This window comes from Thalassophryne amazonica, chromosome 4, assembly GCF_902500255.1.
Source record: "Thalassophryne amazonica chromosome 4, fThaAma1.1, whole genome shotgun sequence".
Lineage (NCBI taxonomy): Eukaryota > Metazoa > Chordata > Actinopteri > Batrachoidiformes > Batrachoididae > Thalassophryne > Thalassophryne amazonica.
The window spans coordinates 90,419,976-90,492,064 of record NC_047106.1 but is presented as its reverse complement, the minus strand read 5'-3'; the positions used below and the strand labels follow the sequence as shown (position 1 = coordinate 90,492,064).

The window sequence follows — 72,089 nt, the reverse complement described above, 5'->3', positions numbered from 1 at the left end:
ATCACGAGTGTGACATATTTAGTGGAGTTGGACACTTGAAACCAATGGTGTAGTTTGGGTGGAACAATGACTGCTGCTGCCGCTCCTTGTGGTCCAACATACAACTTTTGGCACACCATAGGGAACATTTTTGTAGCAATTAACCCTGTCCAACATTCCCTGTAGTCAGCATGTGTTTTTCATCATGCATGAGAGTGCAGTGCAGTGGTGATTGTGGTTCATACACAGTCGACAGTTCTTGCTGAATCCAAGCTTTCCATGTATTCTGTTGGTGTACTAGTTCTGAGCCAGATGACAATTGGATCTAGTATACTGTGGTTGAACATGAGTGGCTGAGTCTTTATAGTCTCTAAGTTCTTGCATTGCAATTATCTTTGGGATGTGTTTGTTGTGTGGGCCGCTGAAGAGGAGGTACTGCTGGCCCACCACCACAAGATGGCGCCCTGCTTGAAGTGCGGGCTTCAAGCACGAGAGGGCATCGGAGCGACCAGGAGTGACAGCTGTCACTCATCATCCGTACCAGCTGTCACTCATCCACTACTCATCACCACCACCATAAAGGCCGGACTGCAACTCCACCTCCCCGCCGAGAAATCAACTACCAATCAGGTAATTCTCTGCTAAACCTCAAATTCGAGTATTAGTCTGATCTCTTTTTGCAGCCGTTTTCCTGGGACGGATACCCTGTCTGCGGAGTTGGCGTTTGGTGTGGACTGCGACGGCTTCGCCTCACACCCCACCCAGATAAGTGGTTATCTCAGGAGCTGCATGAGTGTGTGATTGGAGGTGGAGGTTCTCCCTCCTTTACTGAATACAGACTGTGGGATTACTGAGTGTGCAACCTCACACTCATCTGGACTGTCTCTGTTCTCTGCCAGCAGTACCAGGTCTGACTGCTGAAGACAGGGACCACCTGGGGCACAGGGCTTGGCGGCTCTGGTGTTCTTCAGCTTCGTTGGCGGTGGAAGCTGTGTGGATCCGGCTTTTCTCTCGCCAGACGTCTTCTATCGTCGAGCCTGCCCACATGTCACCTGGTGTATGATTGACAGTCACTATATTGTTATTGTCTGTACATTGTTGTGTGATTCACAACATTAAATTGTTACTTTTGGCTTATCCATTGTCCGTTCATTAACGCCCCCTGTTGTGGGTCCGTGTCACGACACTTTCACAACAGTGTTCTTTCATAAAGTCCAGTTCAAGGCCTTTATGGGTGCAGGTGATGATAGCCTTCAGTGGGCATATAATGCCACATCCCAACAGATTAATGGGCTTATTTTCTGATTATAGCAGGGGTGCCATTATTGATTTTCTTACTATTATCATGTGCACTGGTTGTGTTAAAGGAATTACTTGGGCTGTCCCAGAGAAGCTAGTTTGTGTCAGTGTTGTTATGGTTTGGGTGTGAATGAACAGTGAACCCAGAAGTAGGGAGCAACTGAGCAAGAAGTCAGATCACGGATTTATTTACAGAATGGGTTTACAGATGAGTAAAGTGCTATTGTGCAAGGCTGTATAGCCGTGTGGAGACCAGCCTGCTCAGTGGTGGAACCAGGGGAACCGCAGCCCAGATGCCATTGGTTCTAATGGGATGGATCCGGTGTCAGGTGGCTGCCTGCAACCTGTCGACGCCATCTGGAGAAGATACACAGGTAAATGAGTGCTGGGCTGAATCAGTTCCACAGATAAGTAATCACAGTCAATTGGTAACAGACTGTCTTAGCTGAGTCCTGTGTGCTGAAATCAAATCAAATCAATTTTATTTATATAGCACCAAATCACAACAAACAGTTGCCCCAAGGCGCTTTATATTGTAAGGCAAAGCCATACAATAATTATGGAAAAACCCCAACGGTCAAAACGACCCCCTGTGAGCAAGCACTTGGCGACAGTGGGAAGGAAAAACTCCCTTTTAACAGGAAGAAACCTCCAGCAGAACCAGGCTCAGGGAGGGGCAGTCTTCTGCTGGGACTGGTTGGGGCTGAGGGAGAGAACCAGGAAAAAGACATGCTGTGGAGGGGAGCAGAGATCAATCACTAATGATTAAATGCAGAATGGTGCATACAGAGCAAAAAGAGAAAGAAACACTCAGTGCATCATGGGAACCCCCCAGCAGTCTAAGTCTATAGCAGCATAACTAAGGGATGGTTCAGGGTCAACTGATCCAGCCCTAACTATAAGCTTTAGCAAAAAGGAAAGTTTTAAGCCTAATCTTAAAAGTAGAGAGGGTGTCTGTCGCCCTGATCTGAATTGGGAGCTGGTTCCAGAGGAGAGGAGCCTGAAAGCTGAAGGCTCTGCCTCCCATTCTACTCTTACAAACCCTAGGAACTACAAGTAAGCCTGCAGTCTGAGAGCGAAGCGCTCTATTGGGGTGATATGGTACTATGAGGTCCCTAAGATAAGATGGGACCTGATTATTCAAAACCTTATAAGTAAGAAGAAGAATTTTAAATTCTATTCTAGAATTAACAGGAAGCCAATGAAGAGAGGCCAATATGGGTGAGATATGCTCTCTCCTTCTAGTGCCTGTCAGTACTCTAGCTGCAGCATTTTGAATTAACAGAAGGCTTTTCAGAGAACTTTTAGGACAACCTGATAATAATGAATTACAATAGTCCAGCCTAGAGGAAATAAATGCATGAATTAGTTTTTCAGCATCACTCTGAGAGAAGACCTTTCTAATTTTAGAGATATTGCGCAAATGCAAAAAAGCAGTCCTACATATTTGTTTAATATGCGCATTGAATGGCATATCCTGATCAACAATGACTCCAAGATTTCTCACAGTATTACTAGAGGTCAGGGTAATGCCATCCAGAGTAAGGATCTGGTTAGACACCATGTTTCTAAGATTTGTGGGGCCAAGTACAATAACTTCAGTTTTATCTGAGTTTAAAAGCAGGAAATTAGAAGTCATCCATGTCTTTATGTCTGTAAGACAATCCTGCAGTTTAGCTAATTGGTGTGTGTCCTCTGGCTTCATGGATAGATAAAGCTGGGTATCATCTGCGTAACAATGAAAATTTAAGCAATGCTGTCTAATAATACTGCCTAAGGGAAGCATGTATAAACTGAATAAAATTGGTCCTAGCACAGAACCTTGTGGAACTCCATAATTAACCTTAGTCTGTCAAGAAGATTCCCCATTTACATGAATAAATTGTAATCTATTAGATAAATATGATTCAAACCACCGCAGGCCAGTGCCTTTAATACCTTTGGCATGCTTTAATCTCTGTAATAAAATTTTACGGTCAACAGTATCAAAAGCAGCACTGAGGTCTAACAGAACAAGCACAGAGATGAGTCCACTGTCTGAGGCCATAAGAAGATCATTTGTAACCTTCACTAATGCTGTTTCTGTACTATGATGAATTCTTAACCCTGACTGAAACTCTTCAAACAGACCATTCCTCTGCAGATGATGAGTTAGCTGTTTTACAACTACCCTTTCAAGAATTTTTGAGAGAAAAGGAAGGTTGGAGGTTGGCCTATAATTAGCTAAGATAGCTGGGTCAAGTGATGGCTTTTTAAGTAATGGTTTAATTACTGCCACCTTAAAAGCCTGTGGTACATAGCCAACTAATAAAGATAGATTGATCATATTTAAGATCGAAGCATTAATTAATGGTAGGGCTTCCTTGAGCAGCCTGGTAGGAATGGGGTCTAATAGACATGTTGATGGTTTGGAGGAAGTAACTAATGAAAATAACTCAGACAGAACAATCGGAGAGAAAGAGTCTAACCAAATACCGGCATCACTGAAAGCAGCCAAAGAGAACGATATATATTTGGGATGGTTATGAGTAATTTTTTCTCTAATAGTTAAAATTTTATTAGCAAAGAAAGTCATGAAGTCATTACTAGTTAAAGTTAAAGGAATACTCGGCTCAATAGAGCTCTGACTCTTTGTCAGCCTGGCTACAGTGCTGAAAAGAAACCTGGGGTTGTTCTTATTTTCTTCAATTAGTGATGAGTAGTAAGATGTCCTAGCTTTACGGAGGGCTTTTTTTATAGAGCAACAGACTCTTTTTCCAGGCTAAGTGAAGATCTTCTAAATTTGTGAGACACCATTACCTCTCCAACTTACGGGTTATCTGCTTTAAGCTGCGAGTTTGTGAGTTATACCACAGAGTCAGGCACGTCTGATTTAAGGCTCTCTTTTTCAGAGGAGCTACAGCATCCAATGTTGTCCTCAATGAGGATATAAAACTATTGAAGAGATAATCTATCTCACTCACAGAGTTTAGGTAGCTACTCTGCCCTGTGTTGGTATATGGCATTGGAGAACATAAAGAAGGTGTTATGGATAAGACGCGGATTGAGGAGTGGTCCAGTATCTGACTGAACCCAGCATGAAATAATCAGAAGCAGTTCCAAAAAGAAAACACATTTATTTTTCGCCCTTTGTGCTATACATGAAATACTAAATCATTTAAGTTCTGGTGAGGTGAAAAGACGGCGCGCTCTCTCAGCGTCTCAACAGTCGGAGTCCGAACATTCAGGACTCAAGAGTTCCGCCAACACCCCCCCCCCCCCCAGGTGACTTTCCCAGACTGTACTCTGCGAAGGAGGAACAGAGATGAGATTATTCAACACTTATTACTACGAAATATTGTTTAGAGGCAAACTTATCAGCTACACGTTTAGGTCTGGTTTCAAACTTAGTTCAAGGAGGCTGCTGCTCACAGCTAGTGGAGGATCATTAATCCGCACACCACTGCCGTGAGGAGCACGCCAAACAATTTCCACCAATAATTACTCATAGCTGCGTATAAACGCCAATTTACATTCACGGATAAACTTTTCAGAATATTCACCTCTGTCGTGTGCTGACAACGTTTGCCTCTCACCCTCGTCCTCCTTCACAGGCGCGACGTCAGACTCTGAAATGGCCCTCAGCGTCCCCACACGGTCGTCACAAGGTCGTATTCTCCGGCAATCTTATCCAACTCACTGCTGGTTTAAATGTAGTTCTTCATCACTACATTGGTACCAGCTGGAAGTCCTCAGATCTGCACGTGAACGTCACAGGTGTCGTGGATTGTCCTGATAGAGAGCTGCACGAGAATGCAACAGGTGCAGCCAATCATCGTAACAGAGGAGAGAGACTCTTCTGCAGCACATTTTCCTCAGAGAACAGCCCCAAATCAACTGGGAAGGAAAATAAACACAAAACAACCCAACCTTGTCCAGCCAAACCCCCCCAACACACAACAGAAGGAATCATATCTTTAAACCTAGTTACAGTGCTTTCTGAAAGACTTCTACTGTAATGAAACTTATTCCCCACTGCTGGGTAGTCCATCAGAGTAAATGTAAATGTTATAAAGAAATGATCAGACAGAAGGGGGTTTTCAGGGAATACTGTTAAGTCTTCAGTTTCCATACCATAAGTCAGAACAAGATTTAAGGTATGATTAAAGTGGTGGGTGGACTCATTTACATTTTGAGCAAAGCCAATCGAGTCTAACAATAGATTAAATGCAGTGTTGAGGCTGTCATTCTCAGCATCTGTGTGCATGTTAAAATCGCCCACTATAATTATCTTATCTGAGCTAAGCACTAAGTCAGACAAAAGGTCCGAAAATTCACAGAGAAACTCACAGTAACGACCAGGTGGACAATAGATAACAACAAATAAAACCGGTTTTTGGGACTTCCAATTTGGATGGACAAGACTAAGAGTCAAGCTTTCAAATGAATTAAAGCTCTGTCTGGGTTTTTGATTAATTAATAAGCTGGAGTGGAAGATTGCTGCTAATCCTCCGCCTCGGCCCGTGTTACGAGCGTTCTGGCAGTTAGTGTGACTCGGGGGTGTTGACTCATTTAAACTAACATATTCATCCTGCTGTAACCAGGTTTCTGTAAGGCAGAATAAATCAATATGTTGATCAATTATTATATCATTTACTAACAGGGACTTAGAAGAGAGAGACCTAATGTTTAATAGACCACATTTAACTGTTTTAGTCTGTGGTGCAGTTGAAGGTGCTATATTATTTTTTTCTTTTTGAATTTTTATGCTTAAATAGATTTTTGCTGGTTATTGGTGGTCTGGGAGCAGGCACCGTCTCTACGGGGATGGGGTAATGAGGGGATGGCAGGGGGAGATAAGCTGCAGAGAGGTGTGTAAGACTACAACTCTGCTTCCTGGTCCCAACCCTGGATAGTCACGGTTTGGAGGATTTAAGAAAACTGGCCAGATTTCTAGAAATGAGAGCTGCTCCATCCAAAGTGGGATGGATGCCGTCTCTCCTAACAAGACCAGGTTTTCCCCAGAAGCTTTGCCAATTATCTATGAAGCCCACCTCATTTTTTGGACACCACTCAGACAGCCAGCAATTCAAGGAGAACATGTGGCTAAACATGTCACTCCTGGTCCGATTGGGGAGGGGCCCAGAGAAAACTACAGAGTCCGACATTGTTTTTGCAAAGTTACACACCGATTCAATGTTAATTTTAGTGACCTCCGATTGGCGTAACCGGGTATCATTACTGCCGACGTGAATTACAATCTTACCAAATTTACGCTTAGCCTTAGCCAGCAGTTTCAAATTTCCTTCAATGTCGCCTGCTCTGGCCCCCGGAAGACAATTGACTATGGTTGCTGGTGTCGCTAACTTCACATTTCTCAAAACAGAGTCGCCAATAACCAGAGTTTGTTCCTCGGCGGGTGTGTCGCCGAGTGGGGAAAAACGGTTAGAGATGTGAACGGGTTCGTGGTGTACACGGGGCTTCTGTTTAGGACTACGCTTCCTCCTCACAGTCACCCAGTCGGCCTGCTTTCTCGGCTGCTCGGGATCTGTCGGAGGGGAACTAACGGCGGCTAAGCTACCTTGGTCCGCACCGACTACAGGGGCCTGGCTAGCTGTAGGATTTTCCAAGGTGCGGAGCTGAGTCTCCAATTCGCCCAGCCTGGCCTCCAAAGCTACGAATAAGCTACACTTATTACAAGTACCATTACTGCTAAAGGAGGCCGAGAAATAACTAAACATTTCACACCCAGAGCAGAAAAGTGCGGGAGAGACAGGAGAAGCCGCCATGCTAAACCAGCTAAGAGCTAGTAGCTGCGCTAAGCTAGCGGATTCCTATAAACACACAAAGTGAATAATGTGTAAATAATTTAGAGGTGATTCAGCAGAGGGAGTGCTTTAGTTAAGGCATGTGAAGATTACACTGTGAAACAAATCGTTATCTAGTTAACTAGATCAATCTAACTGCGCAGATTAAACAGCTAACAGATACAGCAAAGTAAACACCGCTGTGCTCCGGAACAGGAAGTGATACAATACTGCAGTGAGAGCCAACCACCCTGAAGAGAGCTGAAGCTGTGAAATGCTGCTGCTGCAAAAAACACAGAGTTAGAGAGCTAGAGAAGAAGTTAGAGGACAAAAATACTGAATGATAATCTGTAGCTTGGAAGATCAGTATTACCCAGTATAAGTCTGGAGCATGGAAGCTCAGAAATAACCAGAATAATTTTTGCGTAGGAACACATAACGATAAGCCAGTTACCGTGGAAGGTACACTGAGTTTCTGGCGAGGATGGAGTGAAGAGCCGGGGTTCATACACAAGTGATGATGAGATGTGAATCAGGTGTGTTGATCAGCTTGAGGTGCGCCACCTGTGCAGAGAACGGAGAGAGAGCAGCAGTAGCAGGAACAGAGCAGGCAGCCCACAGCAGGTGTAAGCCCTGGTGGTGCTGGTCCCTGAGATGGGGCTGGGGTCATGTCGGACCCTGCTGCATGGATGGCTGCCTGTTGTTGGTGACATACAACAGTATGACATGCCATGACGTGTACAACCATCAACATGACATAGACAAGGTATGAGGGGCGACTGAGAAGTGATGAGCCTGACCCAGAGAAAGTAGGACACGGTTCTCCATTTTTTTTTTACATTCTGGATCTTCTTCTTCCCAATTGCCCCTTGTATCACCACAGTGCAGCCATTGCTTTTACATTGCAGGGGAAACTGGAAGTTGCACATTTTCATCATGATGAAATATTAACAGCAATTGTGGATGATGGTTGCTGCTACAGACTGCAGCTGAAGGGGATGAATGTCTGCCTTTATGTGACCTTGTCATTATCTTAGTGGAAAACCCATTACTTGGCAAAGTTCACTCCCTGGGTATGGAAGTTGTCTTTGGGAGCACCCATTGAACCTTTGGACTCTGTTCTCTGGTGTGGACATTGTCTCGTACCAAATGTTCCTTCTGACACTTTGCTCTGCAAAATACATTCGAGCTATTCATACTCTGCCTGTGCATTCTTCCTACATTCAGTTTTTCCTGGACACAATATATCTTGCTGTCTTCATCCGCCTTTTGTGCAATCACATACAGTCCCAAATCAGACACAGTGACTCATATTTACTTTGGGACTGTATGGCAAATGAAAAGAAAGAAAGAATGAAAAAGAAAGAAAGAAAGAAAGAAAGAAAGAATCACTGACTCATATTTACTTTGACTTCTGTTTCATTGCAAACAATATGACCCCAAGATATTTCATGTGTTGTGTGTTAATTTGTATTTCATTTGTTAATATACATCCATTCCTGCATTATACACCTGCAACACATTCCAAATAGTTGGGTCACAAAAGTGTTTACTACTTTGTAATGTTGCCATTCCTTCTGACAGTACTGAAAACATGTTGGCTTTGAAAATACCAAGCAGTGGCACATGTTGGGTGTTATTTTTTCCCATTCTTGCAAACTTGTCATGAGGTGTGCAAAGTAGGGGAAACCGGGCACAGTGATTCACGGAGCACAGTGAATCAGTAGCTATGTCTGCAAAACTACATATATATTTGCAGCAGTTATGCCATATTTTTATGCATAAAGACATTCAACTTATAAATAAGTGTTTTGTTTTTGGATACATTAAAGGCAAAACTAAGTGGGTGTGGATCATGGGCGCATGCTCGTGCAGCGACCAGCAGCAAATGGGAACGTCTCTGTCTCGTTTTTGATATATGAGTCTGTTTGAGTATCAAGGTGTGTAACAAGTTTCTGACTTGTGCATTAAGAAGAAGGACCTGTTTTAATTGCCCATTGAACATTGTGTTGGGAATGGAGCTTGTTGCTCTGTTTCTGCTGTGGACGCTGTGTCATGCCGTCAACAGCCTCAGCCCTCCCACTGGAGAGTTTACGCGGATCCAGTATAGCAGGGATTTTCTTCTGCAATGGGAATATACATTGCCTGCGGACCCTACTTTGGACCTCCTTTTACCGAGAGTTGATCTATCGGATTATTTTAAAAACTCTCAATATGTTTCTCCTCGCAAAACCAGGAAGCGAGGGAAAAGGGGCGGCGCGCGTCAGCGGCTGCGGAGACAAGCCATGAATCGGATCCCCCTGCCGTCTATGATTCTCATGAATGTTCAGTCACTCAGAAACAAAGTTGACGAGCTACAGGCACAAATACGTTTCCAACATGAATTCAGGGAGGCGTGCCTGATAGCGATAACGGAATCCTGGCTTATGGCTAATGACGCTGATGCAAATTTGGCACTGGATAACTTCGGGGAACCCCTTCGTCTCGATCGTGACGTAGATGTGACTGGCAAATCACAGGGGGGAGGAGTGTGTCGTTACGTCAATGAGCGCTGGTGTAAGAATGTCATTGTGAGAGACAAACTCTGCACTGAAGATGTAGAGCTTTTAGCGGTGTCCTTACGGCCACCATATTTACCCCGAGAATTTCCACAAATATTTGTTATTGTGGCATATGTGCATCCCAAAGCAAAAGTCGACAGAGCGTCTGAGACTATTTTTAATGTGACTCAAAAACTGCAGTCTAGATGTCCAGATGCACCCATCTTTGTTCTTGGTGATTTTAATCAATGCTCTCTGAAGCATGTTCTGAGGAACTTTTATCAGTATGTCACATGCACAACTAGGCGAAATAAAATCCTTGACATGTGTTATGGTTCAGTTAAAGGAGCATATAGGTCTTACTCTCTCCCACCTTTGGGAAGTTCTGACCACAACTGCGTGCAGCTCATCCCAACGTATTGCTCTGTTTTGAGGAAGGGCAGAGCTTTGACCAGGCAGTCCAAGCTGTGGACAGAGGATGCTCTTATGGGCCTTCAAGGCTGCTTTGAAAGCACTGACTGGGATATTTTTAAAGAAAGCTCATCTGATATTGATGAGCTGACTGATGTTATCAGCAGCTATGTAACCTTCTGTGAAGATCTTTTGATTCCTAAAAAGACTGTTAAAATATATCCGAACAGTAAACCTTGGTTTTCAAGATCTGTAAGGATTTTAATTAACAGGAAAATGAAAGCCTTTCGTGAGGGAAATTGGGAAGAGGTGCTAAAGCTTCAAAGGGAGATTAAAACTGAGATCAGGAAGGCTAAATTGGGTTATAAGACCAAACTAGAAAAACAATTTAGCCAAAACCAAATGGGCTCCGTTTGGGATGGTTTAAATTTGATTTTAGGATCAAATAGGAAGAAAAATAATAATCACAAGATAACTCTTAATGACACTAAATCTGGAAAATGAATTGGCCCAAGATTTTAATAATTTTTATTTGAGATTTGAGTCTCTGGATTTTAATCATGAAATCTGTAAATGGAAAAATGACTTGTTATGCCCAGGTTCTCCTCCTTTTAATGAACAGGCTGTGGTTACCTGTTTCAAAAGAATCAAGGCCAAAAAAAGTCCAGGGCCAGACAATATCTGCGGCCGTTTATTATCTTCTTGTGCAGAACAACTAGGCCCAGTCTTTTTTGATATATTTCAAAGGTCAGTCAATGAACAGAGGGTTCCTAATGTTTGGAAACAAAGCACAATAATCCCTGTGGCCAAAACCAAATCCCCTAAGGTCTTCAATGATTTTAGACCTGTGGCTCTTACTTCATTAGTAATGAAGTCTTTTGAAAAATTGATGAAGAATGAACTTCTTTCACAGGTGGAGCATTTACTCGATCCTCTTCAGTTTGCTTACAGGGCTGGTCGAGGTGTGGAGGATGCTACTGCCACCCTCTTAAATCTGGTCCTGAAGCATTTAGAAAGTTCTAAGGCACATGCACGTCTTCTTTTTTTAGACTTTTCTTCTGCTTTTAACACTATCCAACCACATATTTTAATAAATAAGCTTGTTAAGGATTTTAAACTGGATTTTACTATGGCAGGTTGGATTTTGAACTTTTGAACAGGGAGATCTCAGCGAGTGAGGGTAAATGGTTGCCTTTCTGATGTTTTATATTCTTCAACAGGCTCACCACAGGGTTGTGTGCTGTCCCCTCTCTTGTATATTTTGTATACAAATGACTGTTGCAGCCACTATAAGAATCGCCATATTTTAAAATTTGCAGATGATTCTGTTATAATCAGTCTCCTGCATGGTGATGAAAGGGAACATGGCCCTGTCGTGGCAGATATGGTTCAGTGGTGTGACGACTCCTTCTTGCAGCTGAATGTTGACAAGACAAAAGATATGGTTATTGACTTTCGGAAACGGATGTCCTCACCCAAAACCACTATAATCAAAGGCCTACAGGTGGAGTATGTGGACAACTATAAATACTTGGGAACGCTGATCGATAGCAAGTTGAACTTTAATGACAATGCAGACCTGCTGTACAAGAAGGGGCAGCAGCATCTGTTTTGTCTTCGTAAGTTGTCATATTTTCAAGTGGACAGGACAATAATGACCCTATTTTATAAATCTTGTATTGAATCGGTTTTAAATTTTTCGATGATGTGCTGGTACGGAAATCTCAGCATTAAAGCAAGGAAGCCACTTCACAACATTGTAGAATTGTGCAGCAAGCTTTTGGGGGCCCAGCAGACCTCACTGTCTGACTTGTTTTCCAGACAGGTGAGGAGGAAGGCTCAGAGAATTTTATCTGATCTGGCCCACCCTCTCCATGGTGAATTTTGTTTTTTGCCATCTGGAGTGAGGCTTAGGTTTCCTACAGTGAGGAGTAACAGATATAAGCATTCCTTTGTACCTGTGGCTATCTCTGTTCTGAATGCTGATCGGAGGAGAGAAGCAGATACATAGGGTTGATGGCAAATCGTGTTAGGTAACTCGGTTCCTTTTCCATCGATCCAGGTCTGTACTGTGTCCCCCTTGTGTACTGAATGTTTGGTGTGTTTTTTCTTTTCTTTTCTTTCTTTTCTTTTCTTTTATTCTGTGCTTTTCTGTATACCCATTGCTGTACAGCTCGTTGCTCCTTTGGAGACACTGAATAAATAAAGTGAAAGTGAAAGTGAAAGTGGCAAGTGAAGTCAGATTTTCCTATCAAAAGTAAATTTTGTGGTTGTCAGTGTCTTTGTATTTATTTCTCACAACGGAGGTGGCCCAAAAATTGTTATTTGTTAGAAGACTATCCCGTCCAACTGATGAGCATGTGTTATGTCTTCTCCAGACTAGCAGCTATTTGATAACATGACTCATGTGTATCACATGGACCCAGGGCACAGTGAATCGGGGAACAGTGAATCAGTCTAGAAAGTGATTTACTAAGCCCCAGTATCAAGTGGATGACAAATATTACTTGTTGAAGCTTATACATTTATTTTTCCATGAATTATTTCTATAATTTGTGTATATAAACAACTGTTTTCACGTTTAAACAGAAATTATAACAGTTGTATTTGTAATCGTTTCTAAAGGACTTATAACACTATATAAGACACTCACACATAGCTGGTTTGCTGGATTATAGTTTGTATATGCATCAGCATATATTTAATAATGTTGAAGAAATCTTGATAATCATATGTTTTTTCATTATATTCTAAGTTGATTCACTGTGCCCCAGACATTGATTCACTGTATCCCATGAATTAGTGTCCAGGGCATAGTGAATCAAAAATTTTAAAATCGATTTTAAATACCTGTAAATTACACTTGGGGAGAAATAAATAACAGCCTTATAAACAATAACTTGCTGTATTAAATCCACAATAGAATGACATAAACCTATGCATAATGTGTTTATGCTGCCACAAAACAACATTTCTGATCCACTGTGCCCCAGCATCCCCTACAGGGTCAGCATTGCATTTGTCATATCAAAATTGTCCACACATTTTATGTTGTGAACAGATCAGAACATCAGGCATGCCAGTCCAAATACTGTAAGACACCTTGGCAATATGTAGTTTTGTATTTGTTTTGTTGAAAAAAGCATAACCAGTGCTGGAAAATGTTATCACAGAAGTGTAAGTTACCTTAGCCGAGGGCACTGTCACAACCCCATACCATGACTGACTCTGACGTTTCGGCTGACTGCTGATAACAGTCTGGATGGTCCAGTTCGTATTTGATTTGGAGTTCACAGCCCCATTTCTTCCAAATAAGTGGAATACTGATTCAACAGATTCAATACATGTTTTAACTGTGTAATGGCCCAACTCAAAAGCCTCAAAGCCTTGAAGCTGCTTCTTGACAAGGTTAACATAACCTGTTTTTGCACAATAAGGTTTTAAGTGACATTTGTGAATGTAACTCTGTGTTGTGATTGACAAAGGTTTCTCAAAGTAATCCCTTGCCCATATGGTTATATCAGCTGTTGATGAATGACATTTCTTTGTGCCATCTGAGGGATTGGTGATTATGGGTGTTCATCTTAGGCTTGCGCCTTTGCCTTTTATTCATTTTCATTCATTCATTTTCTGCCACTTATCTGGGTCCAGGTCACAGTGGCAGGAGACCAATCAGCTCAACCCACACTTGCCTATCCATAGCCAAGTCCTTTAACTCTTTGTTGAGGTGTTCCCAAACCAGCTGGGAAATATAATCCCTCCAGCATGTCCTGGGTGTTCCCCAGGGCCTCCTTCCAGTTGGGTATGCCTGGAAGATGTCTCTCGGGAGATGATCAGGAGGCATCCTCACCAGATGCTTGAACCACCTCAGCTGGCTCATTTCAAGAAGAAGAAGCAACAGCTCTCATCTGGGTGCCTCTGAAATATTCGAGCTTCACATCCTGTCCCTGAGTGTAAGCCCAATTACCCAATGGAGGAATTCCATTTTGCCACTTGTGTACTTGACTTTGGTCTTTACTCAAAGTTCATGGCCATATATAAGGATAGGAGACTAAAACGATTGGTAAATCAGGAGTCTTGCCTTCTGGCTCAACTCTTTCTTCAACATAACTGTCCAGTAAAGCGTCCTGCCTTTCATACACTGAAAATACTCCAGATACCTTGAAACGTTAATGATATTTTGCACTGGAGAGGGAGAAATATGCAAATCCCTTCCTGTCTTTATTTGAAGAGCATTGTTTTTAAACATTTTAATAATCTTCTCACTCATTTGTTAACAAATCATACCCTTTGCCCATTTCTGCTCAGCCTTTCATGATACTGCTTTTGCAGCAAATCATTATGACAATCACCTGTTTGATGTGGAGCAGCCTCAGGTTGTCTCCTCAGTCTTGTGATGACTGTACTACGCTGCCTTGCTTGTCCTTCATTCCAGGTAATGTAAGCTCCTTTCTGCTTTCACAGTAGATGGAGGGCCTCTGTGGTGTTAGCAAGGCATTGTTACCTTGACCCTGAGCATGTTGACAGGTCTACACTGTATAAGCTGGCTTGTTGCCTCATAGTCCAGTTCACATGTGTGTGCCTCTGACCTGAAGTGCCTTCCCAGATCTACCCTTTCTAAGCCAGCTTTTTGTTCTCTACAACCGGCTGATGTGCCCAAGCACCAAACTTCAACTGCGTTAGTTGCAGCCAGCCCAGAATTGCTGTTCCATGACTGGCTGCTTGGGAATGGCTCCAAAACATAGCAGTTACCCATACAACTCCATGTTAAACTATATGACTTTTGAGCAGAAATAACCATGTTTACAGCCCGGTGGAAAGAATAAAAAATAAACAATAAAATTTGCTTGCTATAGATAATTTCCTCCTCCATGACTACTGTGCAGTGGTGATTTTTTTCAGACTTCTTAGTTTACAAGCCATTATGTTTTGTAATTTTGGGGCTGTGGTGGCTTAGAGTGACAGCCACTGTGCCCAGGACTTCTTGTAACATCTTTTGTGCTAAGGTTGCTTGATACGGCTGGTACTGGAGGCTGTCTCTGCTTATTTTGTGTATTTTATTACAAACACCTGCAATAATATGGTTTGCTGTGTGGTGAACTGTCTGAACCAGTCATCTAACACATCTCTGTTGCCGTGTTCAACCTGAGTGAAACTCTTGTTAGATATAATGGTACGCAATAACGGTGTTAGGACTTTTAGTTGGTAGCTTCATCATTAGGTCCATTTATTGCATGGTCACTGAGAAAAAAAAGCAGCTCATAATTTTTTATGTCCACAATAAAGTAAATTGCTAGAACAACCACCATGGAGTCCCCAGAAATTCTGGAACCAACACTAGGTGGTTCAGACTTAAAGAGAGGGGCAAACCTGACCTACCCTAACCTTATTTTTAAAAAAAGTTAAAATAGCACTGGCTGTGTCCAGAACAGTCAAACATCTTTGTCTCCAATTTATGGCTGATTGCAGGAACTTTTAAGTTGTTGCCAAGTGTAACAGAGCCATCAACAAAGGACTGCATCTTAACAGTGTGTGGCAAAGTTTGAAATGGAAAGAAACATTTGGGGTATGACTCATCACCCACTGCTATCAGTGTCAAATAATGTCACAAATAGGGCACTCAGCAGAAACTGATGATTATGATGACAACTCTACAATAATTCATTCATTTTCAACCACTTATCCAAGTCCAGGTTGTGGTGGCAGCATAGCAAGCAGCTCATCCCACACCTCCCTATCCTTGACCAAGTCATGTAACTTTCCGTAGGGGATCACAATGTGTTTCCAAACCAGCTGGGAAATACGTATAATGTCTCCAGCATGTCCGAGGTATTCTTCAGGGCCTCCTCCCGGTTGGACGTGCCTAGAAAACCTCCCTAGGGAGACGACCAGGGGGTTCCTCACCAGGTGCCCACTTCAGTTGGCTCCTATCGATGTGAAGAAGCAGCAGCTCTACTCTAAGTCCCTCTCAGATAGTCAAGCTTCTCGCCCTGTCCACGAGTGTAAGCCCAGATATCCAACAGAAGAATCTCATTTCTGCTGCTTGTATCTGTGATCTTATTCTTTCAGTCATTACCCAAAGCTCATGAAAATAGGTGAAGACAGGAGTGTAAATCGACTGGTAAATTGATGGCCCCACCTTCCAGGTCAGCTCTTTCTTCACCACAACGGTCTGGTACAGCGTCTGTAAAATTTCAGACGCCACCCCAATCCATCTATCAATCTCATGCTCCAATTTATCTCTACTCATGAACAAGACAGTAACTCTCCCCTGAACCAGAGGGGACAATTCACTGTTTTCCAACAGAGGACTTTGGTCTCAGATTTGGAGGTGCTGATTGTCATCCCAGTTGCTTCACACTCAGCCTCAGACCTGCTCAGTGCACATTGGAGGTCACTGCCTGATGAATCCAACAGAACCACATCACTTGCAAAAAGCAGAGATGCAACTCTGAGGTCACCAAACTGGACACCCTCTGGTCCCTGACTATGCCTTGTCAGTGAATATCACAAACAGGATTGGGGCAACCCTAGCAGAGTCCATATGAAACAGATCTGATGTAATACCAAGAATGCGGAGACAGCTCCTACTTTGGTTATATAGAGACTGTATCGGACGTTACAATGAATCTTAAAACCCTACATTCCTGCACCCCCGTCACAGGATAAACTGAGATACATGGACATACGCATCTCCCAAGTCCACAAAACACATGTAGCTTGGTTGGTCATACTCCCAAGACCCCTCCAATATCCTTGCAAGGGTAAAGAGTTGGTCCACTGTTACACAGCATGGAACTTGGGGATCCATTCCACAGCATGGAACAGCATTGCTCCTCCTGATTCTGAGGTTTGACTAATGGTCTAAGTATCCTCTCTAGTACCCTGGCATAAGCTGAGGAGTGTGATGCATCTATAATTGGAACACACTCTTCAGTCTCCTTTTTTAAAGATGGGGACCACCAGTTTGCCAATCCAGCGGTACTGTCCCTGACATCCATGCAACATTGTAAAAGTATTTCAGCCATGACAGCCCAACAACATCCAGAGACTTCAGCAATTCAGGATGAATCTCGTCCACCTCAGGTGATTTGACACCAAGGAGTTTTTTTGACTACCTTGGTGACTACTAGGGTAATGGGAGGAGCTCTGCCCGAGTCTTTCATACTTGCCTCCTCGATGGAGGGCATGTCAGTAAGTTTGAGAATATTCTCAAGGTGTTCTTTTCACCTCCTGAAATTGGCAGGATGGGGGTAGTCACAGAACATGCTTAAATGCACCTGTGACTTCAGGACAAAGTTTAAGTTTAGCAGGTCTCCTCCCCTGCTGGGCACAGCCTGGGCTAAGCATTGCCTCCCTTTCCTGAGGCACTTGACGGTTTGCCAGAACCACTTTAAGGCTGCGCAAAAGTCAAACAAATGCTGTGGTTTAGTTTTCAATATGATTGAAACATTTTTACATTTTGACCCCTGTGTAATAATTCATTAATTGTCCCGTACCTGACTGCCTGTTGAAAATTCAAGTGGTCAGTCAGGTTTTTTTCAAAAGAGTAATATCTAAGGAGTATTTGTGCCGAATTTGGTGCTTGCGCCACCATTTGCAGGATTCTTCTGTAAACATTCTGTTATCTGCTACACTATATGTGAATACGTGACATTGATGTTTACATGCTTATAATCAACTTGCTTCTGACAGATTGTTTGCTGCTGTGACACACTTCCAATCTTTACACAGGTGTATACATTTCTTTTATTTCTGTTTAACAGTTTTTTTTTTGGGGGGGGGGGGTTAGTGTATCTACCCTGAATCTTATTTAACTACACTCCTGTTGTGAATCGCTAGCAGTTAGCTTTTGCTAGTGGTTAGCTTTTGCTAGTAGTTAGCTTTTGCAAGCAGTTAGCTTGTGTTAGCTAGGTTGACTATACCCCCCCCCCGCCATTACTTTATTACTGTTTTTACCAGTCTAATACTTCTGTTAGTTTTTCAGTGCAACTGCTATGAATATTAGGTCATTATTTTACTCCTGTGTAAATCTTAGGAATGGTGAGCATTTTCGCTAGCAGTTAGCTAGGTCGACTCCCCCCCCACCCCCCATTACATTAATACTTATGTTAGTTTTTCAGTGTAACTGATGTGAATTTTAGCTCATTACATTACTCTTGTGTTAATCTTAGGAGTGGTTTACTCTTAGGAGGTTTTTTTTTTTTTTTTTTTACTGGTCCTATCGGCCTAATATTTCTGTTACTTTTTCAGTGTAACTTTTAGGTCATTAATTAACACCTGTGTGGACCTTAGGAGTGGTTAGCATATTCATTAGTGGTTAGCTCGTGCTTGCTTGTCTATACTCAAATTTTCTGGTGCACAAAGCACACTACTTTACACTTAAATCATGTAAATCCTGTGTGATGCTGGAAGATAGGGTGCTCTTTTAGAGAGCCGTGTCCGTAAGCTAGAACAGCTTTTCAGCTCAGAGGAGATAGGTGTTACGGGCAATCCAGATGAGGTTAGTGTTTGGCCGGCTAGCATGCACATTAGCATCAGCCTAGAAACACCGGCTGTGGAACACTGTTTTTTTGGACTGTGGTTAGGCGGAGGAAGTCACCTAGGGCTTGGTTCCCAGTTGTGGTACCCCAATCACACTCGCCACTACAAACTGTGAACCGGTTCACCCCTTGGATATGCCTGATGTGAGTTCTTTGAGCCCACAGGTGACTTCCACTCCTATCCAGGCCGAAACGCCGGGCTTTAGTGATAGGGGATTCTATCACCCGCAAAGTCAGGTTACAGACGCTGGCTGACATTAAATGTATTCCTGGAGCCAGAGCTCCCGACGTTGCTTCCCATCTTAGGGTGCTGACATTGCAGAAGGGTAGACAGACTAAGGAACATGACACGAGATACAGTCACATAGTCATTCACGTCAGTGCCAATGATGTCAGAATGAAGCACTCATAGGTCACAAAAATGGACATAGAGAGGACTTGTGACCTTGCCAGAAAGATGTATCGGCATCAATTAATAGCCTCTGGTCCTCTCTCCTCCCGGGGTAATGATGAGGTATTTAGCTGGCTGACATTGTTGAATAGGTGGCTGGCGCAATTTTGTAGACAGCAAGGCTATAGTTTTATTGATAACTGGCCTTCGTTCTGGGGCTGCCATGGCTTGCTGATATTGGACAGCCTTCGCCCTATTGGGGAAGGCGCCGCCATCTTCTCTGTGAACATAGATAGAGCTCTACCTAGCTGACCTAATTAAACCCTACATACTGGCCTGGGCTTTGCGTTCTCAGGGTGCAGGACTACTTAGTGTCCCTAGGGTGAATAAAAAGTCTGTGGGTCACAGAGCTTTCGCTTCTCATGCTCCTGTTCTGTGGAATGATCTCCCTGTGTCAATAAAACAATCAGATTTTGTAGAGACTTTCAAGTCCAGTCTTAAGACGCACTGATTTTCCCTTTCGAATGGCTGGCATACTGGCATCATATGTTACTATGCTTTTTACTCTTTTAATTAATTTTATTAGGAAACAGAGTGTGCTGCAGCCTCAACTTTATCTAAATTCTTGGGTCTTTTAGTGAAGCTTAGGGCCCTGTCCCACTGACGTTTAGGAGGATTTGCGCATGAAATGAGGAGACAAAAGCTGAGCGTCCGCAACAAAGGTGGGCGGAAATGACAAATGTCCCGGGGTGGATCAGCGAATACATGAGGAAGAAAAGCGGATATAACAGGGAACAGAAGCAAAGGCGACCGCGGAGGTGCCCCCATGAGGGGCACAGCGGCCGTGATGCACTCGCTTCATCTGTGCCCACTCTGTCTGCATGCGTGACATACCATTTGCGACCGTGATGTGGCCGTGCTGGGCACCCGTCATATCTGTTTTGCACGCTGTCCCGGTCCGCTCCCAAGCCGCGCCAACCCGTCGGTTGCGGATATCAGCGGATGACAGGGGATATGCGGCGCGTTGGTTGTGTATGTCCTGCGTATATCTTCAGTATGTGTTCAGGCAGTGATGCAGATCTCATCCGCAGCAGGATTTTTGAGCCACTCAAAAATCCTGGCTGCGGACATGCGTGCCTCTGCAGATGATCACGGACGTGTTCGGATGGCGGCCGACTCATACAAGAATGTTACACGGTTACTGCGGTTGTTTGGCAGATGTGGGCCATTTTTGTGCGCATTCCATCCGCAAATCCTCCTAAATGCCAGTGGGACAGGGCCCTTAGTGCTAGTGGCTGGTGATCACCTTAGTGTGACTGGAGGACTAATCTTTGTGGCTGAGACGGCGGTGGGGTTCGAACACCGGACTGCTCGAACTGAAGACCAGGTCAGCCAAAGGTGAATTCCCCACTAACCAAGCAAGCAGGAACATCTTTTCAATCTGGACTTCACCTTGCTATACATATTTCCCCACCATTTTTTACTATCTCCTGAAGTCACAGGTGCATTTAAGCAAGTTCTGTGACTACCCACATCCTGCCAACAATGCCATTTGTGACCGGAGGACCTAGCTTTGTGGCTGAGATGGTGGTGGGATTCGAACACCGGACTGCTCGAACTTAAGACCAAAACTGTACCAGTTCAGCCAAAAGGGAATTCCCCACTAGCCAAGTGAGCAGGAACATCTTTTCAATGTGGACTTCACCTTGCTACATTAGTATTTCTTCTGTTTTTCTTGTTGCTTAATGCTGATAAATTACACTGTATTTGTTGTCTTTCTGATGCTTGATTCTGCTTCTTTTTTTTTTCTCTCTTTTCTCTCTGTTTGAGGTGCAGCTCCATCCAGAGATGGGTGTGGTATCTGTTCCAGAAACCCTCCTGTCCTGTGCACTGGCAACATTTCCTGTATGTTCGCTTTGTGAATTGTTTTGTCATTTGTGTCTGTAGCATGGCCCAAACAGAGGGTCACCCCTTTGAGTCTGGTCTGCTTGAGGTTTCTTCCTCAGAGGGAGTTTTCCTTACCACTGTTGCTCTGGGGGTGGTAAGGTTAGACTTCACTTGTGTGAAGCTCCTTGAGGCAACCTTGTTGTGATTTGGTGCTGTATAAATGAAAATAAATAGAATTTGAAATTGGTAACACATTCATGACCATTTCAACAAACATCAAATATTCTTTGTGAAATATTATTAACTAGGGATGTCCCGATAGGTTTTTTTGGCCTCGATCCGATTCCGAGTCATCTGATTTTGAGTATCTGCCGATACGAGTCCCGATCCGATACTTTAAAAACTGAATGAACAATGAACAAATGCTAAATATATAATAGTTTCACTTTTATCGCCTTATTTTATTATTTATCACTTAAACAGTGCACTTCTCCTTGAGGTAGCTTGAACAATCAAGTAATAATCTACCAGACTTAAAAAATGTACAAATTTCCATGTTATTTTATTTGTCTAAAAATAAATGTCCAAGGTTCCTTATGTTAAACAAGAAATTATCTAATCTGAAATAACAGGTGGTTTTAATTTACAGATGAAAGGTTTCTAAAGAACCATTTATTGATTTAGCTATTTTAATTACACGTGTTCTAAACTTTTTTAAACAGTAATCAGAAATTTTGAGGTAACAAACAACAACAACAGAAAACATTTCTAAGGATTTATCTTCAGAAAACTGCTCTATAAATGAGCAGTCCTGTGACACGTTTCTGTTTTGTACAGATCAGTGGTTTCTGCACCAATCTGTTTTGTACAGATCAGTGGTTTCTGCCACTAGTTTTCCGTGTTTTGGCCCGACACGTTCCTATTGGATAGCGCAAAGCTACGTCACAGCTCACAGCATCGAAAGTTGGATTGGGTTGAACTTATGTTTTTTCTTTTGTTCAATAAAAATAAATAAATAAATAAAAGATTGGGTTGAACTTTGACTGTGTCAGCCTGCTGACAAGTGGCAATGCGCGCTCTCGTCAGAAGCGTCGCTTTAGCTCAGCTTTTGACGCGATGCTTACACCTCTAAAAAGCAACGTGTCTCATTGAAAATAATGCTTTTTAGACCGATTCTTGATGCCTCTGATGCTTCCACCGCATGAAAGGCCCATTAATCTGCAATCATGAGTTTGAAATAGCGCTAATCAAAATAATGATGATAAAATCTATATCAGATTCCTGATCGGGATGCAACGTCCGATTTCGATCAAGTCTGAAGCCACGTGATCAGGCCCGATTTCCGATCACGTGATCAGATTGGGACATCCCTACTGTTAACCCTCTGGAGTCAAATGATGCGCCCTCGCATCAAAAGTCACATGACCTAATTAAGTGAACATAGCACACAATCAGCTCCACTTTGAGTGTCTGTTTGAATACGTGTTGAACGTGGAGACTTAAACCTCCCCACCAATGATTAAATTTTGTTAATAGGCCAAGTATAACTTGAATTATGATAAATAATTTAAGTGAGTTTTTTTTGAGGGATAATATTCTCATTCGCTACACACTGAAATGTGTTGCAGGCATCCATTTCAAAATGAGCAAGTATTTGCACAAAAACAAAAAAATTATATCTGTTTGAACATTAAATATCTTGTATTTGTGGTGTATTCAATTGAATATAGGTTGAAGAGGATTTGCAAATCATTGTATTCTGTTTCTATTTACATTTCAACACAACGTCCCAACTTCATTGGAATTGGGGTTATATAATTTGTGTGGCATCTTATTGGATGTAAATAGCCACAAAAAAACGCCTGACGCATTTCCTCCATTTTAATGTGAATTGTTGTTGTTTGAACATACAAGAAATGACACTTGAGACAAGAACTCAGACAGAGAGTAGAGATATCTTTAGTGAGCTTTGCAAAGGAGAGATGCAGCAGAGCTTGCTATGTGCAGTTCTCCAACTGTGACATCATCCGAAAGGCTCTTTTATTGTGTGTAAAAAACAAAGATAAGGGTGGGGGCTACATGAGTCCACAGGCGTGTGGTTACAAAATGTGCTATTAGTCATGTGCAGATATGTATGCAATCAACTGAAACATTCCGATCTTAGGTACAGAGTGAGTGGTTTTGCTGAATCTTGCTAAATGTCAAACCGCAAACAGGCTGACCTGCAGCTGTGCTATCTATCTGGGAATATCTGAGAGAAACAGTTTGCAGAATTTAAGATACAAAAGGAACAATATAAACAAGCAGATGTAATAAAAGATAATAAATGATAACATGTTTGTACAGTACATTTTATCTAACAGTTGTATATAACTTTGTTTATGCTACATGTTTACATACATTTTTGAAGTTTACAATATATATTTATGTACATTCTAAGTTATGAAAATAGTTAATTAAAATATTTCTGGCTTTCGCAGTAAAAAAAAATGATTTTTTTTTTCTGATTCAAATTTTATGTTTGGGGGTGAATATTGGGTCGCTGCATTATGTCAGAATGAAAGAAAAAGTGTAAAGTCACACAGGTGATGTGCTGAAAAAAATTACACCAAACTAGGTCAAGTAAACAGTTTTTTTTAAGTAAATTATGAAGAGAGATAGATAGATAGATAGTTAGATAGATAGATAGATAGATAGATAGATAGATATGAACTTTACTGTCAGATCATGGATCTGAAATTTGTTTCGCATGTTCAGCAGCTCCGTATAACACAAGGACAATAAACATCATACATTAAAACAATTATATCACACAAAGAAAACAACAATAAACAATCATCCATTTGCCTTCACACTCTGACTCTATGAACTAAGCTCCTCATTTAGGTTCAAGATAGACTGATGTATACATGAGTTCTTAAGCCTGACTTTATTATAGCGCAGCACACAGTAGCGTCGCCCTGATGGTAAGAGCACATATTCAGAATTTAGGACATGGCTGGGGTCAAAGGCAATGTTCTTTGCTAACTGCATCATGTTGTTGTGATATGCGGCTTCATACTGACCATCCAGAGACTGTCCCACTATCTTACAGCAGATTTTAAGCAGTTGTCTAAGCCCAGATTTAGCAGTGATGGACAGACAGCTGAACCACACAGCGTTACAATACTGCAGAACACTGAGGATGATGGAAGTGAAAAACAGCAACAGCACCTGATGAGAGGCCCCAAAAGACCGCAGGTGACGAAGGAAATAAATTCTTTGTTTGGTCTTTTTACAAACAAAGTCTATGTGATGTTTCCATGACAATAAACAGTTAATCATCACACCCAGATATTTAAATGACTCCGCCTGTTTTACACTTTTGTTGTTTATGATGGTGGGTGCTACTGTTACAGTTTTTGTACAGAAAACCACCTCCTCTGTTTTTTTGGTGTTTATTTCCAGAGCGTTGTTTTTGCTCCACATCACAACCTTGTCGACCCCTGTTGGTGCAGCTCAGGACTGTCTGTGATTGATAGTAGTGTCAGCAATACAGTATCGTCTGAATATTTGATGACGTACTGATTACTGAATGTTGCACGACAGTCATCAGTGTATAAGGTGAAAAACTAAAACTAGATAAAACCAAAAGTAGTCAAAAATGCCCCAAAATAGCCAAGACTCCAGAGCAGTGGTCACCAACCCGTCGATCGCGATCGACAGGTAGATCTATAAGCCTTTCATAGTGGATCTCTTAAGTCTCAACCAATTTGGTTGAAGCTGCCACAGCATATATAGATCTATGAACATAGTTTTCATTCATTGAATGGGAACACGGTCCCTGCTCAACTACCATATGGGTTGCAATGACCGAGTGGCACTGTATGTGTTCATCAAGTCCAAAAAAGAGTGAAAAAGAATAAGTTAAAGAAAAAAAATGGCAATGGCAGATACCTCGCGAAAATGTCAAAGACCTACCATTTTCATCCAGAATGGGAGGAGGAATTTATTTTTACCATGGTGAAGGACAAGTGTGTTTGCATGTTATGCCACCAACCGCAGGCGCTTTCTAAACGAGGGAACCTGCAGCGGCACCATGAAAACAATCACTCGAAGTTTAAAGACAACTACCTGCCAAAGAGCTCAATTCATCTAAAAAAGGTTGGTGAACTGAAAACAGCATTGAAAGCCCAGCAGTTGTTTTTCAGCAAACCTTCAACAAGGCTGCCACAGAAGCTTCATTTCGCGTGAGTCATATCTTGGCTAAACACAAAAAGCCATTTACAGACAGAAGCCATGCTCGCTACTGCAGAAACTATATTTAATGACTTCAAAAACCAAGACTTCAAGAAACAAATTCTGTTTCAGAATGCTCAAAAGACCAAATTTGTTGTATGGCTGGGGGGCCTGGCTGCCTTTTTGTTTCTGTCTTTTGTTTTTCCTTCCAGGTGGCTTGCATTTGGGACTGAGTGGCTGTGTTGCTGAGGTTATCAGGACCTCACCCTGATCACCTGCGGCTCGTCAGGACTCACAGCTGTGGTGCATCTATATGGATTGGAACATGGTGGCATTTAAGACTGGAGTATACAGTGTGTTTTTGCCAGAGACTCGACCTTGTTAACAGACGGGTGAGATCGTCGTCTCGGGAGCCATCTCATCATCAGTGGATGCAGAGAACGTCCAATGCACGGTCTGTGAAAGAGGAGGGGGTGAGGTCTCACGCTCGTCAGCACACTTCCTGAGGTACGTTAGATTTTGTGACTAACATTTATACAGTCAGTAAATGTGGTGTCCCTCACACCTTTATTATATTGAGCTGTATGTTAGTCATGTATCGGCTTCCACTGCAGTGGAGTTTTGTGAACTGGATGTTCCATGCCTGCAGGTTGGGAAGCTGATTAGTAATCAAGCCAGGAAGTGTTTGCTGTTTGTACACCTTTAAGTGTTCTCTCTGTGTGTAGAGTGTGGACTCACATAATGGTTCCTTCTTTCACAGACTCGGTTTGTTGCGGCCACCTGGGGGGTGTCGGCGGGGTCCTTGGGTCCGAACAGCTTCTGGCTCCGGACCGTTAGCGCTGCTGGGAGCGCACCACGCCAGACCGCACTTTCTTTTGTTATTTTTTGTATCACTGTTATGTATTAAATTCAGTTAGCCTTTGTACCGTGCTCTGCTTATTTCATACTGGGTCCTTCAAACGCTGGTCGGTTCTCCGAGCTGCGTCCGACACATAACAAAATTAACTCATTACTTCAGAAAACATTCTGTTTTCACAAATTCTGAAGCATTTGGTCTTTCAAGCATTCCAAAACAGTGAATTTATTTCTTGAAGCAAATCTGTTATTTATAGTAGTATAAAATATAAAGCTTGTTAAATCTTTATAAAATATTACACAAAAATATACCAAAAACAGAAAACAGTTCTAAATTCACTGAATTTCTGAATTGTATTCAAATAATATTCTCAAATACTGTTAAAATAAAGAATTTTCCTTTTGGAAGTATTATTGTTCTTGTTTATTTTTATTTACAGTACGGTTGGTCGATCTTGTCTTCTTCTCAGGCAGAGCTAGGGGATCTTTGGCTTAAAAAGGTTGGTGACCACTGCTCCAGAGGGTTAAATATCAGTACATGACAACTACATGACAGTACATGACAACATGACTGAAATGAATATCAGTAGTGAATGAATAGGCCCTGCCCCTAATTTTACTTCTGCCCATGTGAATGACGTGCAGGATTTGTCAATGTTTCAAGCCAATAAAGGTGACATTAAGAAGGAAGATTGCAGTGTCTTACCTCAGACGACCAATAAACAGGGGAACAGACACAATGGCTTTTTTATCTGACAGTGTGACTTTCCTCATGTATATTTTGTTGTTTTCCAACTTGTGTTCTGGGTCTCCTTTGGCTTCCTCTTGTGAGCTACAGGGACACTTCCAACTGAACACAATGTACAAGTTTGGAGATGTGGTTCTGGGTGGATTATTTCCATTCAACTTAATCTCGGTTGCTCCTGACCTTTCATTTAAATCAGAACCCCAACACCCGACCTGCTACAGGTGAGTGTGTCAGGGATGAGTGTGGGAAAGAGGAAAGGTGACACTGTAAAATTGAAAATGGTCACAATGTTGTTTCAACTCAAAAATATGAGTGAAAGGGCTGATTTAACATTCTGAGTTAAGTGAACAATATAATTTGTTCTTTGAATATGTCAAGATAACATAAAATTATGTTCAAAGAACAAATAATATTGTGCAGTAAACTCAGAATTTAAAGGCAGCCCTTTCAAATTTTTGATTTGAAACATTTTCCACCACATTAAATTTTACATTGAAGTCATCAACATGTTCGTAATATGTTAATATTTGGAGTCTTTTCAAATGAACTGTTTCATAAATTGTATTCCAAGCAATTTTTTAAATTTAAGAAATAACTCATAATCAGTGAGAGTGAAGATTAGTGTTCATGTTGAGAATTAACGCTGAGAGTTTTGCTTTTGATAAGTGATATTGGGACAGCAAAATTAACAAACTGATGAATGATATGTTTTGTTTCAGTTTCAATATTGAAGGATTCAGACAGGCTCAGACCATGGCTTTTGCTATTGATGAGATCAACAAAAATTCTAAACTGCTTCCAAATGTGACTCTGGGATACAAGCTTTATGATAACTGCATCAAAGTAGGAATTGCATTCCGTGCTGCCTTGTCTTTAGCCAGTGGTCAGGACAAACAGTTTAAATTACATGAAACCTGTGTGGGAACCCCTCCAGTGCTGGGAATTGTAGGTGATTCTTCATCAACCAGTTCTATTGCCATTTCATCTGTCTTTGGTTTGTACAGAGTGCCAATGGTAAGTTTTATGCAACAGCATCTAATCATCATTTTGCTGCATATTCATTCAGTTTGATTTCACAATGTAAATGTAGAAAAAAAATTAAAAGTGTTAATATAATGAATACATCTGAATGCATTCAGCCTTTGTACGTTACAGTCTTTATCTTGTGCAGGTGAGTTACTTTTCAACATGTTCCTGCTTGAGTGACCGAAAAACATTTCCATCCTTCTTCCGGACTATCCCAAGTGATGCTTTCCAAGTAAATGTCAATCTGTAAGAGGAAATTGTAAAACAGACAGTATGACATGCTGATGCAGTGAAACATGTCTCTCTGTGAAAAGGCTGGATACATCAATCCAAAATAAAATACACATACAGTACACATTTACAGTATATTTGCTGCTGAAAGAACACTGAGGTCTGTACACTAATCTGTAAATTCTCTGTGTAATTAGGTGCGTGCTATGATTAAGATTTTAAAACACTTTGGCTGGACCTGGGTTGGCCTGCTGGTCAGTGATGATGATTATGGACTCCATGCTGCCCGATCTTTCCAGTCAGACATGGTTGAGTCTGGTGAAGGTTGTCTGGCTTACTTAGAAGTTTTGCCCTTAAATGAGAAGACGGCTGAGTTCAAGAGGGTCGTTGAAGTAATGAAGAAATCGACAGCTCGTGTGGTGATTGCATTTGCATATAAGAGACATATGATTCAACTCATGGAAGAGGTTAGAATTAAAATACATCTGAACTTAGGAATCTGTATTTTTAAAGATGTATGAAGAATGATTCACAGTAATGATGATGTTACACCCACAATTCAAGAAAATGTCAGTATGATTTTTACTGAACTATTGTATTTTGTCTAGAAATACATTTTTGATTTTTTTTTTAGAAATTTTATTTTTTAAGGGGCCCTTATAAAGTGAGTTCATAGAACCAAGTGTCATGCTGATATTAATTTTCTATCAGAACATTAATGAATGAATGAATGACTTTATTCGGCACACACAGATCCAAAACAACAAAAAATGTACAAATAAAGAAAATAATCCAACAATGCACCCATGCGCCCAAAAGGGTGTAAGCAGAAGCAAAAGCTTGTAAATGCCCACCCCTTTAACCAAAAATAAAAATTATACTTATGTATATAACATTATACATATACCCATGATAACTAATACAGAGTAGAAATTGACCCCTGAACCAAAATTTCAAAAACACACATGCAAACGGCAGGGCACCAAAAACAAAACAAAATCAATAATCCTAATTTAACATGCTATATCAAGCAATCAAATAATTTTTTTTGTAGAGTCTTTTAAAGCTAACCAAATTACAGAGTGATTTTATGTTATCTGGGCAATTATTCCAAATATTAAAACCTTTAACAGAAACACAGTGACTTTTTACAGTAGTTTGAATCTTATTTCTGAAATAATAATGTTCCTTGTAAATTATAACTGGAGTCCCTCATTTTAAACAGGTCCTGGACATGTGGTAGAACTTTAATTTTTACTTTAAACATAATTTTTATTATGATATAATCAATCAAATCCCAAAATTTCAAAATATGCAAATCGACAAACAATGGATTAGTTGGCTCATGATATGGTTTCTTACTAATAATTCTTATAGCTTTCTTTTGAACTAAAAATATATGATTTGTATTTGTTTTGTCGGCGGTTCCCCAAACTCCAATGCAGTAGGTCATGTATCGCACAAGTAATGAGACATAAGGTAACTCATGAGTGTTGGGGGAGGAAGTATTGTGTTTTATTCAAAATGGCAATGATCTTTGATATTTTAGATTTAACATCATTTATATATGTTTTCCAACTTCGATTATCATCAGTAAAGACCCCAAGAAATTTAGTTTTGTTTACGAGTTCAGTTTCATCATTGTGTACTAATAAATTTCTACATAAATTCCTGGGTTTATTACCAAATATGAAACACTTTGTTTTACCAAAGTGAAGCGACAATTTGCTTGAGTCAAACCATTCCTTAAACTTATGTAGTTCCCTCTCCATTGTGTCCAGAAACTGTCCTAAATGACGCCCACTACAAAACACAGTCCTGCCATGTTTTGTTTTATGTTGTCATGTTGTCTTTGTCTTCTAATAAAGAAGAAGAAGAAAAAAAAAAAAAGAAACAACAAAATCCCAATGACTGAGCCCTGGGGCACCCCACAAGTGCACCTCAAAAATTCAGAATTTATCCCACCAATGTGAACACATTGAAACCTGTTGTACAAATAACTAGCTATCCAATCATGAGCTAATCCCCTGATGCCATATTTCCAAAACTTATCCAATAATAAGATATGATCTATACAGTATCGAATGTTTTCTGTTCTTCAAAAAAATCCATTTGTGATATGTTCCACAAAATCAATTACCGCCAGTGAGGTAGTACAATTTTTTTCTAAATCCATATTGTTGCTCATTTAGTATGTGATGTTTGAATATATAATCATTTAACCTCTTAATGAATACTTTTTCCAGAATTTTAAAAAATTGAGGTAGCAATAAGATTGGCCTGTAGTTTGAAAAAATGTGTTTATCACCACATTTAAACAGTGGTATCACTTTAGCTATTTTCATTTTGGAAGGAAATCTCCCAGTCATTAATGACAAGTTATAGATATAAGTTAAAGGTTTAATGACACAATCAATTATATTTTCTTTTTTCAAAACATAAAAATTACTGTAATCAATTGATTGTTTTCCCCTTTAGTTTATGTACAATGTCAATTATTTCATATCCATCAGTTTCTCTGATAAATATTGAATATGAAAAGTTATTACTCGTTGTCCTGCTATCCCAAGAACTCATATTAGAAGGTACAATTAAATTAATTTTTTCCACAATGGCAAAATAATCATTAAAATGATCTACTATAGCATTCTTTTCCTTAACAATTGTATCAGTATTTGAATAAAAATATATTGGATAATTTTTGACAACTTTTTTATTTTTGATGATTTCATTTAAGAGCCGAAATATGTAACTTTCAAATAGGTGGTGATATATCATGTTTTAGTAGGCCACTGAAGTTTTTTTTAGGGGAAGATGTATTGTCCAAACAGACAAAAATTATGTTTTTTTTTATCTAAAAAATCCCTTTGGGAGGAAAAGTATGGCCCTTTTTAGGGTAGGGGTTAAAGGGGCCAAAACAGTGACACAGTCCAAATGTGGATTTTGACCTTTGAATATCATTGTGCGCCCTCAGTAGGCCTCATTGATCTCATGGTATATGAATGTCTGGATGGAGTTCTCCCATTCAGTGTCATATTTTTCACTAACTGAGGGTGCACCCTGTAGGTGGACCCTCCCAGGGCCTGTGCCCTCAATACGCCTTGCTCATTTATGCATATTTGGATACACTGGGACAAGTTTTTTCCAAATTTGCATAAATGGTGTTGGCTTAGTTAGGGTGCTTTTGCATAGGTGGCGCTCTTTATGTGATATTTGCAAACGTGATTTTCATTTGGCCATATCTCATTGTGCCCCCTATGGATTTCAGTGAAACTTGTTTTATTATGTTCCTCTATATCTCTGCTATTCAGGATAAAGATATCATGAAGGCTTTTTGCCTCATTAACCCTTTACTTGCCTTAGTTTGACATATATCACAATCAAGCTCTACAAACAAAAGATGCCTATTTTCTTATAGTTGCCGCCACCAACCATTAGGGAGAATTACTTTAGTGATTCCAGAGCATTGAGCAAAGACAACTTATACAAAATAAGAAACAATAATGAGACAACTGCACCAGAAGATGTTGCCATCTCCTGGGAACCTTGCCCTCTTTGCTGAAGTGCTGCCACCTGCCAGCTGAGCCGCCTATTGAAGTGTCGGAGAACTTACATTTTGTCTTTCTTAATTAACTGGAGTGTGATCTGGTGTGAACATTTTAGCACAAGGAGGGTTAATGAGGCAAAATGCCTTCTTGATATCTTTATCATGAATAGCAGAGATACAGAGGAACATAATAAGTCAAGTTTCACTGAAATCCATAGGGGGTGCACCGAGATATGGCAAATCACTGCAATTCTTCCTTTTGCAAGATCGCATAATATCAGTTAACTTGTTTTTCTATGTCTTATATTTACACTCAACCTCAATTGTTCTTAGTTTTAAAAATTGCTTGAAAAAAAAATTGTTCCCATTCCATAATGCCATACTAAGAAAATGACATATTTGGAACAGTTTCACAGTGATAATTTGATCTGACATAAAGAGCCACACCACCACCACCCTGTTTATTTGCCTTATTTCTGGCAAAAAAACGATGTGTGCAATAACTGAAAAATATTTATAAGCAATTTTCAAACAGTCCTGAATTTTGGAAAAATTCATACAAAGGCTTTTGCTGTTAAAATGTATAGAATAGAGAATGTCCCATTTGTGAAGGAATATTGCTTAATTGTTCCTCAGAACAATAATTACACTGATTAATTCTATTTTTAAGAAAGAAACAATCTGGAACAATATTATTTCAATGTTATGAAATGAAAACATTATTAAAAGTTCATATCCGTAATAAACAAGTACTTATTGTCAGTTGAGTACATTATTGACAGCACCAAAATTTTCAGTGACACTGCAGCGTTACACTCTAAAAAATTAACCACTGTCTCAACAAGAAAAAGTGATGTATCAATTTGCATAGATTTTTCATAATTATTTCAACTTGACTAAAGTTATTTGAACTTAACTAGAGATGTCTTGTGGCATTAACTCAGTTGAAAGTTGAAATAACTCATTTGAAATAACTTTAAAAAAATCTATGCAAATTGTTACATCAACTGCTGTTGTCTCATTGAGAGAGCAGTTCCTTTTTTACAGTGTACTTTTTTTTAATCTTTGGTGTGACACAATGTACAGGTAGTAAAACAGAATGTGACCGGTCTGCAGTGGATAGCCAGTGAAGCGTGGACCTCAGCAGCCATTCTCCAGACCCTCAAACTCATGCCATACCTGGGTGGAACACTGGGCATTGCCATCCAACGAGGAGAAATTCGAGGTCTAAAAGAGTTCCTATCAAAAATACATCCTGGCCAACATCATAACAGCAGCTACGGACATAATTTGGTGAGACATTAATCTCACAATCTGGACAATATATATATATATATATATATATATATATATATATTCTGTGTTTCTATTAACTGTGTTTTCAAATATTTCAGGTACAGCAGTTTTGGGAATTTTTATTTCAGTGTAGATTTGCCCCAATTTCAGCACAATGGTTGGAAGCTCATGGAGTGCAATGCACTGGACAAGAAGATCTACGAAATCAAGTTGAGAGCAAGTTTCTGGATGTTTCAAATCTGAGGTCAGAGTACAATGTGTATAAGGCTGTGTATGCACTGGCATATGCCCTTGATGACATGCTACAGTGTGTGCCAGGGAGAGGACCTTTCAGTGGGAAAGGTTGTGCCAGTTTGCACAACTTAGAACTGTGGCAGGTGTGATGTTTATTTGATATAATTTAATTTTATACACACTAGCCTTCATTCATAAGAGTCAGAATCAAATTTAATCACAAAGCATGTATATGCAAAGGATTTGTTTCTGTCAGTTGGTGTCTCTCTCCTATGCATTGTGTTTTAATACACCAAATGCATATATCCAAATGTAGCAGTCTAAAATGGTACAAGAGGGTTTTCCACCTTCTGGATGTTTAACATGAGGTGTGCCAAACTGTCAGATGTGCTAATGTCTCAGTGCCACTGGGCACCATGCAATGCTCAAACAGGATGTGTTGTCATGTGCCAGGAGGCCTCAGAATGGTTTGTGGCATTTTTTTGACATGTTCAAAATTTGCCATCTGTCTTGATATGCTTTGCCACATTGTGATGATCACAGAATCATTCCTCAACAAGGAGATCAGAATCAGAATCAGAAAAGTTTTATTGCCATATGAGTGAACAAGTTCACAACATTAGGAAATTGCTACGGTACTTGGTGCTAACATAAAAGACAAAATTCTGTGCAAAAATAAAATAAAATAAAATAGAGCAGTAAAACAGATAATATATAATAAAAATTTTACACTATAACAATGTTACAAAATGTACAGAATGTATATAAGCTAAGATAAATATATAAGGTATATATACATATATGCACACACACACACACACACACACACACATATATATATATATATATATATATATATATATATACACCCATATGTGATCCGTGCAAACAGAATGCATAACACAGGGCCGTTAGTGGTGATAGCAACAATCTAGAGTTCTAAAAGTTCTTGTTGATGAGGCTAACGGTAGAGGGGAAAAAACTGTTCTTATGGCGGGAGGTTCTGTCCGAAGGGACCGTAGCCTCCTGCCTGAGGGGAGGAGGTCAAAAAAGCTATATCCAGGGTGAGAAGGATCGGCTCTGATCCGACCTGAATGCTCCAGTGTCCTGGAGATGTACAGGTCCTGAAGAGATGGAAGGTTGGAGACAATCACCTTCTCAGCAGAGCGTACAATGCACTGTAGTCTCTGTATGTCCCTGGTGGTGGCTCCAGAGTACCACATGGTGATGGAGGTGGTGAGGATGGACTCAATGATGGCAGTGTAAAACTGCACCATGATCCTTTCTGTCAGGTTGAATTTCTTCAACTGCCGCAGGAAGTACATCCTCTGCTGGGCCTTCTTGACAACAGAAGTAATGGTGGACTCCCACTTGAGGTCCTGGGTTAGAAGGTAGGGCAATGAAGGGGAAAGGGCCTGTGTTCTTTCTAAAGTCCACAATAATCTCCACTGTCTCCTCAGTGTTCAGCACCAAGTTGTTATAGCTGCACCAGGACACCAGTTGTTGGACCTCCAGCCTATAGGCGGACTCATCCCCATCTGAGATGAGTCCGATAAGGGTGGTGTCATCTGCAAACTTGATAAGCTTGACAGACTGGTGATCAGAGGTGCAGCAGTTGGTGTACAGGGAGAAAAGCAGAGGAGAGAGGACACAGCCCAGAGGAGTACCGATACTGATGGTCCGGGAGTGGTGCGGCTCAACATCAGAGTCATTTAACATTATTTATTTATTTATTTATTGTCTTGGTGGATCATTTTCATTATGTCCAGATGCTGCTGACTCTGGCTGTGGTAAAGGCTGCCCTGAACGAAACGCTGTGACTCGTTAAACTTTTAAAGCTCCCTTTGCTCCGATCAGGTCCGCTGATTGGTCTGATCGATCAGGTCGTCTGATGATTGCACCGACATGCAGCGAGTACGCTTTTATTTTAAAGTCACAGGTCTGATCACACCTGATCGATCAGAGCGTTTGATGAGCACACCGGCATGCAGCTGTTGAGGCGGAATGTTTACTGTGCACCTCCTAGAGGCCACATACCCAATTAACTCAACATTTACACTTGTTCCCCTCCCCTAATTCTTTTGAGCCCTGAATTGTACAAACTCAAACGACACAGTTGGTTTATTCAGCAGAACAAATCAATCAGGAGCCAATGTGTGCGTTCAGCAAGGAACCTCGATTTCCAGAAGCACACAGTCTTTATACAGCTCAGTTCAGTTTGGGTGTTGTCATTTTCTGATTGGACAAGGCATGAAAGGTCTTCGGGAAGTTGGGGGGGTCTTCAGGAGGTGGCAGGGTGGGGGGGTGTCTGAAGCAAACTGATTAGTCCTCAGTTTTTGTGCGCCATCGTGCAGACAGCGAGAAACCACAATTCTAACATCAGCACAGACAGAAGTTTCAGTTTCATTGTCAGGAGAGTCAAAGGTTTTTACAGGAAGTCAGCAGAAAAAGGTCACATCAGAGTTCAGTCAACAACAGTAATACAGTTGAACAGTTTATAATGATGAAACATAATTCCAACAGCATGATAAAGCATCCAAAGCATTTCCAAAAGATTATGTGCACTTCAGAAAAACATCAGATCCTTAAACATATTATTGCACAAGCATCACACCAGCATCAAATAATGACATTATTCAATGTGGTCAATGCCGGGCTTACCTACAGGAAGTCAACAACATGTCAGCAGTTACACATGGTCAATACGATTCATCATAAGCACATATTACAATCCTTAATCAACCAAGCCATACTGTATCATTTCAAAACCATCACAAATCAGTTAAACACCCATCAAAGCATAAGCATACACATTTTCATTCATTTGAAAAATGGTAAATCCCTTAAACACATTATGGCAGAAATATCACACTGGGGCCTAAAATCACCTTTATTCAATCCATACAATACCTAGTTTGTTGGAGGTGGCACGGTGCACATACTTCTAAACATTTGTTACTTTTTCAAAATAATGAACACAAAACATTTTATTCAATTTGGTAACTTTTAGCATTGTTAGCCTGCAAAGCTAATCATCATTAAAATAGCATATATATCTTCACAGCGAGTGCGCTTTTATTTTAAAGTCACAGGTCTGATCAGACCTGATGGATCAGGACGTTTGATGAGCGCACCGACATGCAGCGAGTGCGCTTTTATTTTAAAGTCACAGGTCTGATCAGACACAGAGAGAGAGAGAGAGAGAGAGAGCGTGAGGAGGAGCGCACGCATGCGAGAGAGCGAGCAACCGACCTGCTGCTTCTGTTGTGTTTCTGGATTTCTGAGTTGAGGTTTGATTCCCTGTTCTGAACACACAGGTGCTGTGGGCTGTGTGCTCATGTTCTCATGTTCTCCAGCTGACACACTCAGTTTTTAGTTGTGTACAGAACTTGTACACAAGTGTTGCACAGACTTGCATGCAGTAACGCTGTGCTGCGCAGACCTGCATCAAACTGTGCTTCAAACTGTTCCACAAAGAAAGTGAGCCACCAAGACAAAAATAAATAAATAAATAATAATAATAATAATAACAATGTTAAATGACTGAATAAATATAACAATGTCACCATGCAGTAGAGAACAGAGCACACTTCCACAGAGGCAGAAAATAGCACTGAAATAGTTTTAGCGCCCGTTTTCCTTTGTTTGTCCTAGCCGTGATACTTTTTGTGCACGTTTTCCTTTAATTGAGTGCTGGAATTAACAAAACGTGTTCCATCCACGACAGCTCCAACTCCAGCTCCGCCTCCAGCTCCGCCTCCTGTCTTTTTGTTAGTGCCACAGTCTCTAAACCGTACAACATAGCTGGTCTCACTACTGTCTTGTAAACTTTCCCCTTCACTCTTGCTGATATTCTTCAGTCACAAATCACTCCTGCCACCTTTCTCCATCCACTCCACCCTGCCTGCACTCTCTTCTTCACCTCTTTACCACATTCTCAATTACTTTGAACAGCTGACCCCAAATATTTAAACTCATCTACTTTCACCACTTCTACTCCTTGTATCTGCATTATTCCACTGGGCTCCCTCCCATTCACACACATGTAGTCAGTCTTGCTTCTACTGACTTTCATTCCCCTTCTCTCCAAAGCATATCTCCACTTCTCCAGACTAGACTCAACTTGCTCTCTACTCTCACTGCAGATCACAATGTCATCTGCAAACACAGTCCATGGGGACTCCTGTCTGATCTCATCCGTCAACCTGTCCATCACCACTGCAAACAAGAAAGGACTCAGAGCTGATCCTTGGTGTAATCCCACCTCCACCTTAAATGAGTCTGTCATTCCTACTGCACATCTCACCGCTGTCACACTACTCTTGTACATGTCCTGCACTACCCTAACATACTTCTCTGCCACTCCAGATGTCCTCATACAATACCACAGCTCTTCTCTTGGCACCCTATCGTAAGCTTTTTCTAAGTCCACAAACACACAATGTAACTCTTTCTGGCCATCTCTGTACTTCTCCAACAGTATTCTCAGAGCAAAAATTGCATCTGTAGTGCTCTTTCTCAGCATGAAACCATATTGCTGCTCACAGATCTTCACCTGATTTCTAAGCCTAGCTTCTACTACTCTTTCCCATAACTTCATGCTGTGGCTGATCAACTTTATGCATCTGTAGTTACTGCAGCTCTGCACATCACGCTTGTTCTTGAAAATAGGAACCAGCACACTTCGTCTCCACTCCTCAGACATCCTCTCCCTTTCCAAGATTTTATTAAACAATCTGGTTAGAAACTCCACTGCCATCTCTCCTAGACATTTCCATGCCTCCACTGGAATGTCATCTGGACCAACTGCCTTTCCACTCTTCATCCTCTTCATAGCAGCCTTCACTTCTTCCTTACTAATCTCTTGTACTTCCTGACTTACTCTCACCACATCATCCACCCTTTTCTCTTGCTCATTTTCTTCATTCATCAGCTCCTCAAAATATTCCCTCCACCTTCTCAACACACACTCCTCACTCATCAGCACATTACCATGTGCATCTTTTACCACCCTAACCTGCTGCACATCCTTTGCAGTTCTGTCCCTTTGTCTGGCCAATCGGTACAAGTCCTTTTCTCCTTCCTTACTATTCAACTTCTTGTACAGCTCGCAATATGCCTTTTCCTTCACTTTTGTCATTTCTCTTTTTGCCTTATGCCGCATCTCCTTGTACTCCTGTCTACTTTCTTCATCTCTCCGACTATCCCAAAACTTTTTGGCCAACCTCTTTCTCCTTATGCTTTCCTGGACCTCTTCATTCCACCACCAAGTCTCCTTGTCTTCCATACCCAGTACTGTCCTAGCTGTCTCCCTCACCACATCTGCAGTACTTTTCCAGTTGTCCAAAATTGTTTCCCCTTGCTAAACCTGTACTTGGCCTCTTTGTAGTAATTTTTGTCCCCACTTTTAAAAGCCTCCTTCTTCTCCAACCACAGCCGTTTCAGTTGGGGAGTTAACCAGGGTTTGTCATTGTTATAACTCACCCTGGTGCGTGCTGGTACATGCTGTCCTCGCAGAAGTGGATATATGAGGTTACAGTGTCCGTATACTCATCCAAACTCTCACAAGCAGACCTCATTGAGTCCCAGTCTGTGGTTTCAAAGCATGTGCAGTGCTCCTCCACAGCCTCAATGGTCCACTGTTTTATTGTCCTCACTACAGGTTTAGAGAGCTTCAGCCTCTGTCTGTACATGGGGATCAGATGGATCATTTCTTGGTCAGAGAGGCTGAGTGCAGCGAGAGGCACTGCGTGATAAGCCCCGCTTATCGTGCTGTAGCAGTGATCCAGTGTTCTCTCCTCTCTGGTCGGGCATTTGATATATTGTTTGTATTTGGGAAGTTCCTGACTCAGGTTGGCTTTATTAAAGTCCCCAAGTATGATGATTAGAGAATCCGGGTGTGTCTGCTCCATGTCCAGAATCTGTTCCACAAGTGCGCTCTGAGTCTCGTGCACATCCACGTCTAGCGGGATGTAAACAGCAGCCAGTACTAGTGAAGCAAACTCCCGCAGAGAGTAGAACGGTTTACAGTGAATGAAAAAATATGCCAAAGATGGAGAGCAATGCTTGGCAATCACTGTCGCATCCGTACACCAGCCACTATTGATATAAAAGCAGACACCTCCACCTATTGCCTTGCCTGAGAGCACAGCTTGCCGGTCCACTCAGAGGAGATTAAATCCCTCCAGCTGGAGTGCGCAGTCCGGAATCTCTTCACACAGCCAGGTCTCTGTGAAGCATAGCACACAGGACGAAGAGAAGTCTTTGTTCATGCTCCTCATCAGTGTCAATTCATCCATTTTATTCCTAAGTGAGCGTACGTTGGAGAGGAAAATCCTAGATAAAGCTGTGTGTAACCCACATCTCCTCAAACGCACAAGCACACCTGCAAGCCTTCCTCTCTTCCGGCGTCTCACTCTCAGGATGAAAATGTGTAATAGATCCGCCACAGATGCGACAAAAACAGAAAATAAATCCATGTGTTGTAGTCCTATGGTTCAACAGCTCTTCTCTGGTGTAAGAGTACCCAGAAGAATGTCCAGACACAGAAATAATGCACAAAAACAGATAAAACAGAACGCACCGAAGTACCAGGGCATCCGTTCGCGGCGCCATCTTAGAAGCATGCTTGATGCTTGACTGTGTAGGCTGAGGACCCATCCTTTATACAGACAGGAGGTGGAGAACTAAACAGAGGGCAAAGGATGGGACTTAACAGGCATTGCCCAAGAAACATGAAATGTGTAGTGGGCATGATAACAATGGTGCATTGTCAGATGTAGCGTGGAGCACCTGAGAACCTTATTAATCAGGAAAGGACCAATAAAGTGAGGGGCCAGCTTCTGACATGGTAGCCAAAGGGGCAGGTGATGTATTGAGAACCGATGTGTTCTCCAGACTCATAACGAGGAGCAACTACATGGTACCTCTTAGGTGAATGTTGGAATCCATGCAAAGAGCGCAATAAAGCTGCTCATTGCCTTTGACTCCCCCTCCCCCAGGGGTGGGGGTGGGGGGTTGTGGGCCCCACCTCCATTTGGGTGTCACGGGATGCCACAGTGTTGGCTGGACGTGGTGCATACATTGCGAGGTGGCTGGGTTTAGCTCTCCCCTCGACATCAGTGTGGGTACCTAGTACCTAGGCCAAAGGGTGTATACAGTATATATGGTACACTTGTCATGGACATGAGGTGTAAACCAAAGGTGCTCTTATAAAGGGGAAGTAGGACGTCCACTAGCCTGCAACATGCCTGAATCCCTCAACTTTACATGTCAAACAATCAATTAAATTGCAAGATAGCTTGGACTAGGAACGGGGAGTGTGACAACACCAAGGACACGCATCCACAGATCAGTTGTGTCATGATTGTGTGAAGGAGGCAGAGGTAATGTGGGGGGACCAGCAGAAGGTCAACACAGGAACACAGGGGAGAGCTCAATCCCCAGCCAAAATATGCAGCAGCAAGCAACTCACTTGAGCCCTCAGAAGGACCCCAACAATGGCAAGACAACAGACAGCAACCCAACACTGTAGAGGAGGACACAGGAACGATGGAGTTATGATCATCTAAGAGAAAACGGAAGACCCTACCTGGGTTCTGACAAGAGATACAGCAAGATATGGCAGCCAGGGTGTCAGCCAGAGCCCCCCTCCCAAATGACACGGCCTGCCACTGGATAGCCAAAGAGTCTGCATAAGCCCACAGCCAGCCACGGAAGAGCAATCACCCAAATGGTCTTGCATTAAGGCTTCATATAAGACTAAAAACAAACTCTTTAGCACTGACCCTGAAATACTGTACCTAATAGAGTTTATAATATTGCACTTGCAAAGCATTATTATGCATTCTGAGAGTGTAACAGTTGTTGCACATATGAACAGCTGCAGACATATTGTGATGGCAGATTTGAGTAGTATTAAAAGGAATACTGATTAGACACAGACAGGGAGGAAACAGTTATTGTGTGGATGACTGGCACAGGGAGGAGTCATAGAGTGGAATGGCTGTAGGGAGGAATGATGTTTTGTGGAACACTTAATGCTAGTATTCTGTTAAAAAATGCTTCTCTGACCAGCTACGACACTCTGAAGTGTGTGGCTACTATTTTGACAATGGACTGATGTCAAGAGAACATTTCAATTTCAATTCAATTTCAATTTATTTTCATGTATATAGCGCCAAATCACAACAGAGTTGCCTCAAAGCGCTTCACACAGGTAAGGTCTAACCTTACCAACCCCCAGAGCAACAGTGGTAAGGAAAAACTCCCTCTGAGGAAGAAACCTCAAGCACACCAGACTCAAAGGGGTGACCCTCTGCTTGGGCCATGCTACAAAACATAAATTACAGAACAATTCACAGAACAATTCACGGACGAATATACAAGAAATGCAATTGGCGCACAGGACAGGATTGCCAACACGAACACAACTCCCATCTCTGGATGGAGCTGCACCTTAAACAGCCGGCTCCAATTACTAATAAAATGAATTAAAAGAGTAAAAAGCGTAAAATAAAACTGTACCAGTATGCTAGCCATATGAAAGGGAAAATAAGTGCGTCTTAAGTCTGGACTTGAAAGTCTCCACAGAATCTGACTGTTTTATTGATGCAGGGAGATCATTCTACAGAACAGGGGCACGATAAGAGAAAGTTCTGTGATCCGCAGACTTCTTATTCACCTTCGGGACACAAAGTAGTCCTGCACCCTGAAAACGTAAAGCCCGGGCCAGTACATAAGGTTTAATTAGGTCAGCTAGGTAGGAGGGTGCCAGTCCATGAATAATATTATAGGTTAGTAGCAGAACCTTAAAATCTGATCTCACTGGGACAGGAAGCCAGTGAAGGGATGCCAAAATGGGTGTAAAATTCTCTGGTCTGTCGCAGTTTCCAAGCTGTCCAGCACGTCAACTACCACAGAGCCATTCTTCTTGTCTCTTGGAATCTGCCACTTTCATGTTAACACCCCCCCCCCCAAACTGGCCACAGCATAGAAGATGGCACTGGCCATCAGAGTTGTAAAACATTCACAGCATATGTCTATGCAGACCCTGAAGGATCTGAGTCTGCCTAAAAAGCAAGCTGACTATTGTTATATTTGGCCAGGGATTGCTGAGACCATTCCAGCTTAACCCTCAAGCGACAAAGCTATTTTAGCGAGACCCCATTGACTTTATATTGCAATACCTCTATATAAATAATGTTTTAGAGTTCTTCATATTTATATTTGTCCATTATCCAATGTAATAAGGTATGGAATTTGATATATATATATATATATATATATATATATATATATATATATATATATATATATATATATATATATATATATATATATATATATTATTTATTTATTTATTTATTTTATTTTATTTTTTATTTTTTTATTTTTTTACAAAAAGTAGCCAAAAAACACACACTGACAGAGCAATATTACTTGTCTGTTACATCTTGTAAAATGCACTTAACCTTTAATTTCTTTGCATTTTTTTCTTTGCATCAAAAATTAATACATTAAATCATAAAAAGTAAAGTTTCTTTGAGTAAAATATGTATGACAATGTGGTAGGATAATTATAACATCAAAATATAGAAGAACTGTATGGAAGTAAATCTGTGCCATCAGAGTTTGAATTTGAATTTTTAAGGTTGAATGTTTTTAGCATCAAAATCAGAATTTGAAGTTGAATTTCCATGGTTGAATTTGTTGAGCATGAAAATATTCAGCCTCAAAAACACCAACCTAAAAAAAAAATTCAACCTCAAAAAAATTAAACCTCAAAACATTTGACCTAAAAAGAAATTCAACCTCAAAACATTCAACCTAAAAAAATCTACCTCAAAAAATTCAACCTCAAAAATTAGAAAAGCAGGGAGAAGCAATTGATCCCTGTCTCTATCATCTAAAGTTTATGGAAGTAAATCTGTGACATTGGACATCGGACTAGCAAATATGACAATACGTCAACACAACATATCTTCACTGTCTGATGCTGACTCATCCCTATCAATGCTGTCAATCTTGCTATTCTAGGTCTGTAGGCCATGCTTCCCTGCAAAACAGTAAAATATAATTTCAATTCAATTTCAACTTATTTTCCTTTATATAGCGCCAAATCACAACAGAGGTGCCTCAAGGCGCTTCACACAGGTAAGGTCTAACCTTACCAACTCCCAGAGCAACAGTGGTGAGGAAAAACTCCCTCTGAGGAAGAAACCTCAAGCAGACCAGACTCAAAGGGGTGACCCTCTGCTTGGGCCATGCTACAAACATAAATTACAGAAATAATTCACAGAACAATTCACGGACGAATATACAAGATTTGCTGTTGGTGCACAGGACAGGAGGGTCGCCAACACAAACACAACTCCCATCTCTGGATGGAGCTGCACCTTAATCAGAGAAAAAACAGAATCAGGCATCAGAAAGACAAAAAATACTGTATAATGTGCCAGCATTCATCAACAAGAAAAACAGAAGAAATACTAAGGTGATCACCGGCCACTAGCCCTAAACTTCACTAAAAGCCCCAGAATTTAGGTGATGTTGAGACCACGGCCCGCTTCAATTACTAATAACATGAATTAAAAGAGTAAAAAGCGTAAAACAAAACTGTACCAGTATGCTAGCCATATGAAAGAGAAAATAAGTGCGTCTTAAGTCTGGACTTGAAAGAACTCTCCACAGAATCTGATTGTTTTATTGACGCAGGGAGACCATTCCACAGAACAGGGGCACGATAAGAGAAAGCTCTGTGACCCGCAGACTTCTTATTCACCCGAAGGACACATAGTAGTCCTGCACCCTGAGAACATAAAGCCCGGGCCGGTATGTAAGGTTTAATTAGGTCAGCTAGGTAGGGAGGTGCCACTCCATGAATAATTTTATAGGTTAGTAGCAGAACCTTAAAATCTGATCTCACTGGGACAGGAAGCCAGTGAAGAGACGCCAAAATGGGTGTAATGTGGTCGAACTTTCTGCTTCGTGTCAAAAGTCTGGCTGCAGCATTTTGAACCAATTGGAGACCCCTAATGCTAGACTGCGGTAAACCAGAAAATAGAACATTGCAGTAGTCCAATATCCAGTAGTAGTAAATCCAGTAGTCCAATAATGATAAGAGTTGGTAAATTACAATACCATTTGAAGCTATAATGTCGGCGTCATAAGTTTGTATTATACTTGCCACATGGATTGGCCGATCCTTGCAAAATTCTATGAACAAATGCAGGACAAATAGAATGACAAATTCTTTGTAGGAAACTTTTTTCTGATTAAAATTTGAGAAATGGTGCCCAAAAATAAATGTCTGCGGTCATAAATAGGGTTGGGTATCAAGAACTGGTTCTTTTCGGGTATCGTTAAGAAATTATTCGATCCACCGATATCAATAGTCTTTTTGCTTAATGATTCCCTTATCGGTCCTTCAGAGCGGCCGTTGTTTTTGAGGGTGTTTGTCGGGTAAATTATCATTTCTCCAACGTTGATTGCACACCCTGCAACAGCTCTGTAATCAACTGCTTCTGCAGCGCAACTCCACTTTGAAGCGTGAACCAGTGAAGCAATGCTTCAATCCGCTGGCTTGTTGGTTCTTTGATTCACTGCTCTTCAGAGTGCCAAGTCCACTTCTTAACCCCTCTCACAGCCATTAAAATATGTCAATCATGAGTCACGTTTGTGTGGATTAAAGTCACTAACTGGGACTCTTGTTGCAGTCAAGAAACGAGAATCGTCCTCTATTCTGTTAGCACAGCTCCAAACACTGCGCAGCTCTCTGCTGAGACAGAGTCTGGACAGAATTAATAACTTCAAAATGAATTGCCGCTTTAAATAAAATGACACCTCTTTCCAAACGCTGTAATACAGACAATAAACTACAACTGACGAACATGTTTTTTTCTCCCAAAATGAGACATGCTGCATTCTTTATAAATTACATCCTGATGTGCAGCACAGCCGGCTGCAACAGCTCAGCTCAGATGTATGGAAAGACATTCATGCCAATTATGTCTGAAAGGAAAAGCTTTTGAGAACTACAGATTTTATTTATTTATATTTATGTCCAGAGATCAAGGATCCACCATGTAGAGTTTATTATATCCAGAGTTTAAAGATCCAGTGACCAATTTCATATTTATATTTCATATTTATTTACTTTAAGACTCAATAAAATGTTGTTGACATAGAAAACCTGTAAAGCCTAATTATAGTACACAGGAAATTCACAAGAGGTATCAATAAGGGAATCAATAAGGAATCGGATCGATAAGCGGAATCGATAATAGTATAGATATTGATAAAATCATATCAATATCCATCCCTCATCATAAATGACCCCACTCAATCACTTGAGGGTTAATGTGACTTTGCACCCCCAAGCACCTGTCGTCCTGAATGACTGACACTGTCACTCAACACCCTAATGGATCTTTAGCATGTAGCTGAAGATTGCGATTTTCCCAACTCTACCCCTAGTTCTTTAATTTTTTTTCCTGATGTTGAACTGTGAATGATTTAAGCTCCCGCCAGATAAAAAAAACAAAAACAAAACAAAAACAACAACAAAAAAAAAAAACAAAGAAGGAAGCCATCACCATTGGTTTGGAGCTGCTTGTGGTCACTCATGGAGATATTGGTCAGATTTGGTGGTGAGTGGTACAATATAATCAAAGTTCTTGGGGATGTTCAGTGGCATCAGATGATTCTTGATGCTTTAGGACAGTCCATACATAAAGGCGTGTCACAAGGCAGCCATGTTCCAGCCAATGTCTGCTGGAGGAGTCCAAAAATGGATGGCCTAGTCTGGAACTTAGCCTGAGCATTGCAGCAGAGACAGTATCATTCCTCATTGCCTCTTGCAGATGGGCAACTGCTGGTCTTAGTCTGCAACCACCCTCTCTCTTGCATGTCCCATAAGATGGGCAGTTATATATACCGCTTGGAAGTTATCTATTGTGAACAAACTGGACTGAAGGTTAAAAGTCATTGCATACAAGGGGAAGAATGACTTGTATTTACCTGGTTCTCCAATGTAATCGGTGGGAAACATGGCTGGTGTGTGACCTTCCAAGAGTGGCTGCCTTTGCGTCTGCCAGTGCTGCGAGTTGGTCTTGTGGTAATTCCATCACATGCTGTAAGTGTTGCTGATCAGTCATTTTTTTAATGGGCTCACAGTAGTTTCCTGAGAAAACTGCAAGTCATGAATACCTTCCTTTACGCTCTGGAACAACCACAGTTCCACATGGAGAAACATGCAGCTCCTGGTGTGCCAAAGGGGTCTCTCTGCCAAGTACAAGTCAGGACTTGCTGTGCTTTTCTTCTGAGATCTGACAGGATCAGGTGTGGAGAGAATAGAGTGGCTGCTTGGTGGTTTTGCTTATATGTATATCTTCACAAATCCTGCAACGAGAAACCCTAAAGGACAAAGATGAGAAGAGACAAAGCAATAACTTGTATTTTTTTCAGTCTGTGGAGTGTCCTTTTTAACCAAGAGTTATTTTTTATCCTTTATTCTAATCTGTACAGCTTGTCCATTACCTGCAAAATGTCAATTTCACCACATCATCTGGTGACCAGGTGCAATTTGATGAGAATGGTGATTCCTTACCAACCTATGACATTGTTAACTGGCAGTGGCTCCCTGATGGAACAATAAAGGCTGAGAATGTGGGTGTGATTCAGAAGTCAGCCTGGAAAAGTGAAGAGCTCAAACTTGAAGAAGACAGAATCTTCTGGAACTTACAATTCAAAGAGGTCACAAGCTGTGTTTACATGCTTTTAGAAAAAAGGGAATTCCAGCCATGAAGAATAATGCAAATTAAGATCACAACTTCTGTTTCTGCAGCAACCTCGATCGGTGTGTAGTGACAGCTGTCCACCTGGCACCCGCATAGCAAGAAAGAAAGGGGAACCTGAATGCTGTTTTGACTGCATACCATGTTCTGAGGGAAAGATCAGCAATGAGACCGGTTGGTGTTTTAATACTTCAGCTTTCCAATGAGAACATGCACTCACCAAAAATATATATGCAACACTTTGGTTTTCACAAAAAGTTGAAGTAAAAAATGTCAGCGTTCTAGGCATCCAAAGTTTTCTTTCCCTCAAAATTGGTTGACAAATTTGGCAAAATCTGAATGTGTGAATACTTCACTGTCACAACCATAATCCATTCACCTAAGAAAAAATGTGGTATATCAAGAGATCCTGATTAAACAGTTCAGAAGTAGTTGGATGGGTCACAATAAAAAGCCACTATAAAAATGTGCAGTTGATCTTGGGGAAACAGCCTTATCAGATACTGAAATGCAGTATAGTTTCACAGAGGGCTGCAGACACTGTGTACATTTGTGTGTGTGTGTGTGTGTGTGTGTGTGTGTGTGTGTGTGTGTGTGTGTGTGTGTGTGTGTGTGTGTGTGTGTGTGTGTGTGTGTGTTTGTCTGCGGGGGGGGGGGGGGTCTCCAGTAGTATCCAATGTGCATATCATTCGAAATCGGCAGAAGTGGAATATGTTGTTAGGCACATCATTCCAAAGCATCACAAACATTGGCCAATAAGTGGTATATCGCTCAAGTGTGGAGACCATGTAAGAACGGGGGTGATTTCTGTTGGAATGGTCCACTCAGTGGGTTACCCCTCTGAGTCTGGTCTGCTTGAGGTTTCTTCCTCAATATCACCAGAGGGTTTTTCCTTAAGGCCCCTTCACATATAACCCGAATGAGGCCGAATGGCACGAAGGAGGATTGAAATGGCACTCATGAAAAATCCGAGCCGCACTCGAACATCTTGTACAGCAATCGGCATAACCGTTCGGCCACAGCACATGCGCTCCACATTTATGTCGCGCTTGTGCTGGAAACCCAGTTGAACAGCAGTAGAGATGAGGTCGTACTGCTATCTGACCATGATCGCAACATTCGTACGGCATGTCATACGCAATCTGGACCATTTGGACCACGCTCGAGGGGCTGCATGAAATGATTGGCCTTGATGAACCCTGCCCAAATGTCATGAATGATCTAGCCTTCACACCTGAATGGCCATTCAACGGACACTTGGCCAGAATCGAGGTGCCAATCACGAACTTCCAACAACAGCTGGGGCACTTAGAAAATGCGGGCCCATTCGTGCGGCCAGCACACATGTAGTGCCCAGGGGCTTCATGTACAAAGACTAACGTGGACTTTGTACTAAAAGTTGGTGTACGCCAAAACCCTGAATCTGGTGTAAGCACAAATATATTCAGATGTATGAAAGTGTGTGCAGGTATGAATCCACCCATGTTCCGTTTGTACATGCCACTGAATGTGGTATTGAGCGTGGAACCAAACTCCTCCCTGCCCACGCCCCCTTTTAAATATGCAATATCATGCAAATAGGTCCTTGGAGCAGGGATTCCCCACAACGTCATGTAACGAATTACATTTAATTTACTTATTTGGAATGAATGGCACCTCACACGGGCACCAATTTAATGCAGTGAATAATTAGTTAAGCCTCGCAATGTGTTATTGGTCTCACGGAGAGCACCAAAAATATGTAGCGAAAGTATTGTTAAATTCCCAAATTGAATTAAATTGGCCTTGACCTCATTTAATGGGTCACTGAAATAATTAACAATTTTAGGGTTTAATCATTATTATTTAATTAGAATAATATCTAATTACCTCAGTGCACCACCTATTTAAAACATAGGTACTTTAATTTAAACAATCAGTCTAAATTAATCAGTCAGTCTTAATTTATTTAATCAGTCTCAGGTCAGAAAGTCTGAATTCTATGATACGATTGACCAAGGGTTTCCTTCTGAACACAAAATGAACCACAGCAGAAATGCTTATATTTTATTTACAATTATACAAGGAATGAACAGTTTACTGTCATTTTGAGTGGACAGTGATTAAATAAGTTCATTGATGGACACAATTTGCTTACTCATGAGACGTTGAAAGAAAGTAGTGAGATAAAGCTTAAAGACTTTAAGTAAATAAATCTGATTAGAATTTAGTGATGAAATTTGAAGCCAATTATTAAGAAAATTATTAAACAAATATCTGAATATGTTTAAAAAGAAGGCACTTTGCATCCATTGACAACAAACCCTTTTTCTGGAACCTGTAACTGGCTCACTTAGCTGATTTGTTGAAGAGGTGGTTTGGATGAACCATCCATCCGTCGTTGATATGTTAGACTCTTTGCAGTGTGAGCTCACTTGGGTAAGTGGTTAAACCAGTGGTCTACCTGGCGATCCCAAGGCTTCAGTGTTAGCTGGTTTTACCGACAGGATCGCTGCTTGCAGTCAGGTCCACCGTCGTCAGCTTGCTTGACCCCAGAGGTGGAAGGCATTTGTTGAAAATGGGTTCTGGTACCTTTTAAAAGTTTGTTGGAGCCAGATTAAAAGTCTTTGCGAATTAAAAAAAATTAAAACTTTAAGAGCAGTGTTGTAAAGTACAGGAAAGGAAAGTCACTTTCTGTAAATTCACTATTATATTGAAAAGTTCAACTCAGAAGTTCTCTTAAAAAGTTGAAAGACTTAACGAACCTTAAAAATGTCATGCTATTAATTTGTTAAGAGTTATCAAAGAATGAAACAACGAATGAAGCCACCTGGTAGCTTAGCTAGGCTAGCATGGTGCCTTGTTGACCCAACAATAAAATAAAGCGTTTGAAGAAAGGAAGAGAGAGAAGAGGGGAAGAGAGGGCCTTCCAAGAGAGGGGCGAGAGTTCCAAGAGAAACTCTGTTTTCACTTTTTAAAGGGGGCTTATGTCATTAAACTCTGCCCATTTAGAGTGTGTAATTTCACAGAAAACTTCATGTGCTATTTAAACACATTAACTATTTTGGCATACTATTTGTTCAAATACATTTTTTGGATGAATATAATGTTATTAAAGGCTTAGACATAATATTCCACTGTTATCAAAACATGGATAAGTCAGAAACATCACATTTACACACATCAGTTCCAAGGAGTACATGTCAATTGAATGGGAGCCATGCAAACCATTTGCTTGAATAAGCAACACAGATAACATTAGAAGTTTATATATAAGAATAAAAGTATACTGATGCATTTTTTTTATTTTAAGCAAAGGTCTTTTCCTTCACTTAGACCTAGAGATAATAGTTGGTTGTCAAGGCTCAAAGTTTATGGCCACGTCTTCTCATGGAAGAGATCCTCCTGCAGTCTGGAGATTTTCTGGCCTTGGCGTGAGGCCATAAAAGGTGGATTCTCCTGGCCTGGTCAAGTTCAGATTCTGACGTGAAGCTATTATAATGTCATGTAATTCATAGTGACTGAGATTTAACTGATAAACAAGCAAGAGCTCCTTTGAAAAACTCTGAGTTACAGTTCTGTTGTGATGTGGGCCACAGTGGAGGCCCACGGGGATGTCTCCAATGCTTATCTCCAGATGGAACCAGGAATTTCCCAGTGAGGGGTGACACACACAACAGTCTCTGTCCTCCGTTCAAAACCTCAGATTTTCGTTGAGAAAGCATTCCTGTATTTATTTAATTATGGCAAAGCGAGGCCATGCGCTATAGTCACATCAGACAACATGAACACAGAAAATAAGTTATAATATAGATGACTGGAAATTCCATGGAGACACACAGGAACAGTTTATTCGGTATGCTCTTAACCCTCTGGGGCTGACACCGTTGTATACAACAGCTAAGACCAAGCTTTACTAAATTATAAATAACTTTTTAATGATTGAACAAGACAGGTCTGCGGTGTTTGCACATGCACAGTGCGAGAGGTTGGATGCTTGTAGCTCTTCAGCAGCGGGATACCCTCAGCCGACCAGACTATCAAACACGTTTGATTTTCATCTGACCATATGATCGCAGCTCAGGAGGTGGTCCTGAGATGTTAAACGCAGCTCATTACTCCATGTATACTAAACGATGCAGGACGCGTTATTAACCTGAAACTCAGTGCGATCCAAAAAATTCTCACACGATTAAAATATCAGCTGAAAAATGGCCAAAACTCGCACAGCATAAACCCAGCTTAAGTACTAAACGTCTGGCACCAGTAGATCATGGCAGCATTCTATTTATTTTTGACACTGGTTATATCAGATGGTTAACTAATTATAACTTGGCTTTTTTTTTTTTTTTTGAAAATGCCTGTTTTGACAAATAAAAAATGGAATAGTTTACAAAAGCACATTTATCTGTAAACACCAACACACGAGACACGTCACATTAACGTGTTGGTTTACATAATGAATGACTAAACCAAATCAGTGTTAGCGGAGGCACATTTTACCCAGAATCCTTTGCAATTTGTCTGTGTTTGTTACAAAACTTCAGAATTAGTGGATTATTCAACGTTAAAAGATATATGTTATATTTTAACTTTGCACAAATGACAGAATTGACATTAATGGAGTTATTCTATCAGTATTCCTTTTATTTATACACCAAACCATAACTCAGCATTGCTTTATTTCCCAAGACCTCCGCCTGATGGGAGCGTTGCGATTGTTCCCCATTAATGAAGAGGATGGTGGTCCTGTCTGGTTTTCCTGAAGTCCATGATTCTTTTGTCTTACGGTCAGGTTGTTCTCTGAGCACTAGAGTGAGAGTTCCTCCACCTCAGCACTGTACGCTATCTCATCCCCATCAATGATGAGTTCAATCACTGTCATATCATCTGCATATTTTATAAAGTGGTTGGTTGGGTGGGTTGGAGAACAGTTTTAAGTGTACAGGGCATACATTAGAGGGTTTAGAACATAGCCTTGAGGGGAACCCATGTTAAGTGTGAGTGTGGAGGATTGGTGGGGGCCGAGTCTCACAGACTGTGGGCAGTTCATCAGAAAATTTTTAATCCAGTTACTGGTGGGGAGGGGGATCTATAATTTTAGCAGAACGGGGTTATGAGGATGTCAGTCAATCAATCAGTCAATCAATTTAATTTATTTAAAAGGGACCAAAACATAAATGTTACCATTTGATGCACTGCACCAAAGTTAGCCTTAGTCTAATTTGCATCTGCAGTCCTTAGATACAGATAAATATAGCACATATAAGACTAGAAGGAGAGAGCATATTTCACCCATATTGGCCTCTCTTCATTGGCTTCCTGTTAATTCTAGAATAGAATTTAAAATTCTTCTTCTTACTTATAAGGTTTTGAATAATCAGGTCCCATCTTATCTTAGGGACCTCATTGTACCATATCACCCCAATAGAGCGCTTCACTCTCAGACTGCAGGCTTACTTGTAGTTCCTAGGGTTTTTAAGAGTAGAATGGGAGGCAGAGCTTTCAGCTTTCAGGCTCCTCTCCTGTGGAACCAGCTCCCAATTCAGATCAGGGAGACAGACACCCTCTCTACTTTTAAGATTAGGCTTAAAACTTTCCTTTTTGCTAAAGCTTATAGTTAGGGCTGGATCAGGTGACCCTGAACCATCCCTTAGTTATGCTGCTATAGACTTAGACTGCTGGGGGGTTCCCATGAGTTTCTTTCTCTTTTTGCTCTGTATGCACCACTCTGCATTTAATCATTAGTGATTGATCTCTGCTCCCCTCCACAGCATGTCTTTTTCCTGGTTCTCTCCCTCAGCCCCAACCAGTCCCAGCAGGAGACTGCCCCTCCCTGAGCCTGGTTCTGCTGGAGGTTTCTTCCTGTTAAAAGGGAGTTTTTCCTTCCCACTGTCGCCAAGTGCTTGCTCACAGGGGGTCGTTTTGACCGTTGGGGTTTTTCCGTAATTATTGTATGGCTTTGCCTTACAATATAAAGCACCTTCGGGCAACTGTTTGTTGTGATTTGGCGCTATATAAATAAAATTGATTCGATTTGATATGAAAACATCAAACATCACAAATAAATACAACACACACAAAGCATTAAACATCGCTGAACAGGTAAAGACGAACAGCAACACTATGTATCGCACATAAAATGCCCCTCACAAGCACACACACACACCACTAAACCCAATTGCACACACTGCTTGTCTTAAAAAATAATAATAATGAGCACTAACATATTTGTGGGTGCATTGTTGTGAGAGTTTTAAATGTTTTTTGGTATTAGCTTTAAATTTGACCAAACGAATCACAATTTTTTTATGTTGTCTGGAATAGTATTCCATTGTGTGACAGCTTTAACACAAAAGGCTGCCTGCCCAAATGCTGAGTAGCGAAAGGGCAGAATGCAGTCGTGTATGGAAGCTATTCTAGTGGACCTTACAAAGCCACGGTAACAGACAAACTTGCACAAACAGGCAGCAGCCAAGCCTTTTAAGATTTTGTAAAAAGTACATAGATTGGAAAATATTCAGAAATGTTAGTAGTTAGTAGATTGTGGCCCCATAAATGATACAATATGAGATATGGGAAAAAAAATTAAAGCATGCAAAAATATCTTGGCAGCCTCTGTCAATAGAAAGAATCATTTGTCTGAATAGAGCCAGGTTATATTTAATAGTTTTTGTCATTTTTTGTATAATGTTTCTTATAGCTCACATTTGGATCCAGTAACACACCAAGATATTTGAATTCAGTGACAATCTCAATCTGTTCACCCCAATGCAGACTTTTACATCTGGGATATTAAGCTTCATTCAGGAGAAGAACATACCTTTAGTTTTGCCTACATTCAAGGTGAGACAGGAGCAGTTTAACCACTCAGCCACTCCAACCAAAGCATTGGTTAATCTTTCAGCTGCTTGTTGAGCTGACTTTATATGGGTATATAAAACAGTGTCATCAGCATAGAGTTGTATCTCTAATCATGACAAAACTGTGGAAGATCATTATTCTAAAGGCTGAAAAGTAGTGGGCCTAACACAGATGAAAGATTGAAGGTGGAGAGTTTGGATATTAGAACTGTCTGCTTAACTGTCTCAAAGGCCTTATTTAAGTCTAAGAACACAGCTCCAACAACTCCACCTTTGTCAAGACGAGATCAGATTTGCTCTGTTTGATGCAAGATGGAAATTTCTGTGGAGTAATGTTTTCTGAAAACAAACTGGACTGAATTTAGACCAGGATTACAAGTGTTAATGTGGTCTCTAAGTTGTTTTATGACAACAGTCTCTGCTATCTTGCATATTTCTGGCAGTATGCTTATAGGTCTATAGTTACTATGTGACGATCACCAGATTTAAGACCAGGAGGCACGATGGCATGTTTCCAGTCCGCAGGAAAAAAAAAAGTATGTGCAGTGGAAAGGCTTACTCAATGAGTAATGGGGGGAATTAGAGTAGATGAGTGTTTTTAATAAACACTGTATCCTGATGGGAGGTATCTTTGCTTTTTGAATTTCTTAAGGAGCAAAGTCACATTCTTAACTTCCTCTTCAGTGACTAAATCAAGGCCCTGCCCTGCAACAATCAAGTTAATACTGAGCTCCCTAAGTTTAAAATGATTTCTTAATTCCTAATTCCTGAACAGAATCAATAAAAGCGCTGTGTGGAGAGTGAGGTTGATGGCATCCTCAGTAGACCGGTTTGCCCTGGAAGCAAACTGGTGTGTGTGTGTGGGGGGGGGGGGGGGGGGGGGGGGGGGTCAAGGGTGGGAGGGAACAGCAGTCACAATGGCTTCCGTTAGTTCCCGTGGCAGGTAAGAGGGTGTCGACACTGGATAGACATGGCCGTTAGGTCCAGTGAGCAGTGAGTGTCTATTACTCCGCTGTTTGAGTACCAGTCCTGGGGATATGCAAGAGCAGCCATGATTTGCTATCAATCAGCAGACAGCACTCACAAATGAGGCGTCCACGTTTCTGCTTCCGCTCCTTGTGCCGCATTCCGGCTGCTAGGGCCGAAAACAAACCATGGCTGAAGCTGGAGTTTTCCACCTCTGATCTCCAGTGGAATGTTGTGAGTCTGTGAAAAGGCAGTAGTAATTTCTATTTTTTGCTGAAATCCAGTGTTTATTAGGTCTTGGCGGCTATAGATGGGGTTGCTGTGGCATGTTTGTGTCAGGAGAAGAACAAATAAATAAACTATACAACACAAAAAGGTGCAAAATAGCAGTGAGCCTCAAGCAACTGTGTCTGTACATGCCACCATCTTTTGGAATAAGAACTCTTAAAAACTATTAAAACTATTTAAATTAGATTGTGGATACAATTGGCTGACATGAGATTTCACCACTGGTTACATGTGCTTACACTCCTGAATGGGGTGAGAATCTAGACTATACAGGAGGGACTCAGAGTAGAGCCACTGCTTCTATGTATTGAAAGGAGCCAGCTGAGGTGGTTCGGACGAAAATGTGCCCTTGTTGTCTTCCAAGCACGTCCAACTGGGAAGAGGACAAGGGAAATGCCCAGGAAAAGTTGGAGGGTTTATATTTCCCAGCTGGCTTGGGAACACGTCAGGATCCCACAGGAAGAGTTACAGTACTTGGCAGAGGATATGGAAGCGTGGGATGAGCTGCTTGGTCCGCTGTCACTTTAACTCGGACTTGGATAAGTGGCTGAAAATGAATGAATGAATCAATCAATCAATGAACATGGAACATCTTAGTTTAGGTCAATTCATGAATGTAAACACTCATTCACTTGTCTTCAACCGCTTACTCTAATTAAGGGTCGATGGGGGCTGGAGCCTATCCCAGTAGTCATATGGAGTGAGGCGGGGTACATCCTGGACAGGACGTCAGTCTGTCGCAGGGTCACATAGAGACAAACAAACATTCACACCCGCACGCACACCTACGGACAATTGTAAGTTTCCAATCCACCTAACCTGCATGCCTTTGGATGTGGGAGGAAGCCAGAGCACCTGGAGGGAATCCACACAGACGTATTGCATTTTAATTTTTGGTGATATATAATTAAAATGCATTTTCTCTGCTCTTTTTGTTAGACTCCATCGATTGCATCAGTTGTCCAGAGGACTTCTGGTCAAGTCTGCAGCATGACCAATGCATTCCAAAAGAAATTGAGTTCCTGTCCTACCATGAGCCTCTGGGTATCTGCTTGACAGCTGCCTCATTGCTGGGGACATTTTTCTGTGCTGTTGTTCTCGGAATCTTCATATATTATCGCAGCACACCGATAGTACGAGCCAACAATTCAGAACTGAGCTTCCAGGTCGTAATTTCACTAAGTCTGTGCTTCCTGTGCTCACTGCTGTTCATCGGCCGGCCTCAGATGTGGACATGTCAGCTGAGGCATGCAGTGTTTGGGATCAGCTTTGTGCTTTGTGTCTCATGTATCCTGGTAAAAACCATGGTGGTTCTGGCTGTGTTTACGTCCTCCAAACCAGGAGGCAGAGCCAAATTGAAATGGTTTGGTGCCAGACAACAGAGAGGGACAGTTCTGTCTTTGAGTTCTGTCCAGGCAGTAATCTGCATTGCTTGGCTTGTCTCTTCCTCTCCATCTCCTCATAAAAACACTCAATATCACAATGACAAAATAGTTTATGAATGTGTTGTTGGCTCCACAGTTGGTTTTGCAGTGTTATTGGGCTATATTGGTTTTCTAGCTGTTCTCAGCTTCCTGCTTGCATTTCTGGCCAGGAATCTTCCTGACAGTTTTAATGAAGCAAAACTCATCACTTTCAGCATGTTGATATTCTGTGCTGTGTGGGTGGCATTTGTCCCAACTTATATCAGCTCTCCTGGTAAATATGCAGATGCAGTGGAAGTATTTGCCATCCTGGCCTCCAGTTATGGCCTCTTGATTGCACTGTTTGGACCCAAATGTTACATTATCCTCCTAAGACCTGAGAGAAACACAAAGAAGGCAATCATGAGCCGAGGTATTGAGGCTTGAAGATGCATTTATTGATTTGTCAGAATTACTTTTTCCATTCTACATCCAACTACACAATCAAAAAATTGTAAGAATCATCACGGTGCAATTAAAGTGTTTTAATGTTGTAAAATTTTGACTTTTTTCTAAGCTGATTTGTGCATGCTTCATGCATGCTTGTCAAGATACTAAAGGTGCCCTGATACTTGCACGACTTTGATCTGCGCACTTGCGTGCACATTGTCATGACAATCCCAGACGCTGTGTTCCCAGCTGGATGCTGTGCTTTGTTCCACTGGCTGCCACGCATTGTGCGCTGGACGCTGCATATATAAAATAATTATTTTTTCGCGAATTAATCATTTTCTGTCCGAGTTGGTGTTTGAAAATGGCTCTAATCACTTCCGGAATCACAGAGGAGCGCTTCAGCTGCTGCATGTGGAGAATGTATTTGGAGCCATCTAAAAATGTACAACCCCAATTCCAATGAAGCTAGGATGTTGTGTAAAATGTAAATAAAAAGAGAATACAATGATTTGCAAATCCTCTTCAACCTATATTCAACTGAATACACAACAAAGTCAAGATATTTCATGTTCAAACTGATAAACGTTATTGTTTTTGTGCAAATATTTGCTCATTTTGAAATCAATGCCTGTAACATGTTTCAAAAAGGCTGGGATGGGGCAACAAAAGACTGGGAAAGTTGATGAATGCTCAAAGAACACCTATTTGGAACATTCCACAGGTGAACAGATTTTTTGGAAACAGGTGATTGTCATGATTGGGTATAAAAGGAGCATCCCCAAAAGGCTCAGCCATTCATAAGCAAAGATGGTGCGAGGATCACCACTTTGTGAACAACTGCGTAAAAAAAAAAAAAATAGTCCAACGCTTTAAGAACAATGTTTCTCAGTGTTCAATTGCAAGGAATTTAGGGATTCCATCATCTACAGTCCATAATATAATCAGAAGATTCAGAGAATCTAAAGAACTTTCTGCACATAAGCAGCAAGGCCAAAAACCAACAATGAATTCCCGTGACCTTCGATCCCTCAGGCGACACTGCTCTAAAAACTGACAGCAATGTGTAAATGATCTTACCGCATGGGCTCAGGAACACTTCAGAAAACCATTGTCAGTTAACACAGTTCGCTGTTATATCTACAAGTGCAAGTTAAAACTCTACCATGCAAAGCGAAAGCCATACATCAACAACATCGAGAAACGCCGCTGCCTTCCCTGGGCCCAAGCTCATTTGAAATGGACAGACGCAAAGTGGAAAAGTGTGCTGTCGTCTGATGAGTCCACATTTCAAATCGTTTTTGTAAATCATGGACATTGTGTCCTCCGGACAAATGAGAAAAAAGACCATCCAGATTGTTACCAGTGCAAAGTTCAAAAGCCAGCATCTGTGATGGTATGGGGGTGTGTTAGTGCCCATAGCATGGGCAACATACACATCTGTGATACACCATCAATGTTGAAAGGTACATCCAGGCTTTGGAGCAACCAAGACATCCAAGCAACGTCATTTTCAGGGACATCCCTACTTATTTCAACAAGACAATGCCAAGCCACATTCTGCACATGTTACAACAGCGTGGCTTCGTACTAAAAGAATGCGGGTACTAGACTGGCCTGCCTGCAGTCCAGACCTGTCGCCCATTGAAAATGTGTGGCGCATTATGAAGCGCAAAATACGTACGATGGCTCGTACGACAATGGAGACCCCAGACTGTTGAACAGCTGAAGTCGTACATCAAGTAAGAATGGGAAAGAATTCCACCTACAGAGCTTCAACAATTAGTGTTCGCAAATGCTTATTGAGTGTTGTTAGAAGGAAATGTGATGTAACACAGTGGTAAACATACCACTGTCCCAGCTTTTTTGAAACATGTTGCAGGCATCCATTTCAAAATGAGCAAATATTTGCACGAAAACAATAAAGTTTATCAGTTTGAACAGTAAATATCTTGTCTTTGTGGTGTATTCAATTGAATATAGGTTGAAGAGGATTTGCAAATCATTGTATTCTGTTTTTTTTACATTTTACACAATGTCCCAACTTCACTGGTACTGGGGTTGTAATTATTTCTAATGTTTACATTGTAATAGCTTGGTAAAACAGTTGCATGTTCATCCCTTCTTGTGAGCAGCTGTAAAAGTATGTTTATGATAGATTTAACATCTCGATGCGGTACGCTGACGCAATCACTTGCACTCACACGAAGTGTTTTTGACTTGTTTGCGCAAATTTTGAAATTTTCTTTGTGCACGTGCACGATGTCGCGCACAGTTTCCACGGGCTTACAACAAGTTATGGAGACGTGATGGTCGAGTATGTGGAAGTGATGGTCTAGTGGTTAAAGCGTTGGGCTTGAGATGAGAGGATCCTCGGTTCAAATCTCAGCATGACTGGAAAATCACTAAAGGCCCTTGGGCAAGGTCCTTAATCCCCTCGTTGCTCCTGGTGTGTAGTGAGTACCTTGTATGGCAGCACCCTCACATTGGGGTGAATGTGAGGCATTATTTGTATAGCACTTTGAGCGTCCGATGCAGATGGAAAAGCACTATATAAATGCAGTCCATTTACCATTTAGTTTGAGATGAGTTTACTCTTGTGCACGGCAGAGTGCATGCAAGTGTGTGGATCAAAGTTGTGCAAGTGTCAGGGGGTCTTAAGAACAAAGTAGAAGTCTGTGTGAGACCATTCTTTTGAAAAGCTTAGTACTTTCATGTAGACAGTGGCATTCATATGCAATGAAACCACACTTTCATTTTTCTTGTTAACTTACATTTTGGCAGAACTGCTAACACACACAATTTGACAATACGTACAATTCATGCAGTGTACCCATTAATGTGAACATTTATTTTAGTAATTTTAATTGCTATATAATGTCATTTAAATGATTATTGTTGTTCACTTGTTTATTGAGCATTAAACAATAACTAGAATTTTAAAAAAGGTGTCAGCAACGTTTGTTCCTGAAGAGGACTTGCTCTGCACATTTTCCAACTCTCCCTGCAACACCTATTGCTGAGATTTTTACCTTAATTTTACCATTTCTGAGTAATTATAATCACTAAATGACTTGTATTGGGCAGAATGGGGGCACCAGTGTTGTGAAAAGTGTGATGACACACAGGGGGCGTAAATGAACGGTCAATGGGAATGCAAGAATAACAATTTAATGTTGTGAAAAGTGCACAACGAATACAGATACAATCAATACTACAGTCAATCTCAAGTTGGTGTAGTGTGGGCAGGCTCGAGGATAGGAGACGCCCGTCCAGAGAGGAGTCGGAACCCACCCGATTTCCACCGCCAACGGATCTGGAACACCCCGGAGCCGCCAATCCTGAGTCCCCAGGTGGCCACCATCTCCAGCTGTCAGATCGGGTACTGCTGGCAGGAAACAGAAACAGTTAAGAGTGAGTGTGAGTGAACACACCCAGCAAACAGTCGGCAAATGACTCCTTTTTGGGAGGAGAAGAACGCCTCCACCTCCTGCTTTCACAAGTCCTGTGAGTTACCGTGCAGACCCAGTATACACTTGTCGAGTGCTGGAGTGCAGAGCGGAAACGCCGGCTCCAACCAACTCCCTCAGACTCGGACACAAGTGGATAAGCTGCAAACTCAAAAGTCACTGATTATCAGCTATCAGCTCAGATGCAATGAACGTCACAACAAAAGCTTAGCTGCAAAGACGGCTGAGAGTCTACCTATACAGGTCGACGATTTCTCGGCGTGGGTGTGGTGTCTTCTCCAAGCTTTTATGGGTGCGTCATGATGAGTGGATGATGAGTGAATGAGTGACAGCTGTCAATCCGAGTTCCAGATGCTCCTGGCAGCGACTGCGCCCTCTGGTGCCTGAAGTCCGCCTTCAGGCAGGGCGCCCTCTGGTGTTGGCCAGCAGTACCTCCTCTTCGGGCGGCCCACACAACAACCAGCCTTTTCTGTCAAGAAAAAGCCAGCTGGCGATGAAGTCGTTGCCAGCTACTGCACATTTTTTTTTTTTTTTTTTTGATTCGAGACCAAACATCAATTTTGCCTTGTCCATCCCTGTGGCTAATTTACAGGTGGCTCAAGATATATTGCATCATGACCAAAAAGAAATTCTCGTGGAGAGCGTTCAGCTCGAGGTGCTTCTGCTCAACAAATTAGCAAGAAAGCTAACCCCATGCTATTGCATGGGCATAGCGACACTGGTGGCATCACAGCAGACCTTTCCCTGCTGGTGGTTATCAATCATTCAGTCAATCAATAAATCAATCAACATTTATTGCTATAGCCCTTTCCAGCAGCCAGATAGTGTCCAAAGTGATTAATAATAAAATCAAATAATAAAAACTGACAAAAATAAATCAAACATACAATGCAGTTCAAGAGGCACTTAAAAACAAAACATGTCACAGCACCACTAGGTATTTAAAACCAGTTTAAATAAATTAGTCTTGAACTTTGATTTCAAACGTGGTCGGTCAGAATAATGTGTAAATCATGATGTAACTTGTTCCACAGTCTGGAGCCAGCTACTTAAAAATCAGAATCACCCCAGAGTTTATATTTTGACCTTAGAACATCTATATAAAGTATACCAGGCACTCGCAAGGTCCTACTGTAAGTGTAGAGAGTGAAATTTTCAGACAAAGAGGATGGTGTAAGCCCATTAATAGCTTTAAAAACAAACATTAAAATCTTAAAATCAATTCCAAAATGAAATGGAAACCATTGGAGTGAATAAAGAACACACATAACATGCTCTTGTCTGGAAGTGCTTATTACATAGTTGGAGGGATGCAAGAGAAGGCTGGTTAACACCAGCATAATGTACATTACAGTAATCAAGTCTGGAGCTGATGAAAGCATGAATGGCCATCTCAAGATCACATCGACTGAGAAAGGATTTTACTTTAGCCAGAAGACAAAGCTGAAAAAAAAACTTTGACAACAAAGTATATTAGTTGGTCAAACCTCAAACAGCTGTCAAATATCACACTCCCAAATTCTTAACAGCTGACTTTAAATAATTATCCAAGACACCAAAGTTTGACTGTGCAACATTCAGCATGCCAGAATCTCCAAACACAGTGGTCTCTGTTTTATCATCATGACAACAAACCATCGCTTTGTCGTCATGATGATAAAACAGACCCCAAAGGCAACTAACCCCAAAGGCAACATGTTCAATGAAAGCAGAATAGGGACAAGACCCCTGTGGCACTCCAAAAAAAAGAGGGCACTTGATGAGGCGAGCTCACCAATCATAATGGAAAAACTCCTCTCATCCAAATATGATATATACTGCTTAAGCTGGGCAGACACTGTATGATATTTTCAATCACTGTACTCGGCTCCAGCTCAAACTGTACGACAAAACTGCACAGTGTAAAGCTTCAGAGCGCACGATTTATGCTCTCACACTATACGGCCCGATGCTCTGATGCGATCTGACTGCTCACACTGTGAGTTGAAGAAAGGGGGGAGAAAGAAACAGAAGCTGCTCTCCCAAAGAGATGATCACTGTTTATGCTCTCTCCAATTCCACACCGGTGTTTGCACATGCACAGTGCGAGAGGTTGGATGCTTGCAGCGCTTCAGCAGCGGGATACCCTCATGACGGCCGACCAGAATATCAAACAGGTTTGATTTTCATCCGACCATGCGATTGCTGATCGGGACATGGTCGTGAGAGGTTAAACACAGCTCATTACTCCATGTATACTACACGATGCAGGACGCGTGATTAAGCTGAAACTCGGCACGATCCAAAATATTCTCTCACGAGTGAAAAATCAGCTGAAAAAGGGCCAAAAGCTCCTTTAGGTACAGTGCAGTGAATGCCAACAAGATGTTCTAACTGGGAAATACGGACTGTGTTATTCACAGTGTCAATGGCTGCTGTGAGATCCAACAGAACAAACACAGCAGGATTCCCTGCATCAACAGACAGAGTGATGTCATTATGTACTTTTAAAAGTGCTGACTCAGTGATGTGACGTGATCTACAGTGCATCTGGAAAGTATTGACAGCGCTTCACTTCTTCCACACTTTGTTATGCAACAGTAAATTAATTATTTCTTCTGAAAATTCTACTCAACATCAACACAACATCCCAGATGACAACATAAGAAGTTTTTTTTATTTTATTTTTGCAAATGTATTAATTAAAAAACTAAAAACTTTGAAATCACATGTACATAAATATTCACACCCTTTACTCACTACTTTGTTGATGCACCTTTGGCAGCAATTACAGCCTCAAGTCTTCTTGAATATGATGCCACGAGCTTGGTGCACCTATCTTTGGGCAGTTTTGGGCACTCTCAAACTCAGGTTGGATGGGGAGCGTCGGTGCACAGCCATTTTCAGATCTCTCCAGAGATGTTCAATCAGATTCAGGTCTGGGCTCTGGCTGGGCCACTCAAGGACATTCACAGAGTTGTCCTGAAGCCACTCCTTTAACATCTTGGCTATTTGCTTGGGACTCCGGCGAGGGCAGTCACATCTCCTCCTCTCTCCTCTATCTCTGCTCCAACCTTCAAAGTCCCTACTTCACCAGGCTGTGAATTCTTAAAACTATATTGGATTAATCATGGAATTGATCATCTGGTCTCTGAACGCTATTGACACCATTTTTTCTACAAGAAGATCAGGGCCGGGGGACCCTGCATGCCCGGATGGAACTTACCCTGCAGGCTATGTTCTCAATGCCTGGGAGACGGGCTATGCTCTCAACGCCTGGGAGATGTGGCGGGTCGCATGCTTTGCGCCTTTCTCTGTGGAGGACGTCGAGGATTGATTCATATTTGGTTTTATAGTAGGAGGGCTGGTACTTATTGGCTTATGCGCTGCCCTGACCTACCGGAAGATTGGCAAGATGGCTGCCGTCAAAACCACGACCCCTCGCTTGTCCATCATGATTAATGAGTTGGGCAAGGCAATGCATTCTCAGACTGTGTTAACCCTTGAACTCAGACGCAAATTGAATAACATCTCGGAGCAAATGCGTGCATTGCAGGAGAAGGTGAAGATTTCAGAGGCCGGGGAATTTTCATAATTGGGATCTGGTTTGTTCATGTGAAGCTGGAAAAGTGTTTTTCACTGCTCAACCACAAACACGGCAGGCTTATTAGCCTCTCAAGGATAAAATGCCCATTGTTTTTCCTCCAGAAGAATCTCTACGGCCTTGGGAAGATTGGCTGCCTACTCACAAAAAAAAAAAAAAATTTCCTTTAACACCATACTGATACGCCTGCAATATCACCCAAGTCATCCAGAGGCATACATTTTTACCTTATGGTTCAAATTTTAACAAAAGTAATTTTGGACAAGTTCTTTAAAATTACTGTCATGTCTGAAGTTTTATAAAGTGAAAATATCAGATATATGTTTTAGTTTTAAAATAATGTGCTAATTTTTAAGGTTTTGTGAGCACATGCTGAGCCCAGCAGTGCATTATGGGTAGGACAGGGTGTTCACGACAGGACAAATAGCATTTTAGACACTCTGTTCAGGCTCCATGGACAGCAGCATTCAACTCTAGTGCCTAAAACTCTCGTGAATATATTCTCTGGGTTTATAGACGTTATTGTATTTGCGTTTGTTAAATTCCACGCATCTTAAATGTAGCAGACGGATTATCTGGGATTTTGTTTTGGAAAGATTTCAAGGCCTCTACTGCCATCTACTGGCCAGTGGTGTTCATGGCAGTATTTGTTTTTTTTTTTTACAAATTAAGTTTAAAAACAAAACAACAACAAAAAACATTACAAGACAGCTCTGCGGTGTTTGCACAGGCACAGTGCGAGCGGTTGGACACTTGTAGTTCTGCAGCTGCAGGATACCCTCATGACAGCCGACCAGAATAATATCAAACAGGTTTGATTTTCATTCGACCATACGATCGGCGATCAGGAGTTGGTCGTCAGATGTTAAACGCAGCTTGTTACTCCATGTACACTACACAATGCAGGATGCGCGATTAACCTGAAACTCAGTCCAAAAAATTCTCTCGCACAGTGTAAAGCCAACATTTATGTGTCAACAATATTGAGTGCACGTTTTACAACATCATAAAACGTGCGCACATTCTCTCCACATGTAAAACATTTTACGATGACACTTCCAGGGCTCCGTAAAAATGCCTGTTTTTACAAATAAAAAATGGAATATTTTACAAAAGCACATTTATCTCAATTATCTGTAAACACCAACACAAGACACACATCACATTAATGTGTTGGTTTACATAATGAATGATTGAACCAATAAGTGTTTAGCAGAGGCACATTTTACCCAGAATCCTTTGCGATCTGTCTGTGTGTTACAAAACCTCAGAATTAGTGCATTATTCAACATTAAAAGATATATGTTATATTTTAACTTTATACAAATGATAGAATTAACATTAATGGAGTTATTCTATCAGTATTCACACAAAACCATAAGTCAGGATGCCTTTATTTTTCAAGACCTCCGCCTGACCGGAGCATTATGATTGGTAGAGAACTGGCTTTGTGACTGCTTTCAGGGTGCGTCAGTGCTGTAGCCGTGTAGTCGTGTAGCCGTGTAGCTTCCGGCAGGGGGCAGCATGTTCAAACATAGAAATGCTGACTCTTGAGTCTTTTGTTGCTTCCAAAAGCGATCGTGGTGTTAAAACTCAAATTCAGCTTGTTAGTAGTTGCAAACGTACCAGAGACAACACTGGAATTTATCGGTTATCTGTAACTTCTGATACATTTTTGGGTGGTTTATCGGTTTATATTTATCAAAAGTTATCTGATTATCTGTTATCGAAGTTAATTTTTTGGTTATCTGTGCCCACCACTGTGAATGATGCTTGCAAACTGGTTTGGCCTTGTAAGTTTCAGCACACCTCAAATATTTGATATTTTGCATAGTCAGTTAGTAACATCATTATGATGAAATGTTATTGAATCTATATAAATAAAGGGCTACGTCTTGTCTGTCTGTCTGGCTGTCTGGGATAAACTCCCAAACTATAATATGTAGCCCTAAAAACTATATATATTCTGAATCATGACATGTGGAACAAACTGGTCCCATTATTTTAAAAGCTGAACTGAAAATTACCCCCAAAATAGCCATTTATGTAAGACCATACAGTGTTGTACCATATGCTTTTCATGCTGCCACTTCTGTCTGTCTTTCTGTCTGTCCGGGATAAACTCCCAAACTATAATATGTAGCCATAAAAACTATATACGAGGTCTGTTAGAAAAGTATCCGACCTTTGGCCGGGGAAAAAAAACTGGCTTACCTGGAGCGTTGGAAACCTAATCACCCTCGAAGTAGTCTCCTTGGGACTTCACACACTTCTCCCAGCGGTGTCGCCACTGTTGGAAGCATTCCAAAAAAGCCTCTTTCGGAATGGAGTGCAGCTCTGCATTGCAGCCATAATGTCCTCTCTCATCTCAAAACGCATTCCTTTTAATGGTCTTTTAAGTTTTGGGAACAGCCAGAAGTCGCAAGGGGCCATGTCAGGAGAGTACGGAGCCTGTTGAACCACAGAAGTTTGGTTTTTAGTCAAAAAAGTCCAAATTAAGTTTGAGGAATGTGCTGGAGCATTGTTGTGATGAATGCGCCAAGTTCCTGTGGCCCACAACTCCGGTCCCCTGCGCCGTACAGCATCACGGAGGCGATGGAGGACATCCCTGTAGTACTCTTTCATTATTGTTTGACCCTGTGGTGCATACTCGTGGTGTACCACACTGCAGGAGTAAAAAAAAACAGTCAGCATCACCTTCACGTTGCTGCGCAATTGGCGCGCCTTCTTTGGTCGTGGCGACGTGGAATGCTTCCATTGTGATGACTGGAATTTGGTTTCCGGGTCTTACTCATACACCCAGGACTCAACACCGGAGATAATGGTGTCCATAAAGCTGGGATCACTTTGTGTGGAGTCCAGCATGTCCTGTGAGACTTCAACACGGAGGTGCTTTTGCTCTGCCGTCAGCAACTTCGGCATGAATTTCGCAGCCACTCTCTTCATGCCCAAATCTTCTGTAACAATTGAATGTGCCGAAAAAGTGCTAATGTCCACCTCTTCCGCAAATTCTCTGATGGTCACTCGACGGTCACGCATTACTACAGCGTGCACTTTGGAAATGATCTTGTCATTTCGGCATGTCGATGGCCGGCCAGAGCGCGGCGCGCTCTCCAGGGCTGTGCGTCCGTCTTGAAACCAGTTGTACCACTCCTTAATCTGTGTGATGCAACCGACAGGCGTGAAAAAAATCACGCATGCGCACAAAGGTTCAAGCTTGGCTGGATGCAATCACACGTGATTCAAATCCATCAGGTTTTTGAAAAAATAAAAAGGTCGGAAACTTTCTAACAGACCTCGTATATTCTGATCCCTCATGACATGGGAACTAACTGGTACCAATTTTTTTAAGTTGAACTGAAAATTGCTCCCCCTCTAGCTGCCACCTTATCGTGGTGGGGGAGTTTGCGTACCCGGATGATCCTAGAGCTATGTTGTCGGGGGCTTTGTGCTCCCTGTAGGGTCTCCCAAGGCAAACAGGTCCTAGGTGACGGGTCAGACTAAGGGCAGTTCAGAACCTCCATGACCAGTAAAAGATCAAGGACCGAGACGTCGCCCGGTATGGTGGAGCTGGGGTCCCACCCTGGAGCCGGGCCTGGGGTTGGGGCTCACGCGTGAGCGCCTGGTGGCCGGACCTTAGCCCATGGGGCCCGGCCGGGCTCAGCCCAAAAGAGTGACGTGGGCCTGCCCACCTGTGGGTTCACCACCTGCAGAGGGGGCCATTGGGGGTTGGGTGCAGAGAGGATTGGGTGGCGGTTGAGGGCGGGTGGCCCGGCGGCCCGGTCCATGCTCACAGCCCCTGGCTGTTGGGACATGGAATGTCACCTTGCTAAGGGGGAAGGAGCCTGAGTTTGTGCGGGAGGTTGAGAGATACCGAATAGAGATAGTCGGGCTCACCTCCACGCACAGCTTGGGCTCTGGTACCCAACTCCTGGAGAGGGGCTAGACGCTTCATTTTTCTGGCGTCGCCCACGGTGAGAGGTGTTGGAGTTCACTCCGGTGAACGAGAGGGGTCGCGTCCCTACACCTTCGGGTCGGAGACAGGTCTCTCACCGTTGTCTCAGCCTACGGGCCAAGCGGCAGTGCAGAGTACCCAACCTTCTTGGAGTCCCTGGGAGGGGTACTAGATAGCGCTCCAACTGGGGACTCCATTGTTCTCCTGGGGGATTTCAACGCCCACGTGGGCGGTGACAGTGAGACCTGGAGGGGGGTGATCGGGAAGCACGGCCTCCCCGATCTGAACCCGAGTGGTGTTCATTTGTTGGACTTCTGTGCTAGTCACAGTTTGTCCATCACGAACTCCATGTTCGAGCACAAGGGTGTCCATAAGTGCACGTGGCACCAGGACACCCTGAGCCGGAGGTCTTTGTAGTCGTATCATCTAACCTTCGGCCACGTGTCTCGGACACTCGAGTGAAGAGAGGGGCAGAGCTGTCGACTGATCACCACCTGGTGGTGAGTTGGATCCGCTGGGAGGGAAGGAAGCCAGTCAGACCTGGCAGGCCCAAACGTATCGTGAGGGTCTGCTGGGAACGACTGGTGGAACCCTCTGTCAGCGAGGTCTTCAACTCCCACCTCCGGGAGAGCTTCTCCCAGATCCCGGGGGAGGTTGGAGACATGGAGTCCGAGTGGACCATGTTCTCCACCTCCACTGTCGATGCAGCTGCTCGTAGCTGTGGTCGCAAGGTCTCTGGTGCCTGTTGCGGCGGCAATCCCCGAACCCAGTGGTGGACACCGGAAGTAAGGGATGCTGTCAAGCTGAAGAAGGAGTCCTACTTATCTTTGTTGGTAGGTGGGACCCCAGAGGCAGCTGACAGGTACCGGCAGGCCAAGCGTGCCGCAGCCCGTGTGGTTACAGAGGCAAAAACTCGGGTCTGGGAGGAGTTCGGGGAGGCTATGGAGGAGGACTATCGGTCGGCCTCGAAGAGATTCTGGCAAACTGTCCGACGCCTCAGGAGGCGGAAGCAGCTCTCCACCAGCACTGTTTACGGTGCGGGTGGGGAACTGTTGACCCTGACTGGGGATGTTGTCGGGCGGTGGAAGGAGTACTTCGAGGATCTCCTCAATCCCATCGTCACGTCTTCCGAAGAGGAAGCAGAGACTGGGGACTCAGAGGTGGACTCATCCATTATCCAGGCCGAAGTCACCGAGGTGGTTAGAAAGCTCCTCGGTGGTAAGGCTCCTGGGGTGGATGAAATCCATCCTGAGTACCTTAAGTCTCTGGATGTTGTGGGGCTGTCTTGGCTGACATGCCTCTGCAACATAGCGTGGCGATCGGGGACAGTGCCTCTGGATTGGCAGACCGGGGTGGTGGTCCCTCTGTTTAAGAAGGGGGACCGGAGGGTGTGTTCCAACTATAGGGGGATCACACTCCTCAGCTTCCCCGGTAAGGTCTATTCCAGAGTACTAGAGAGGAGAATTCGACCGATGGTTGAACCTCGGATTCAGGAGGAGCAGTGTGGTTTTCGTCCTGGTCGCAGCACACTGGACCAGCTCTACACGTTCCACCGGGTGCTCGAGGGTTCATGGGAGTTCATCCAACCAGTCCACATGTGTTTTGTAGATCTGGAGAAGGCGTTCGACCGTGTCCCTCGGGGCACCCTGTGGGGAGTGCTCCGGGAGTACGGGGTCCAGGGTCCTTTGCTAAGGGCTATCCGGTCCCTGTACGACCACAGCAGGAGCTTGGTTCGCATTTCCGGTAGTAAGTCAAACCTGTTTCCAGTGCACGTTGGCCTCCGCCAGGGCTGCCCTTTGTCACCAGTTCTGTTCATTATTTTTATGGACAGAATTTCTAGGCGCAGCCAGGGTGTAGAGGGGGTCTGGTTTGGGAACCACAGAATCTCGTCTCTGCTGTTTGCGGATGATGGTTCTGTTGGCTTCGTCAAATCAGGACCTTCAGCGTGCACTGGGGCGGTTTGCAGCCGAGTGTGAAGCGTCCGGGATGAAAATCAGCACCTCCAAATCGGAGGCCATGGGTCTCGACCGGAAAAAGGTGCTTTGCCCTCTTCAGGTCGGTGGAGTGTCCTTGCCTCAAGTGGAGGAGTTTAAGTATCTCGGGGTCTTGTTCACGAGTGAGGGACGGATGGAGTGTGAGATCGATAGATGGATCGGTGCAGCATCTGCAGTGATGCGGAAGCTGTATCGGACCGTCATGGTGAAGAGAGAGCTGAGTAGGGGGGCAAAGCTCTCGATTTACCGAACAATCTACGTTCCGATCCTCACCTATGGTCATGAGATTTGGCTCATGACCAAAAGAATGAGATCGCGAGTACAAGCGGCCGAGATGAGTTTCTTCTGCAGGGTGGCTGGGCGCTCCCTTAGAGATAGGGTGAGGAGCTCGGTCACTCGGGAGGAGCTCGGAGTTGAGCCGCTGCTCCTCCACGTCGAAAGGAGTCAGTTGAGGTGGCTCGGGCATCTTTTCCGGATGCCCCCTGGACACCTCACTGGAGAGGTGTTCGCACTGCGAGGAGGCCCCGGGGAAGGCCCAGGACATGCTGGAGGGACTACATCTCTCGGCTGGCTTGGGAACGCCTTGGGGTTCCCCCGGAGGAGCTGGGGGAGGTGTGTGTGGATCGGGAGGTCTGGGCGGCTTTGCTTGAGCTGCTGCCCCCGCGACCCGACTCCAGATAAAGCGCAAGAAAATGGATGGATGGATGGATGGATGAAAATTACCCCCCAAATAGCCAGCTGTGGGTATGACCAGGCAGATTCAAATTTCCAGCCCTGTATATGTGTTGGCCATCTCTGTTTATTTAATCCCTTTCTACAGCACACTCAGCACAGCCCAGCCACAGCTCACTCAGCAAAACAACAACATGCTTAGGCTGAGGCTGTGGGTATGACCAGGCAGATTCAAATTTCCAGCCCTGTATATGTCTTGGCCATCTCTGTTTATTTAATCCCTTCCTTCAGCTCCTTTATGTTCTCAACTGTTAAGCACCTGACTGTCCTGTACAACCCAGTTTTGCCTTCCTGTCTGAATACATTTATTTTATGTTTGTAAAATTGCAATGTAAAAACAGTGAAATACACCACTACCTCAATTTTGATTCATTGATATTTACATTTCCTGTTACCTACCTTTTGTGTGTAATTTTGTTATAAATTTGATTGCAAGTCTGCATGAAGGACTTCAAATGTGTTTGTCTTTTAACCAAGTATTTCCACTTAGTTTGGGGAGTCCACCTCTTATAGTTGTGCTGGACAAACTTTAGCCCATTAACTATTATATTTATAAGACATCAGCATTACAAAAACAAATGTTGGGCAACTGTTTTGATTAATATGATTGGCATTTGGCTTATGTCTAAAACAGGTTCACCTGGGCAGCGCCGGGTACTCCAGCTAGTTTTTGACTAAAGATGATTTCTTTTTGACTTCTTCATGAGCAGGGGTAGTGGCCAAGTGGTTAATGCGCTTGGTTTCAGTGCAGAAGGTTCAAATCCCATCCCTGCCACATTTCTCCATGTAATGTGGAGTTGTGTCAGTAAGGGCATCCGGCGTAAAACCTATGCCAATTCAACATGTAGATCCACCTTGGATTTGCTGTGGCAACCCCGAGTGCAAACAAGGGGGCAGCCAAAGGGACTTGCTCTTTTTTGACTTCTTCATGACGCTGCTTATACCAATCAATCACTGGTTTGTTTTCAGTCCCCAAGTCCAGAGAGGTGCTGTAGTTCTGTTTGTGCTCTGTTTTTAAGGGACGACTCAAACAACTGAAGGGTTGATGGAAAATTATGTATGAATTTAACAATAGCAATGAAAAATACATAACTTGAAGGGCACTTGCAGATTGCAGAGGCAAATAACCTTCTTATTAGGATGTGGATCCTCAACCTTTAACAGATCAACACTAAGATCTACACATTCATTGATGTCTTCACTTTAGATACGTTATGAAAATGCAAAAATATAAAAAAACAAACTTTATGAATGGCTGGGTTTTGGCTTCCATCTGCTCCTCATCCCTCCCTTTCCAAGCATGTGGTCACACGTGTGCTTGCATTATGAGTCTTCTTGCATCACTCAAGAAGATGCAACACACTGAAGAGAACTCAACAACAACGCAACAGAAAAACAGCACAAACCTGCAGTGCTTTTGTCGCTTTGCCGTGAGATGTTTTAGCTGTTAGCTTTGTGCTGTTATAGTAGAAACAAACCTAATGCAAAGCACACACACACACATACACACACTTTTCTATTAATGTGCTGGAATGAAGAAAAATATATGGTGATTTTCTATCAAAATTTTTAAAATGGTTATAGGGGTTCATACTGTCTATAGATGGTTTCAGACCATG

At 42.1% G+C, this 72,089-nt stretch overlaps 1 protein-coding gene across 1 annotated transcript; it reads left to right on the top strand.

Annotated features, from left to right (window-relative positions):
• The first annotated feature begins 26,753 nt into the window (after positions 1-26,753).
• LOC117508476 (extracellular calcium-sensing receptor-like) lies at positions 26,754-56,733 on the top strand. The gene is made up of 9 exons (XM_034168250.1): positions 26,754-26,878; positions 27,377-27,671; positions 27,829-27,915; positions 28,112-28,381; positions 32,548-32,754; positions 32,856-33,134; positions 46,519-46,746; positions 46,838-46,961; positions 55,823-56,733. Exons 1-9 carry the CDS (start codon positions 26,769-26,771, stop codon positions 56,731-56,733), a joined length of 2,511 nt encoding a protein of 836 aa, XP_034024141.1. The 5' UTR covers positions 26,754-26,768.
• The last annotated feature ends 15,356 nt before the right edge of the window (positions 56,734-72,089 follow it).

What these genes read in the sequence shown, in the direction of transcription:
- LOC117508476 (XM_034168250.1), top strand. Translation starts at nt 26,769, where the DNA reads ATGTACAAGTTTGGAGATGTGGTTCTGGGTGGATTATTTCCATTCAAC. An exon ending in CAACACCCGACCTGCTACAG is followed by an intron (nt 26,879 to 27,376) that starts GTGAGTGTGTCA and finishes GTTTTGTTTCAG; the next exon opens with TTTCAATATTGAAGGATTCA. An exon ending in TCCCAAGTGATGCTTTCCAA is followed by an intron (nt 27,916 to 28,111) that starts GTAAATGTCAAT and finishes CTGTGTAATTAG; the next exon opens with GTGCGTGCTATGATTAAGAT.